The sequence below is a fragment of the Paroedura picta genome, chromosome 1 (assembly GCF_049243985.1).
Source record: "Paroedura picta isolate Pp20150507F chromosome 1, Ppicta_v3.0, whole genome shotgun sequence".
Taxonomy (NCBI): domain Eukaryota; kingdom Metazoa; phylum Chordata; class Lepidosauria; order Squamata; family Gekkonidae; genus Paroedura; species Paroedura picta.
Window position 1 is genome coordinate 4217416 of NC_135369.1, and position 60948 is coordinate 4278363.

A 60948-nucleotide genomic window follows, 5' to 3' on the forward strand; every position below is an offset into this window, starting at 1 on the left:
TCCATTCGAGAAGATGGAGGGTGGACTCTATGGCATTGTACCCCACTGGGGTTCCTGTCCTCCCCTGGCTCCATTCCCAAATCTCTATGAATTTTCCAACTTTAATCCAGAGATCTTACACCCTACCAGGGGATCTGAAATCAAAATATTGCATTTTGGCTGCAACTTAGAGACCCATGAGATTTTGAGAGCAAAAAGCTTTTGAGAGTCTGAACTAGGGATGAGTAAGGAAAGAAAATCTGGACCTTTTTGGATTTGGTCCAGTTACTTGGGCTGAATAAACCCTAATCACCCACAATTTTTCAGATTCGGTTGAATCAAATTGATTCGGCGCCATTGAAGTATATGAGAATTTCCTCCTTTATGTATTTTCTGAGCTCTTGCTGGGTGGGGGTATGTACTAAGGGCACAAAACGTGAAGCATGACTGTAGGAGCCTCTCCTTCAAAGAATCCCCAAGTTGAAAAAAGATTGGCCTAATGGGTCCAGTTCTAAGGGCATCCAATCTCCATTATTTCCCATGAGGGGGGGGGGAAAATAGATTCTCTGGTCTGTTTATAAATTCTCATTTTAGGAAACAATGGAGGTAAGACAGGGGCATCTTCTTGCAGTCCCCTTAGATTTAGACCCTCAGAGCCAAACTTTTTGCAACTTCTTATGAGGGGAGGCTCTTGCAGCTGTGTTTGGAGTTTAGTGCATCTACCCCAACCCCACCCCTCTGAGTTTGGAAAGACAAAAAAAGGAACTTCCCCCCTTTCTCGTTCCCTGTAAAATTTAAACAGCCACAAATCATGGCAAATTGTGATTGGGCATTCGAACAAGATTGACTCAACCATTTAAACTTATTGTGGAATGGCGATTTGGACCAGATTTGGCTGATTTGGGCCCAAACCAAGACTGATGTGGGTACTTTTCATCCAGTCTAAATTGAATTGTACATCTCAAGTTGGAGCTCCATTGGCCAGATACTAAAATATGGATAGCTATGAAAGAGACTGCTGAATTGCTATGGATAATGAAGCTCCAGACAGTGCATCCACCTGGAATGAACTGAGACCTAGATTTCCTGCCTCAGGACCAATCTGACTTCTTCATGACTACAACCCCTCTGCATATCACACTTCATCAGATCCCACCTGCTGTTTTCCTTCACCTGCTAATGTCATTGGCATCTGAAATCACTGCACTTTCCAACGTACAGGCTGTATCTGAAGAAGGGAGCAAAAACTGACAAAAGCTCCTCCCCTTCCACAAAATTGTTAGCCTTCAAAATGCCTCTGGACTCTTGCTGAGATCAGTTCCTCTGGAGAAAACAAATTGCTTTGGAGGGTAGAATCTGTGGCATTAGTACCCCACTGAGGTCCCTGTTCTCCCCAGGATCCATCCCCAAATCTCCAGGAATTTCCCAACCTGATGAAGAAACCCTACTCCCTCATACCCCACTAGTGGCTGGTTTCCACAGGGGACCTGGCAACCCCACCTCATCAGGGTACAATGCCATAGAGTCTACCTACCAAAACAGCCATTTACTCCAGGGGAACTGATCTAGATCAGGGGTAGTCAACCTGTGGTCCTCCAGATGTTCATGGGTTACAATTCCCATGAGCCCCTGCCAGCAAAGGCTGGCAGGGACTCATGGGAATTGCAGTCCATGGACATCTGGAGGACTACAGGTTGACTACCCCTGATCTAAATTGTCTGGAGGTCAACTGGAAGAGAGGGAGATCTCCAGATGCCAAATGGAAAGTGGCCACCCTAGTTGGGAGTCCTTAATAGAAATGAGAGAACCAGGTCTCTTTTTTTCACACAAAGCACACTTTCTCAGGGATCTCCTGAGTCATATAATCCAACCCACTACACTATGCAGGACACTCAGAACCTTATCGCTAATCCACTGTCACCTGCCACCCCCTTGAATTTTCACAGAATCAGCCTCTCCATCAGATGGCTATCTAGCCTTTGTTTAAAAATCACCAAAGATGGAAAACCCACCGCCTCCCGAGGAAGCCTGTTCCACTGAAAAATCACTCTGACTGTCAGGAACTTCTTCCGGATGTTTAGATGGAATTTAGAATCATAGATTCATAGAGTTGGAAGGGACATGGGTAATTTAGTCCAACCCCCTGCACTATGCAGGACACTCACAATCCTATCACTGCTAGGGTCCTCACTGGCACATCTTGGAGGGCCCACATCCAGCCAGTGCTGAGGCAGCTGCACTGGTTGCCAATTGCTGCCCAGATCCGGTTCAAGGTTCTGGTTCTAACCTTCAAGGCTTTACGCGAGTTGGGACCCACATACCTGAGGGACCGCCTATCACCCTATGCCCCTCGCAGGGCCTTGCGCTCTGCGGGTGAAAACCTGTTGGTCGTTCCCGGCCCTAGGGAAGCACGCCTGGCCTCGACCAGGGCCAGGGCCTTTTCGGTCCTGGCCCCGACCTGGTGGAATGAGCTCCCGGGAGAGCTGCGGGCCCTGCGGGATCTTTCAACGTTCCGCAGGGCCTGCAAGACGGAGCTCTTCCGCCAGGTTTATGGTTGAGGCCGGGGCTGATAATAGATCTATGCCTCCCCCGGGGACTCGGGTTCTGGACCCGAAACAAAACATCATCAGAACCTCCTCTCCACCCGCTAGTAGTGGGAGGGAGGGGGGGGAAAGTTGAGCTGCGGTTCTTGCCATGCCGGCAATATTGGCAATGTTATTATTGTTTTTATGGGGTTTTAATGGGGATTTGTGATATTGTTACCCGCCACGAGCCGCAAGGGAGTGGCGGGCTATAAATCTAATAATAATAATAATAATAATAATAATAACAACAACAACAACAACAACAACAATAATCCACTGTCACCTGCCACCCCCTTTAGCCTTCACAGAATCAGCCTCTCCATCCGAAGTCTCTCCAGCCTCTGTTTAAAAATCTCCAAAGATGGAGAACCCACCACCTCCCGAGGAAGCCTGTTCCACTGAGGAACCGCTCTAACTGCCAGGAACTTCTTCCTGACGTTTAGACGGAATTTTATTTTGCATTAATTTCATCCCATTGGGTCTGGTCCAACCCTCCAGGGCCTGTAACTTCCTGTTGCCAGCTGCCAACTGATTATGCTTGGAAGCAAAAGGAGTGCCTGCCAGTCACTCGTCCCAATCATGGGTCTGTTTTGGACTCGATAAGGCATGTATTAGTTTTCTGGGATGCCAATCTCCAGGTGAGACCAGGCAATCTCCAGGAATTACAAAGATAATTTTCTCCAAAGAAATGGCTATTTTGCAGGTTGGCCTCTATAGCATTTTACCCTAATCCCCCCATGCTGCCTCCCTCTCAATATGCAGGAATTTCCTACCCTACATTACCCCCAAACTCCAAATCTGCAGGTTTCTTTAGCTATTAACAGCTCTGCGGTTGATGGGCAGGTGTGGTTATGTTTCCATGTTTGATTGTGTGATGAGACTATTCTACAGTTATGTAATTTGAAATGGAATTTTAACGTCAGGCTTGTTTTGACTCAGGCGGCTTTGAGGACCCTGTTTGGATGGAAGGGCAAAAGAGAAATGTGTATCAACCCATTTCATCCGAACTAAGAGCCAGAATATTTCTCGCAGGTCAGACAGATGACATGTTCGGGTATGGAATTAGATCAAGATGGGTAACCGGGCTAATCTGCCCGGAGCAGCAGGAAAGGCCAAGAATCCAGAAGTCACTTAAAGACTAACCAAGAATTTTGGCAGGGGAGGAGCCATGTTGGTCTGAAAGCAGCAGAACAAAGGTTGAGTCCAGCAGGGGCACCTTTAAGACTGACAATGTTTTATTGAAGGTACTAGAAATAAAGCCCGCTGTGAAAGGAAATACAGCGGGCGCTAGTGCGTGGGGAGGAAGAATGTCGCAAAGGAAGGTAGAAGAGGGGAGGAGGAGTGGGAGGAAGAAAGGAGGGGAAGAGGATTTTGCAGGGATGGATAGAAGGGAGAAGAACAGGAAGGGATCAAGGAAGTAAGAGAGGAAGTAAGTGAGAGGGAGAGACAGAGAGAGAGGAAGGAGATGGTGAAAGAGAGGAAGGGAAGAAGGAAGGGAAGAAGGCAAGCAGGGAGGTAGATAGAATGGGAGAGGGGCGGGTGGGCACGGAGGCAAGTGGGAGAGAGATGGCAGTGTGTGTGTGTGCGTGCGTACATTTGTGTGGGTAGAAGGTGTGTGTGCATGCGTTTGTGTGGGTCCAGAGGGAAGGGTTAAGGGAGATGCGAGTGGGATGGGCAGGGGGAAGAGCAGGGTGTGTGGGTGTGTGTGTGTTGGGTGGACTTCTGCTCGGCCCAGGGGCATCTGGGGCCCGGCAGACGCCTAAGAAGGACGGCGGCGGGTGACGGAGGCTTGTTCCGGGGCCAGGCGCTCCCTCACAGCTGCGAGGGAGGGCCTGGGCCCGGTAGAAGCCGGCAAGTGACCGTGGCGGGCAGGCAAAGCTTCTGCCGGGCCCAGCCGCTCTTTCGCAGCTGGGCCCGGCAGGAGGCTCATGAGTTATGGCGGGAACGGAGCAGGGATGCCATGTCTTTGATGCGGTGTCCCTGCTCCTTTCCCTAGTGGGAGGAGAAGGCGGCTGGAGGACTCACCAGGCAAGCAGTGTCCTCTGTCTGTGCAGTGACTCCCCAGCGAGGCCAAGCAAGGCTTGGCTGCTTGGCCTTGGATGGACACTCGGGGGGCCCAATCCTAATTGGGCCCCCTGAGTTTTTATCCCAGACAGAGCCCGCCCTGTCTCCTCCCATATTGCCCTTACTCTTTTACTTCTTCCGCTCTCCCGTAGCGGTCAAAGATAAGCTTTTGTAAAAGCCTCTTGTGGCGCAGAGTGGTAAGGCAGCAGATATGCAGTCTGAAAGCTCTGCCCATGAGGCTGGGAGTTCGATCCCAGCAGCCACTCAAGGTTGACTCAGCCTTCCATCCTTCCGACATCGGTAAAATGAGGTCCCAGCTTGCTTGCTGGGGGGTAAACGGTAATGACTGGGGAAGGCCCTGGCAAACCACCCCGTATTGAGTCTGCCATGAAAACGCTGGAGGGCAAACGCTGGAGCCCAAGGGTCAGACATGACTCGGTGCTTGCACAGGGGATACCTTTACCTTTTTAAATAAGCTTTTGTGTGCAAGTACACTTACCTGAAGAATATGGTGTGCACACGGAAGCTTATGCAAGAATAAATCTCCGTTAGTCTTAAAGGCTTTGTTCAGATACATGGCAGAGAGTCTTTAAAATGCTACTGGATTCTTGTTCTTATTAAAGGTGAAACTAGTCTTTGATTGAAAGCCCAAACCTGTTCCTAGGCGAGGCAGGGCCCGGAATCAAGAGAGCTGTTGCTGCTTTTCCAAGGGCCCCATTGGTTGATGGCCGAATGTCCTCTTCACTTTCCCAGGTCCCAGAGAGAGACTCATGTATGTTGTTTGCCTCTTAACCGGCTCCAGCACCCAATCGCCCGACTACCTGGCAACGGTGGACATAGATCCGGAATCCCCAACTTATTGCAAGGTTCTGACCTGAGATCTTTTCCTTTGAGAATGTTCTACTTTGTTCTACCTTCCATTCGGCTTCCAGGGATGGATTAAAAGGGAGTAGTTATGAATATGTCCTCACCTAGATGGCCCTGGCAGGTACTTGGATGGAAAACTACTAACGAATTCTAGGGTTGCTCTGAGCATCTCTTGCCTTGACCTGGACCGTTTATGCACTGGGAACTTCACTGCCCTGGCTCCCATGCAGGAGCACAAATCAGGGGTGGATGAGGTACACCAGGCCAAATGCTCCCCCATGTGGGTGCAGGAAGAGGTGGGGAAACCTGCCACAACTAAAACTCCAGCCTGCAGCCTGGCATGAAACCTCCAGTGCGTAAACGGTCATGGACAGCCCAAGCTAGCTTGATCTCATCAGGTATCAGAAGCTAAGTAAGATGGGTCCTGGTTAGTACTTAGGGAGAGTGCTTGCACTCGAAAGCTCACGCCTTGAATAAATCTTTGTTGGTCTTAAAGGTGCTATCGGAGTATATTTTTGCTGTGTTGCAGACCAACACGGCTACTCACTTAAATCTCATTTCTAAAAGGACGTGGACAAAATGGGGAGGGTGCAGAGGAGAGCGAGGAGGACGATTCGGGGCCTGGGGACCATAGAATCATAGAGTTGGAAAGGGCCATACAGGCCATCTAGTCCAACCCCCTGCTCAATGCAGAATCAGCCCAAAGTCCTAGGAGGACCAAGTCTTAGGAGGAAAAGCTGAGGGACCTGGGAAGGTTGAGCCTGGAGAAGAGGAGCTTGAGGGGGACAGGATGGCTCTCTTGAAGTTTCCGAAAGGTTGTCATTTGGAGGAGGGCAGGGAGTGGTTCCTTTTGGCAGTAGAGGAAAGGACCCCTGTAATGTATTTAAATTATGTGCAGAATCAGGAAAAAATCAGTCAGAGTAGTCCAGCAGTGGGATGGGCTGCCTAAGAAGGCCAATCAGAAAGACTGGGAGGGAAAATCTTTACCGAGCCCCACCCATTTTCTAACACTTGGCGGGCTGGGGCTTTGTGAGAAATGGGGACCCCTGGTTTGGAGAGCAACTCATGTCCCACCTTCCTCCACAGGTGCTCCACCGCCTGCCCATGCCTTACATCAACGACGAACTCCACCGCTCCGGGTGGAACGCCTGCAGCAGCTGTTTCGGGGATTGCACCAAGAAGCGGAACAGGCTGATCCTCCCTTGCTTGGGCTCTTCTCGCATTTATGTGGTGGACACCGGGACTGACCCGTCAGCCCCCAGGCTCCACAAGGTACATCATGAGAATGGGGAGAGCTAACTGAGGAGGGCTGGGGCTTGGGAAGGATGTTACAGGGGGCTGCAGGACATTCCACTTTGGGCTCCCAAAAGCATAAGGGATGGTGTCTAGATCTGGTGCAGTGTAGTGGTTAGAGAGTTGGACTAGGATATGCAAGATCCCAGGTTCAAATCCTCACTCTGCTGCAAAAGTTCACTGAGTGACCTTGGGCCAATCACCCTCTCAGCCTGTCCTACCTGACAGAGTTGTGGTGAAGATAAATTGGGAGAGAGGATTATGATCTAAATTGCTGCCCCTCGTTTGTCATATCAAGTATAGATGCATCTCTGATGGACATAGATGGTGGAGTAACTGATGCTTGTTTTTATATGCTCAAGGTTTAATTTACTCATGTATACTTTTTTGGCCCTGGCCCCAACTTGGTGGAATGAACTCCCTGAAGAGCTATGGGCCTGCAGGAGATTTAAGCATGCTGTAGGGCCTGCAAGATGGAACTCTTCCACCAGGCATATGGTTGAGGCCATGGTAGGGTCCCAGAGTTACCATTGGCGGATCCCTTAACAGCAGTTAGATCAAGAGATCCTCAATCCCAATGAAGGAGAGTTCTTGGCCCCAGTTGGACAGTGGGAGAGGTTGGGGGCTGGGGGTTAGCACCCTGTATCACCATCTTTTCATGTTAATGTCAATGTTTATGGTATACTTTTACGGGTTTTTAGGGGATTGGACTGGTTTTTATTGTTTTATTGTGAACCGCTACAAATCTGAATGGAGTGTGGCGGTATATAAATATGAAAATAAATAAATAAATAAGCAAGCATGGCAGTTTCTGCTAGTATAGATCTTGACAGTCTTTAGGGTCACACGAGGTTCTTATTTTAATTTGGTGCCACAGACTGGAAGACAGTTTCAGGAGAGCAGCCATGTTAGTAACAGTGGAACAGTGGAACAGTGGAGTCCAATAGTTTCACCTTTCTTCCTTAGTTTCACCTTTCTTCCTTATGGAGCTGGAACCAGCTTATAAATATAGGCTGTTCCTGCATATGAGACAATACCTTGAGTGAGTGAGTGAGTGAGTGAGTGAGTGGGTGAGTGAGTGGGTGGTTGGGTGAGTGGGTGGGTGGGTGGATGGAAGATGGAAGGATGGATGGGTGGATGGATGATGGAAGGAAGGATGGATGTTGGTTGGTTTGATGGATGGATGGATGGATGGATGGATGGATGGATGGATGGATGGAAAGATGGGTGGGTGGGTGGGTGGGTGGATGGATCGATGGATGAGAAAGTAGGTAAGTAAGTAAGTAATGAGAGGTGACAGAGGGAGGGATCATGTCTATTTCAATTGCCCAGAGGTCTTTGGCCATGGTTCTGTCCCTTTGTGAACAAGTTGGTCAGAGGCAAGAATGAAAGATGTGAGAATCCACATTTTCAGTTCAAACTCTACAGAAGTGGATGGGGAGCTTCTAATGACATCTCATTGTGTGCCTCTGTCTGAGTCATTTCACTTCTCCAGCTGTGGCAACAGAACGTCTCATGGCAGTCTTGATGCTAAATTCATGGTTCCATTGGATTTCAAGTCCAGCAGCACCTTAATGACCAAGATTCTCACAGGATGTGAGCTTTGGAGATTCAGCCCCTGAAAATCTTCTTGGTCTCTAAAGTGTGGCTCGATTCAAATCTCAGCTTTCTTCTGCAGACCAACAAGACCGGCCTCCTGAAACTACCTCCATTTTTTTTTTTTTGGCCTCCTATATTATGTGTGGGGGAAAAACAAGTAATTTCACTAAAAATGTTCTTTCCTTCACGTTCACAGGTGATTGAATCCAAAGAAGTTTTCCAGAAATGTGACCTGGCTTTCCTACATACCCCTCACTGCCTGGAGAATGGAGAAATTATGATCAGTGCTTTAGGGGACCCATGTGGCAACGGAAAAGGTATTTCACAACATGGATTCCTACATGGAATCCCAGATGAGGGTGGTCTAGAGCAGGGATGCCCAATGTGCTATCTGTGGGTGCCATTTATTCTGGAGTCTGCCCAGTGTTTTTAGGAACTGAGTTGCAAGAACTTGAGACTGATTAACAGCAAGGTTGAAAACACAATACTTTATGGAATAGGAATAGGCTACCTAAGGAGGTGGTGAGCTTCCCCTCACTGGCAGTCTTCAAGCAAAGGTTGGATACACACTTTTCTTGGATGCTTTAGGATGCTTTGGGCTGATCCTGCGTTGAGCAGGGGGTTGGACTAGATGGCCTGTATGGCCCCTTCCAACTCTATGATTCCATGATTCTATGATTCTATCCTCTTCCCAGAAGGATAGCCTCAATTCAAGTCAAGTGGCCTTTATTGGCATTAGAAAAAAAAATCACATAGAATCAACCACAGAACTACAGAATTAAGACATACAATTATATAACAAACCCAGATTGAATATTGCTAGCATCATAAAGGAACTTTGCTACCATTTCTGTTGTATCTTGATCTACATTATCAAGAACAAAAAGAACCTTAAGAACACCCAACGATTTCCCTTGGTCCACTCACATGACTGTCATGCCTGGATCCAAGGGCTGTTGGTGGATCTCATAATCACTTTGTGAACTGATATTATTGTTATTGTTGTTGTTGTTGTTGTTGTTGTTGTTGTTGTTGTTGTTGTTGTTGTTGTTCTATTTATTTCCGGCCCTCCAAAAAGGCTCGTGGCGGGTAACAATACTCTTAAAATCGTATACATGTTAACAACACACTTGACCATATTCTTTCTCCATCTCGCATGGCAAAGAACTTGTACCTTGCACAATGGCAGCTGGAACCCAGCTTGGATCTACCCCATAATCTCTCATATAAATTGGATCATTCTGAACAAGGCACTGGAGGATCCTTTGGGATGACCCTTGCTGAGCTGCATGCTCCTCCAACAAATTAAAATGCAACTGATCCAACAGGGTAGTTAGTCTTCTATTCATAAGAAGTTCAGCAGGACTTTTACCAGTAGCCATATGTAGTGCAATATGCTGAGTTAACAAGAAATTTGTTAACCAACAATACCATTCACCCTCTACAATGTGCCCTATGCTATCTTTGTTGTCTTCACCATCCATTCTGTTGGTTTGCTAGTTGAAGGATGAAGTGGAGCGGATGTGCTATGGCAAATAAGGCTTTTAGCTAAAAATGAACAAAATTCTTCCAATGAAAACTGCACACTATTATCGGACACAATAAAGTCCAGCAGTCCATGTGTTGCAAATAATTGGTGCAACACCCTGATAATCTTGTGAGATATCATAGCTGAAACCAGAACAACCTCCAGCCATTTGGAATATGACTCCACTACATTCTCTGGCTGGTCTCACTGATTCACCTCCTGATGGCCCCTGCATTTCAGCCTGAGTGTGACTGGATGGGCTTCTCTTATATTCTTAAGAGCAGAGGTTCATAAGTGGCTATTATCCACAAGGTATAGATGATACACTCTGTTTTGGGGGGCTGTGATGTTCTGTACTCTTGGTGTGTGGGGGCAAGAGTGGAAGGGTTTATGAAGTTCTAGTCCATTAGTGGATATCTTGATGGTCCCTGTGTTTTGGTCAATGTGTGGCAAGGCATGTTGGACTGTATGGGCCATTGGCATGATAGAATCATAAAATCATAGAGTTGGAACGGGCCATACAGGCCATCGAGTCCAACCCCCTCTCAACGTAGGATCAACCCAAAGCATCCTAAAGCCATGATCCAACATGGCTTTTCTTATTTTCTTATGTCTAGGCCAGTGATGATCTGTATTCTTGGTGCTTGGGGGCAAGAGTGGGAGGGCTTCTGGAGTTCTGGACCCACTGATGGACCTCCTAATGGTCCCTGGGTTTTGGTCAATGTATGACACCTAGCGTAGGACTAGATGGGACATTGGTCTGCTCCAATATGTCTTCTTATGAAGGTAAGCTGCAGTAGCAATTCTATGACTGGATCCACCTCCTGGGACGATAATTATATTGTTTCACCCATCACCCTGTGTCAGAATTCCAAAGGTCCCTGCAGGCTCAAAATGGTTGAGGATCCCTATGGCCGCCATTTATCCAGGAATATGTTTGCCAATTAATTTCCTTTCTGTTTAATTGAGATGGATGGTTGAGATGGATGACTCAATCAGGGAATAGACAACCATCAGTTTGCAAAAACTGATCAAGGATGTTAATGATGGGACACTTCAAAGGGCCTCAATTCATAGCGTTGTCACAAGTCAGGCACATCTTGATGGCACTGAATTCACACACTTAATTTGAAAATGCTAATGATTTTTTAATCAGGGCATTGATCTTGGTTGTTTGGGAGTGTCTTTTAAACTGATTCAGTGATCAGATTAATTGCTTAAATGTGGCAGCCTTGATATCTCTGCATCTATCTAGACAGACAAAAAAACAACCTTATTTGTTTTAGAGGCCTTTGATTTCATTTTCACCCCACACCTTGACAAGGAGTACAGGATGGGTTGCATGTTCTTTAGCACGGATCTTGTTCTTCTGCCAGGTGGTTTTGTCCTTCTGGATGGGAAGACCTTTGAAGTGAAGGGGACCTGGGAGAGACCCACCCAAGCAGCCCCTCAAGGGCACGATTTCTGGTACCAGCCGAGGCACAATGTCATGATGAGCACCGAAGCAGGGGTGCCAAAATTCTTCGTCACTGGGATAAACATAGAAGACCTGGGGAAAGGTAAGACCTCACTCCAATCAAGTGCAGTTATTTATTTATTTATCTATAAAAATAGAAATACAGAGGTGGAAGGGCACTCAAGGGTAATCTAGTCAATCCCCCAATGCAGGAAATGCAGCTGGATTTTGACTACTCTGTGACAGAGTGTTGGGCCATTGGCCCACTGGATGGGCCATTGACTGATCCAACATGGCATCCCATATATTTTCTCTACTACCTTCCCTCCCTGTTTTATCCTCACAACAACCCCTTGAAGTAGGTTAGATTGAAGATGTTAAAGGCATCAAGCTGCTAGGGAAGGAGACATGGTGGACAACAGTGGAAAGTGGGTTGTTGTTTTACTGAGTAGCTTCCAAACAGGAAAATTGTTTCTGAACAACCAGAATTTGTAATTTCATTCATAATTTTCCTCGAGGCCAACATAGATTTTTTTCTTAATTGTACCATAAAATGGGTACTCTTGATGCTTGCTGGCCCTTCAATATCATAAGAACATCAGAAGAACCCTACTGGATGAAACCAGTGGTCCTTCTAGTCCACCATCCTATCTCACAGAGTGGCCAACCAGTTTCTCTGGAGGGACAGAGCACAGAGATCTTTCCCTGATGTTGCCTCCTGATGCTGGAATTCAGGGGTTGACTGTCTCTGGGAATGGAGACACCCTTTAGTCACAATAGCTAGCAGCCGCTGATAGACCTCATCTCCATGAATTTGTCTAATAATTTCCCAAAGTCTTCTGTGCTTGTGGCCTTCATAACATCCTCTGGCAGCAAATTTCAGATAACAAGTTATTTCCTTTGGCTTGTCCTGAATCTACTGCCCATCAGATTCATTGATTGCTCTTGAGGTCTAACATTTTAGAAAAGAGAGAAAAAGTTCTCCTCGTCCACTCTCATTACCCCATGCATAATTTTATAAACATCTATCATGTCTCCCTCTTACTCGTCTCTTTTCTAAACTGAAAAGTTTCCGACTCTTCAGCCTTTCCTCATAGGGGAGGGACTTTAAAGAATCATAGAACCATAGAGTTAGAAGGGACTTCCTGTATCACCTAGTTCAATCCCCTGCACCATGCAGGATACCCACAACCCTATCGCTGACACTGTAACCTGCCTCCCCCTTGAATCTTCACAGAATCAGCCTTTCCGTCAGATGGCTCTCCAGCCTCTGTTTAAAAATCTCCAAGGATGGAGAACCCACCACCTCCTGAGGAAGCCTGTTCCACTGAGAAACCGCTCTCACTGTCAGGAACTTCTTCTAGAGGTTGAGATGGAATCATAGAATAATAGAGTTGGAAGGTACCTCCTGGGTCATCTAGTCCAACCCCCTATACTATGCAGGACACTCACAACCCTCTCGCTCGTCCACTGTCACCTGCCACCCTCTTGAGCCTTCTCAGAATCAGCCTCTCCGTCAGATGGAGATACAGCCTCCATTTAAAAGCCTCCCAAGATGGAGAAACCACCACCTCCCGAGGAAGCCTGCTCCACTGAGACCTCAGGTACATTCACAGTCACTCACCAGCTCTCTGGTTTCCTTCTCTGTCCAACTCCAGGGCGCTACGGCCGTCGCCTGAACGTCTGGGACTGGACCGGCCGCTGCCTTGTCCAGTCGATCGATTTAGGGGAGGATTCTACCCCCTATGAAATACGTTTCTTGCACAACCCCAACGCGGCACATGCAATGGTGTCCTGCATGTTTCAGGGCTCCGTCTACCACATCTACAAGGCAGAGGTGAACATCAGCAACTGTTTTTGCGCAGCAGTAGAATTGGCCAGCTGAGTTTTCTTGCCTGAAAGGGGAGAGGAAGATGGTGGACAGTCCCAGTCACCCAAATTCACCAGCTCATAGGAGTTAGCTGCTCATCTTCAGCCTGTAGCTGAGGGTGTAAATTGGGTAGAGCAGCAGTCCCCAATGTGAAATCATCCATCGCTTTTCCTCGTGGGCCTTTTGCCTGGCAAGGTTTCTGATTAGTCATTGCAGAGTTGATTGACCGATTAGAGCAGGGGTAGTCAAACTGCGGCCCTCCAGATGTCCATGGACTACAATTCCCAGAAGCCCCTGCCAGCATTCACTGGCAGGGGCTTCTGGGAATTGTGGTCCATGGACATCTGGAGGGCCGCAGTTTGACTACCCCTGGATTAGAGTTTTTAAAAACCTTGCTTTGGTGGCAGCTAAGGGCACAGCACAAACATCTTTGCTGTGTGTCAGGAAGTAAACAGCATTACCCATTTCATGGCTGGATCTGCCTTCTGCAGTAGCCATTTTCTCTTGGCCGTTTTGCCATTGCACCCACCATGCTGAGTCAGGAATCCAAAAGGTTCCCCTTGAAACAAGTTGGGGACCCCTCCCAACAATATTTGGGAGGAATAAGCTTTTGAGAACCACTTCAACGGCAGCTTTGACTCTTGAAAGTTCATCCCACAAAAATCTTAATGGTCTTTCAAGCGCTACTGATCTCACATCTAGTTGTTCTACTGCAGACCGACACAGACCATTGTAACTAACTGCAGTGACAGGGGGGTTCTTTCCTCTCCAGCTTTTTCCCCCTACACTCCAGATATCTTGCCCCTCCTTATTTAGTAGGGTAATTTATTATTTCATTTATTTATTATTTGGATTTATATAAACACCGCTCTCAGCAAAATGGCTCGCGGCCTTTTACAGGTATGTAAAATACAATGTATGGCTGCGAAAGTTGGACCATAAGGAAGGCCGAGCGTCAAAGAATTGAGGCTTTTGAACTCTTCTGCTGGAGAAGACTCTTGCGAGTCCCTTGGACTACAAGGCGAACAAACCGGTCAGTCCTAGAGGAGATCAGCCCTGCCTGCTCCTTAGAAGGCCAGATCCTGAAGATGAAACTCAAATACTTTGGCCACCTCATGAGAAGGAAGGACTCCCTGGAGAAGAGCCTAATGCTGGGAGCAATCGAGGGCAAAAGAAGAAGGGGACGACAGAGAATGAGGTGGCTGGATGGAGTCACTGAAGCAGGAGGTGCAAACTTAAATGGACTCCGGGGAATGGGAGAGGACAGGAAGGCCTGGAGGATCATTGTCCATGGGGTCGCGATGGGTCAGACACGACTTCGCACCTAACAACAACAACAATAAAAATACAGATCCAATCCATAAAACAACAATGTCAACAAGATAAACCAATCCCTCATTAAAATATAAAAGTCCACAATATTACAGATGGTGGTAATAATTAACAAAGGTTCCGTTGTCATCTTATCGTATCTTATTATCTTATTAATTATAATTAATTTATTATCTGAAAAGAGCCTTCCTGGATCCCAGCTGACCTTGGCTCTGCTGAAAATTCTATGAAAATAAAGAGCTTCTTTGCAGAACCTGAATTGCTAGTTCAAAGCTCACCTCTGCAAATAGTGTACTCTGCTTGACTGCCTTACAAGAAAAATGGGCAAAGCATATCTTATTAAGATATTCAGGGTAGAATGGCACAGTGAATCAAATCTGTTTTTCAGGCTTAGGGAATGGAAAGATAATTTCGGAAGCCATGGTCTTCACAGTTCCATTGTAAGGACAATGGAAGGTCTTTTGGTTTCCCAACATACCATGATCAGTCCTGTCTTTAACCCTCCCCAGTATTTCCAGGGCTGGAAGTTAGGAATAGATGCTGGAATGTGGCTGCAAGTCTGGGCTAGAAAGGAAAGGAGTCTGATTCTCTATCAAGCAGCAACTCAAATCAAAATCAACAACTGTTTTTACATGAGCTTTCTCATTGTGGAATGCCCTACCTGAGAAGTTGAAGAAGTTGGTTATTATATGCCACTTTTCTTTCCCCAAAGGAGTCTCAAAGTGGCTTCATTCGCCTTCCCTTTCCTCTCCCCACAACAGACACCCTGTGAGGTGGGTGAGGCTGAGAGAGCCCTGATATCACTACTTGGTCAGAACAGTTTTCTCATTGTTGTGGTGAGCCCAGGGCCACCCGGCTGGTTGCATGTAGAGGAGGTATAGGGAATCAAACCCAGCTTGCCAGATTAGAAGTCCGCACTCCTAATCGCTACACCGAGCTGGCCCTCTTGAGGAAACCTCCCATTCTCCTGGCTTTCCACAAACTATGCAAAAATAAACTAGTCTAGGGGACTTTTCTGGGCAGGTTAATGATCTATATTTCTTCCGCAGGATGGAAGTTGGGCAGCGGAGAAAGTGATCCAGATTCTAAACAAGAGAGTGTCAGGATGGCTACTACCCGAAATGCCAGGTCAGTCTAAAGGACGGAGTTTCAGACTGGTCTGTCTACTTTCCTAAATCCCTGCTCTTAGCAAGCTGCAGATGATTTAGGAATAATTATTTGTTAGGTTAGGAAATGCAATAGGCAACTGTGCCCCCCCCCTCACGGAAGAGCAGAGTCTCTGGCTTGTGTTATTTGTGTCTCTGCAGTGCACACCATGAGGGTGTTTGGTCCCATCCACAACAAAACCATTTTGCTCTCCTTTGGTTTTGTTTTCCCAACTCAAGTGGTGGTTTTTGTAACTTCCATATGCTGTTGTCCTCCAGTTGTCCGCTTTGCAGGCATCCCTCCAATTTGCTCCAGCCTTTCCCTGCTTGGGCAAGATCTCTCTGGCAATGACATCATACCTTTTCAACCTCCTGTCCACATTGACACCATTTCCCTCTTGTTATATCTTCTGGGCCACCATATTCCCTGCTTTGGAAGATAGTTGCAATATTGCTATATTGTTATATTGCTCTAGCAATATAGCTGCCCATGTTTTTTTAAAACAAAGAATGATGCGTTCCAGGGGCAAGGGGGACAAATGTTAGCCACAAAGCTGTAAGAAACCTTCATGTGGAAGCTCTGTTGACACTGTCTTCATTCTAGGGTTGACAATTTCCAGCTGTGGCGTACAGAACTGTAGTTTGTTTGTTTGTTTATGTGATTTATATCCTGCCACTCCCATACAATGGCTTATATCCTGCCACTCCCATACACTCCCATACAAAGTCCTCATTAAAAAACCCATTAAAACCCCCTTTAAAGGGACATACTAATACAATACAGAAAAACCACAGCAAACAAGGTGATAAAGAACTCTATCCCTATATCCAAAAGACTGATAAGCCCAGTATCGGGGAGGGGGAGGGAGCTTAGCGGGCAACAACCCAGGTGCTAACACCAGCCCAGTTACAACTGAAGAGCAGATTAAAGAGATCCGGAGGGAACGGCTACGGAGGTTCTATTGCACTATACCTCCTGAGGGCCCTCCCCTACCTAAACTACACCCTCCCCAAGCTCCATTCATAAATCTCCAGGAATCTTCCAACCCATAGTTGGCAGCCATATGTCTTCCATTGCATCAGTGTGTTCAGACCATTGATTCTCAAAATGAAACTTCATCTGAGTATTCCCCTTCCCCTGATTCACTCCAAAACCCATAATGAGGTGGGGTTTCCACACCTGCCTTTGAGTAGCCTCTAGTGATTAGAATAAAGGACGAGACATAAATGTTCCCGCCTCCTTCTTCTCTAGCCTTTAACACAGATATTGTCATTTCCTTGGACGATCGGTTCATGTACATGAGCAACTATCTACACGGTGACGTCCGTCAATATGACATCACTGATCCTCACTGCCCCAAGCTGGTTGGCCAGGTAAGCTTCTTCAGTCAAGAGTTCTTCTCTCTCTGATGGGAGAGAAAGCCAGAAATAAGATTCTACACATCAGAATTAAAATCGCTAAGGAAAGACCCATGAATCAGTCATATAGCTTCTACTTGGCATGTTGAACTTTCAGCCCCTGGCATTTCCAGTTAAAAGGACCATGGAGAGCGTCTTCCAGTTAGGGTAGACAATAATGAACTTGTGGTCTTATTTAGTATATGGCAGAGTTCTTTTGTGGCTAGGGGCTGTGGCTCAAGGGAAGAGGTTCTTCTTGGTCTGCAGAAGGTCCCAGGTTCAAGATGGAGAACCCACCACCTCCTGAGGAAGCCTGTTCCACTGAGAAACTGCAAACCCTTCACCATCTTTGTTGCCCTCCTCTGGACACACTCCAGTTTGCCTACATCCCTCTTCAGCTTTGGTGCCCAACACTGAACACACATGAACATATGAAGATGCCTTCCACTGAATTAGACATTTGATCTATCAATTATTTCTACTGTCAGTACTGGTAGGAACTCCGGTTCTGAAGCCTTTCTCATCACTAGCTATTTGGTCCTTTGTTAATGGAAGATGCAGGAGGTGGGACTTTTTGCATACTGACCAGATGCTCTAACCTTGAGTCCCAGGCATGTGGAGACTCCCTCTACTTGAACCTGCCTGTGAGCATCCTCTTTTGCACTTGCAAAGGGAGAGGGGAAAAGTCCTGGGAAGTAATTCTGGGTCATTCTTCAGCATCACACTGAGAAATGGAAGCTTTTGGGTTGAATGCCGAGCATTCAGCTTGCTCACAGCCATGCCTTCCTGACAAGATAAAAGCTTCTTCTGGCAGTGGGTAGGTTCTTTATTCTGGGGAAAAGGCCACAGTTAGTGGAATGAAAAGGTTCTCCTGGTCTAGATTTCAATCTCTTAAGTGCCATCTTTCCACTTGAACCAAGGGACAAGATTCTGTTAATAATCTTTTCTGCATTAGATTATCACAACATTATACAGACATCCAGTCCCATCAGTTGGCTCTTGCATCTGACCAACCGTCTCTTTTCGGGGTGGTGGTGTGATCTTTGTGTGCACACAGGTGTTTGTGGGGGGCAGCATCCCCAAAGGCGGGGTGGTCAAAGTCCTTGAAGATCATGAGCTGGACTGCCAACCTGATCCTGTCGTCATTCAAGTGAGTCAATCACAAATGGTGGTGGAGAATGCGGGCAGGGTGGGAATGTTACCAATTCTGTCTTGGGAAGTTCATGGAGGTTTAGAGGTGGAGCCTGAGGAAGGTGGGAATTGTGGAGGGGAAGCTTTTCAGCATGGTATAATAATAATAATAATAATAATAATAATAATAATAATAATAATAATAATATTTATTTGATTTATTACCTGCTGCCCCCAGGCGGCTCGTGGCGGGTTACATATGTTTGAATAAAACCCCCATTAACCCCCCACTAAAACTCCAGACATAAAACAGCACCATTCATAATTTTAAAAAGGAGGATACGGTGGAAAAACAACTCCCTCCCTATCCTCAATCCCCCCAGTAAGCATCTCCTAAAGGGGTGGGTGGAAAGAGGGGTGCAGATGGAACTTGCAACCACTACTCATACCACTCTCCTAGAAGGGGGACCATGCAGATCTCCCTAGCCACATTGGCTCAACCATAGACATGGCCAAAAAGCTCCGTTTTGCAGGCCCTATGGAATTCCGAAAGCTCCCACAGGGCTGCAGCTCCTCTGGGAGCTCATTCCACTCAGTAGGGGGCAGGAACGAAAATGCTATAGAGTCCACCTTCACTGATCACTGGGGATACTGCCTGCCCCCACCTAGAGGTTGGTAAGTCTAGTAGGTGGGCAGTACTCCTCCATTATTGTTCTTATCATTCAATCTGTATCTCTTCAACCCTCCCCTTGTCCTTTAGGGAAGGAGAGTCCATGGAGCACCCCAAACTATTCAGCTCAGCTTAGACGGCAAGCGACTTTATGTCACCAGTAGTTGGTACACTCCTTGGGACAAGCAGTATTATCCTGAATTGGTCAGGTAAGAACCTTCTCCTGTTCCTGTGAATGGTCCTCTTCCCTCTTTGTTCACTGTTTGTTTACCTGGATTCTGTTTCCTTCCTTCTCCAGGGAAGGTTCCGTCATGCTGCAGATAGACGTGAACACGGAACGTGGAGGCCTGTCTGTGAACCAAGACTTCCTGGTTGATTTTGGGAATGAACCCTGTGGGCCTGCCCGGGCTCACGATATGCGTTATCCTGGGGGAGACTGCACATCAGATATCTGGGTCTAGGTGGGGAGCATGCAGGCCTGTTTGCTAGCTTTGGGGAGCGTGCTAGCTTTGGGGGATGGCTGCAAAGAAATCATGCACATGGGGGTTGGGGTTATTCTCTACTCAACAACATGTTTTTAATATATTTTTGTGCTGATTGATGACATAGACATTTCCTAGAGTTTCCAGCTTTGGAGAGTCAATTCTTGAAGAGTTGGGGGTGGAGTCTGGGAAGAGGCATTTGGGGATATGATGTCATTCTAGAACTTTTGTTTCTCCTGGACTCGCTGGTAAACCATTGAGTCCACCCACCAAACCTACCTATTCCTCCAGGGGGAACTGATCTCTATAGTGTGGAGATAATTCTGAGAGATCTGGCCACTTTACATCCTGGGTTTCTCAAAGTCATCAATTAATTCTGTTACTACTGACATCTGGAATGGAACAATAACTTAGTTTGCATCCCTGTTGGAGACTTTTGGTTTTACACAAACTGCTTAATGCAATTCCAATATGGCTTCCTTAGAATGAAGAAAACAAGAGTTTGAATCACAGCTCTGATGCAAGCAATACTAAGGCAATAAAATGTTTTATTGGCTATAGCTGGATCTCTGTGTCTTTCTCAATTTTCGTAGCAATACGACCAACTCACTTTTATGGCCTTTTTCAAAAGAATGCGGCAGTGAAATTGTGTTTGTTCCCCATGCCCAGTATTGGCTTAGCAGGCAGCTGGGGCCACATGAAGCTGCCTTATTCTGAGTCAGTCCATCAAGGTCAGTACTGCCTATTCAGAATGGCAGCTATTCTCCAGGATCTCCAGATGAGGTCTTTCACATCCCCACCTGCCTGATTCTTTTATCTGGAGATGCTCAGGATTGAACTAGGCATGACCAATTTGGTTCAGATAGTCTAAAAAATATACCAGTCAATTATGATTCGGACACGGTTGACACTAATCCAGCCTGAATCAACCTTCTCCTCAAGTTTATTTATTTTATTTATTTATTTTTCAATTTGTATACGGGCCACTCTGCCAATGGACTTGTGGAGGTTCACAGGAATGAAACATTAAAATACAATTCAAAACTCTGTAAAAAAAACCCCAAATTATGACAAAGGCAGCAAGTGGCCAGATGTTCTTCTAATTAACCCAGTCCTATCCCACCTTGTTCAGCCGGAGGCCAAGTCCTCTTGCACTGGGAGTTGGTGCAGGTCTGATAGAGAGAGGTGAGTAGTGGAGTACCTCAGGGCTCGGTGCTCGGCCCGGTACTTTTTAACATATTTATTAATGATCTAGATGAGGGGGTGGAGGGACTACTCATCAAGTTTGCAGATGACATCAAATTGGGAGGACTAGCAAATACTCCGGAAGATAGAGACAGAGTTCAACGAGATCTGAACACAATGGAAAAATGGGCAAATGAGAACAAGATGCAATTTAATAAAGATAAGTGTAAAGTTCTGCATCTGGGTCAGAAAAATGAAAAGCATGCCTACTGGATGGGGGATACGCTTCTAGGTAACACTGTGTGTGAACGAGACCTTGGGGTACTTGTGGATTGTAAACTAAACATGAGCAGGCAGTGTGATGCAGCGGTAAAAAAGGCAAATGCCATTTTGGGCTGTATCAACAGGGGCATCACATCAAAATCACAAGATGTCATAGTCCCATTCTATACGGCACTGGTCAGACCACACCTGGAGTACTGTGTGCAGTTCTGGAGGCCTCACTTCAAGAAGGACGTCGATAAAATTGAAAGGGTACAGAGGAGAGCGACGAAGATGATCTGGGGCCAAGGGACCAAGCCCTATGAAGATAGGTTGAGGGACTTGGGAATGCTCAGCCTGGAGAAAAGGAGGTTGAGAGGGGACATGATAGCCCTCTTTAAGTATTTGAAAGGTTGTCACTTGGAGGAGGGCAGGATGCTGTTTCAGTTGGCTGTAAAGGAGAGGACATGCAGTAATGGGTTTAAACTTCAAGTATAACGATATAGGCTAGATATCAGGAAAAAATATCCCCCCGGGGGGGGGGATCCTTGGTTGGAATTCCAGGCCTCTGCCCTGGCCTCAACCATATACCTGGCAGAACAGCTCCATCTTGCAGGCCCTGAGGAAAGCTGACAACTCCAGACGCACACTGTATCTGAGCTGGCCAGATGGTGAAAATGTGGGGTCCAATCTGAATCCATCGATGACTGAGTTCAAAGGCTAGCCCTCCACCTGTGGATCCAAGACTCGAGATTTGTGACAGCCTGTTTGCAGTGCCCTGAGAGACTTCCTTTCCCAATACACTGAAGCAAGAGGGGGAAAGACTGCTGTTTTACACTGAAGTAAGCAGGAATGGACAGATCTCAGCCCCGTGTGCCGATGAGAACTTATGCCTGCCTGTGAACAGCGATCCAGGAGGGCTTGCAGTTTTCTTTTCCAGCCTAAATTGATCTTGTTACCACTAATTCCTTTTGACATCACTCTACAGTTTGCATATGGACCAAGGTCTTGTTCTCTATATGCTAGTCGTATGGCAATGCCATTATACACGTAGCCCAAATTACCTCTGTTTTTTTGTTTTCTCTGTGTTTACTCTCAGAACAGAAGTCCTGGGAGACAGGGGTGTGAAGAATCACAATCACACTCTGCATGTTATCTGAGTGTTCTTCTATTGTGATTCTTCACACCCCTGCCTCCCAGGACTTCTGCTCTGAGAGTAAACACGGAGAAAACAAAACAAACAAACAATAGTGCATTTTCTCTTATCGGATCATAACCCTCCAAATAACTGAAGGCATTGCAAAATTCCTTCATGGGTTTTTCTCCAAGTGACCTGGGATCTGAACCACCTTGTCTTTTGTATAAATGTTTTATTATTATTATGATCATGCCAATAAAGGTATTTGATTTGATTTGAATAGAAGAACACTCTGGATGTTATCTCATGAAGGGGGTAGGTGTGGCAGAGAGAATTCTGGCTCCATTGTATATCTCTTAAGTGACAGTAACTGAATTTTAATCTAGAATCTAGTAAATGTTTGAAGTGTGCCATTCATCTAGCTTAATATGCCAGAGTGGGAAGGAAAAACTGTTTTGTGTAGAAACTTACTGTAGCACCTTTAAGACCAACGAAGATATATTCAAGGCATGAGATTAACTGAGAAAAGGTGTGTTAGAAATACATAAATTGCCAACACTTTGGCATGGAAACCCCATTGAAACCTTAATTGGGAACTTTGAAAGGGAGTGGTTCTTGCTTCCCCTCCAGTTGAATATTCTATTCTGATAACAGTGGCCTAACTGGTTCTATTAGACAAGAGAAGAGTTTCGTATGTCCTGAGCGTTTATTTAACCTATTGGGATATTGGGGAAGCTGCTATTCCCCACACCCAACTTGTGATCATTTTCCTCGGGCTTGGTATTATATGGGTATTATATTATTTGTAAAGTTATTGCATTTGGGCAAATATCTTTCTTTTTTCGGGACATGGTGGGTTAGAATCATAGGATCATTACTTTATAGAATCATTCTGAAATCATATTTTTTAATTTCAGAATAAGATAAGAAGCAGCAGAAAAATAAGAAAGTTATGCAGAAATGATTTAGAGGGGACATGATAACACCCTTTTTAAGTATTTGAAAGGTTCTCACTTGGAGGAGAGCAGGATGCTGTTTCTTTTGGCTGCAGAGGAGAGGACACGCAGTAATGGGTTTAAACTTCAAGTACAACAATATAGGCTAGATATCAGGAAAAAAATTTCACAGTCAGAGTAGTTCAGCAGTGGAATAGGCTGCCTAAGGAGGTGGTGAGCGCCCCCTCACTGGAAGTCTTCAAGCAAAGGTTGGATACACACTTTTCTTGGATGCTTTAGGATGCTTAGGGCTGATCCTGCGTTGAGCAGGGGGTTGGACTAGATGGCCTGTATGGCCCCTTCCAACTCTATGATTCTATGATTCTATGACTATTATTGTTATTATTACTATTACTATTCCTGGCAGGAAGACTCCTATTACATTCAGGGTCAAAACACAAACTGATTTTATAGAATCATAGGGCTTTCACAGAATCAGCCTCTCCATCAGATGGCTCTCCAGCCTCTGCTTAAAAACCTCCAAAGATAGAGAACCCACCACCTCCCGAGGAAACCTGTCAACCACAGCAGAGGAGAATAATGTCCACCATGTGGATATGTAACAAAACCAAGTGGTGAGCAGCACCAAAGATCTGATCGGGAGGCGAGTGGTAGGAGCAACCTGCTGAGCTGGGCCCCTTTTAAAACTGCTGCAGCACCGGCCCCACCCACAGCCACTACACAGACCCGAGCACCTAGTGGCTTGCTGCTACATGTCCTCTGGCCCATGTGTGAAATTCACCCTTCCCTTTTTGCTCTGGGGCTCTCGCCACCCGAACAATGGCTCCCACATACCCAAGGTTTCACTGTTCTGTTAACAGACCAGATTTTTCTAGGTTAAAAAGGCACTCCTTCAAACCAGGTATACTACTGAAATCAAAATCTCCTTTGTTCTTTCTTCTAGTTAGTTCTTTTCCTAATTTATAGCCTGTCTGTGATTTTCACAGCAGGTCACAGAATATTTAAATGTTGCAGTGAGCTTCAGACTAAGAGGTTGATGAACTCATATGGACTTACAGTGGCCAACACCAGGTTGGGAAAATTCTCAGTAGGATTGCCAACATCCAGATGGGGGGAAATAGACAATGCTGGTACGCCAAAATGCTCTAAATGTGGGGGAATTAGCAGAACAAGAGGGGTGTAACCTAGAGAGGACCTCATAGAATCATAGAATCATAGAGTTAGAAGGGACTTCCTGGGTCATCTAGTCCAACCCCATGCATTGTACAGGACACTCACAACCCTCTCGCTCATCCACTGTCACCTGCCACCCCCTTGAGCCTTCACAGAATCAACCTCTCCGTCAGATGGCTCTCCAGCCTCTGTTTAAAAATCTCCAAAGATGGAGAACCCACCACCTCCCAAGGAAGCCTGTTCCACAGAGAAACCACTCTGTCTAACTTTTTGCCAATGGTAATGAGGTGATTGCACCCATCTAGGGACTGTCGCAGACAACAAATATTAAAAATCAAGAATATAGTTTTATTAAAGAAAATCACGTGAAACAAATAACTTATTATATACCATTGTGGTAACATTTGTATGCCTGCACTAGGTAGGACAATCCTCATCAGGGTTCTAAATCCCTACGTGGGGAAACTAGAGGCAATTTCCACATACAAATAAAAATAGCATCATGGCCGTGGTCAATTTTCTCACACCTCCCATGACCTCCTCACCTTTTTGCTGTCACACTTTTGTCTTCCTTCTTTTCTTTACTTTACTTTTTCTTTTCTTTTTTCATTAATATACCACCAGTCTCCCGATGGGCTCGCAGAAGTTTACAACAATAAAACATTAAAATACAGTAAAACCCAATGAAATCCAGTATGTGTCTTACTCTCCACCTGTTTTACCTTCCATATCTGCTGCTGGAAATGGCATAAGAGAACAATGCACTTTATACGCCTGTCAATCAATTCAGGTAACCAATCCCTTTTCTCCTTATTTTGAAGCAATTTAAAGGTCCCACAATGACCACTATTTTTTTTTAAATAATTCTCGTTTGCAATGCCTGTACATGGATTCATAGATGCATAGTGCTTTTTGAATGCCACTCCAGCTGAAGGTTTTACTCAGCTCACGCCTTCACACACTCCAAATTTACTTCTTCAGCGGGACCCAACAAGATTTGTGGTGTGTAAACTAAATTAAGAATAACCACCAATAACGTTGGTTATTTCCTTTCCGGATTAATCCAGGGAAGAGTGGGGGTTGGGCCAGGATTTTTTGCTTTCTGTCCCACTGTTCTGGTTTTCTAACAACTCAGCCTATGTGTAGGCATGTGCTGTGTTACCTGAATCACACTTACGTGTCTCCTGAGAAACATGTATTAAGCCGTGGGGAATTAGCTGAGCGGGGGGGGGGGTTACTTAGCGTTTAAGGACCAAAATGCTAGTGTTCACGAGGTCAATTAAGCCCTTAAAAACTCAAGGCACACAATGTTGGTAAATTGTAAAAATAATAAGAATAATCTTTATTAGAAAGAAAACAATAAAGGCATAAATACATCTGCAGAAGGACGTAGATAAAATTGAAGGGGTACAGAGGAGAGCGACGAAGATGATCTGGGGCCAAGGGACCAAGCCCTATGAAGATAGGTTGAGGGACTTGGGAATGTTCAGCCTGGAGAAAAGGAGGTTGAGAGGGGACATGATAGCCCTCTTTAAGTATTTGAAAGGTTGTTACTTGGAGGAGGGCAGGATGCTGTTTCCGTTGGCTGCAGAGGAGAGGACACGCAGTAATGGGTTTAAGCTTCAAGTACAACGATATAGGCTAGATATCAGGAAAAGAATTTTCACAGTCAGAGTAGTTCAGCAGTGGAATAGGCTGCCTAAGGAGGTGGTGAGCTCCCCCTCACTGGCAGTCTTCAAGCAAAGGTTGGATACACACTTTTCTTGGGTGCTTTAGGATGCTTTGGGCTGATCCTGCGTTGAGCAGGGGGTTGGACTAGATGGCCTGTATAGCCCCTTCCAACTCTAGGATTCTATGATTTAACACACTAAGAAGCAGTCATATAGAGAAGAATAGGGTGGGAAAAGAGGCTCCAGTATAATTACTTTTCCTGCAGAGATGATAGGCAAGAGAAAGCAGACTGCACAGGGACCATGCAGTGTTTCAGATGAATCCCATATCCGAAATACACGATAGGGCTTTCTAAAGCCATTGTTTATATAGAGTTTTGAGTGGGCTGGACTGCATGATAAAAGCCAGGCATAAGACAAGTGGAAATTTCCACTGAACCAGGTGTTGGGCAACTGCTGGCTCAAACCAGTGATGGCTCTTAATGTCCTTAGACAAAAGGGACCATCCTAGATATGGTGCTCTCTATTGACTGGATGATGGACTTAGCCCCTGGCAGAGTGGCCAAGTGTGAGGAGACAAAGAAAGTGGCCAAGAGCCCCTGGCCAAGTTCTGGCCAGACCACATTATCAGTGGGCGGGGAATCAGAGTCCAGAGGCACCTGATATTGCAACCTGTAGCAAAGGTCAAGCCGAGACATATCCTGGTTTCCAAGATGGATTCTGTCCCAGCAGTGTGTCTGGCCACGGTGTTTCAGGGTGGTCCTGTGTCTGGCTTGTTCTCAAGCCTAAACGGTTAGAATCATAGAATCATAGAGTTGGAAGGGGCCATACAGGCCATCTAGTCCAACCCCCTGCTCAACGCAGGATCAGCCCAGAGCATCCTAAAGCATCCAAGAAAAGTGTGTATCCAACCTTTGCTTGAAGACTGCCAGTGAGGGGGAGCTCACCACCTCCTTAGGCAGCCTATTCCACTGCTGAACTACTCTGACTGTGAAAAACTTTTTCCTGATATCTAGCCTATATCGTTGTACTTGAAGTTTAAACCCATTACTGCGTGTCCTCTCCTCTGCAGCCAACGGGTGTACTACTGGTTATGGAGTACAGTGTGCTAATGTCTAAGGCAGGGGTGCTGCCATACTTAACTGGTGAGTCATGTGGATTCATTAAGGAGAAGAAATTTAATTAAGGATTTTTTTTTTTTTGGTTTTGCTCCAGCAATGAGAAGAGCTACCTGAAGCCATCAGACACCACAATACAGGGAAGACGCCGAACAATAAAAACAAGACTCAGGGGAAGATGCTAAGAATTGCCTGGGAACGTTTTCTTTGAAAAACAGAAAGGGTTTGGGAAATCTGAGCAGTCCCCGTGAAATAGATTGTCATCTCCTTCTCGTATAATTGACTGATTCAAAGAAAGAAAAACGTGGTCATTTTTACAGAGATGAAAAAAAACCTTTGAAGAGAAACGACAGAGGCAATCAGATGCTTGTGACTCTGCCTTCAAAATTATAACCCCTCCGGTCCTCTTCCCAAGTAACAAGGAAGCCTTTGGTATTTTGTGGTTGTGTGGGATCATGCAAATAGCAAGCTTGGCTTTTTTCCCATCTGCACCACCCAGAACACTTATCCACCATGATCCACGTGATGGTCACTCCAGGTTAGATTACTGTAAAACACTCTATATGGGCCATCCCTTATCCCTGCCCCAGAAGTTACAGTTGGTTCAAAACATGGCTGCAACAAGTACCCCTGGGAGAGTGCATAGAATCATAGAATCATGGAATCATAGAATCACAGAATCTCCTTAATAAAACAACTTCACAAAGGAAATACGTGTCAGATCAAGTACACAGCAGAAGGAGCACTTACAAATAAAGTTAACTTCGATATTGGGGTAAAACAGGGATGCATTTGATCTATTTTTAGAGTCAAGCTTCTCCCAAAGATAAAACCTAGGTATAAGGTAGAATGCTGATTTTAGATCAATAAATGCTGCAAAAAATTTCCCTTTTGCAGGTATATCTTTCTCTTAAGATGTTGATACCAGTTGATACTCGAGCCTGGCTTCCCCCCACAGTCTTCATTCTTTCCCCTCTCATTGGGACCCACCCACTAATCCAGGAGCTCCCAGATATCTCTGAGCTTCTGACCCCACAGGCATAGCTGCCAACTCAAAGGTTTGCCTCCCACTCAGGATCACTGTTGCCCATGTGGCCCTGGCCTGTATGGTACTGATCCATTGCCTGCTTGCACCCCAGGCACTGTTGGATGACATCCCTTCCCCACCTCACAATCCCTGGGAGGTCTGCGCCCCTTTCGCACCTCTGGCTGTAGCTGGCTGATTCTGCTTTGTGGCCATCCACAAAGGCTTAGTGCCTATTTTACATCTGTTTTTCCCCACAGGTCAAACTGTTTAGGCACATCTAGAGATGGCCGTCGCCAAAGGATAGTGTCTGGGTGGCAGGTTGACATGGACAGAGAGGTTGTCGAGAGGCATTTAGCTGCACTGGATGAGTTCAAATCCCCTGGGCCGGATGAAATGCACCCGAGAGTGCTCAAAGAACTTTCCAGAGAACTTGCACAGCCCTTGTCCATCATCTTTGGGACCTCTTTAAGGACTGGAGATGTCCCGGAGGACTGGAAGAGAGCAAACATTATTCTGATCTTCAAAAAGGGGAGGAAGGATGACCCGGGAAACTACAGACCAGTGAGTCTGACCTCTGTTGTGGGGAAGATAATAGATCAGATATTAAAGGGAGCGATCTGCAAACATCTGGAGGACAATTTGGTGATCCAGGGAAGTCAGCATGGATTTGTCTCCAACAGGTCCTGTTTGACCAACCTGGTTTCCTTTTCTGACCAAGCAACAGGTTTGCTGGATCGTGGAAATTCGGCTGATGTCATTTACTTGGATTTTAGTAAAGCTTTTGATAAGGTTCCCCATGATGTTCTGATGGATAAATTGAAGGAGTGCAATCTGGATTCATCTATGATTCATCCCTGCCCCATTTCCAATTTTAATTGTAGCATGGAAAGGCGGAAGGGGCTCATTCTCCTGCTGCCTCTCTGCCTTACTGCCATGAAGAATCTAGGGGAAACCCCCAACTGGACTTGTTCCCGCTCACAGGCCTAAAGCCTGCCACTCTGTCTGGCTCCGGGCTACAGCGGCCGAGCTGTGTGCTCGGCCATTGTGGGAGAAGAGGCTGCCCTAATGCTTGTGGCGTTAAAAGCACCATAGAATCATAGAGTTGGAAGGGACCTCCTGGGTCATCTAATCCAACCCCCTGCACTAGGCAGGACACTCGCAACCCTCTCGCTCACCCACTGTCACCTTCCACCCCCTTGAACCTTCCCAGAATCAGCCTCTCCGTCAGATGGCTCTCCAGCCTCTGCTTAAAAATCTCTAAAGATGGAGAACCCTCCACCTCCCAAGGAAGCCTGTTCCAGTGAGGAACTGCTTGTTCCATCCCCGACGCTCCACCAAGGAGCACCTCCTCCATCAGCCTGACCACCATAGCGTCAATGGCGGCTGTGGTAAGTCACAACTGCTTTTAATTTGGAGATCGGTACTAATTCCAGGAGATCCCACACCTCAAAGTTGGCAATCTTATCTCTGCAAAGTTGGCAATCTCATCTCTTGCCATTGAGTCCAGCATGTATAGGTCCTTTGAAAGTATAAATCGGTATCAACCATTTTCCTTCTGTGCACCATGTCTACTACTATAGCTCAATTTCTTGGTGCATCAAGAAAGGAAAAACCTGACAGGCCAGAATCCAAATCTTGCTTTCATCTTCTTCAAAAGAAAGAGAGTAAGGACTTATTATTTCAAGTTTTGTATCTCAGGAGGGTGTGTCCGTGCTAGCTTCTGCTCACTGGGGTTGATGGGGAGCTGGTTCATCCTGCTTCAAATTTTGGTGTCAGTTCTTTCCTTTGGAACCTGAGTGTGAGTTTCTTTTTAAAAAAAATGGAACCATACCTTCTCTCCTGTGCCCTCCCAAATCATTATGTATATAAGATCCCTTCAGGTAAGCACCGATGACAACTACAATCGGCCAGCTGCCAAACATAGAAGCCCAGATGACAGAAATGTCTGTAGATCAGCAGATAGAAAAGGGCTTGTGGACAATGAAGGGATCGCAGGCAGGAAAGGGATCGGATCTGCAGATGGCAAGTAAAGGTATGAAAGGGTCTACCTTACAAATGGGGGTCTCAAAGGCTGATAGAAACCCCTCTAGTCTGCTTGAAAAGAAGAAGATAAGGTTTCTGTACTGTGTTCAGTTTTGGGCCCCACAGTGGAAGAGGGATGTAGACAAACTGGAGCGTGTCCAGAGGAGGGCAACAAAGATGGTGAGGGGTTTGGAGACCAAGACGTAGGAGGAAAGGTTGGGGGAGCTTGGTCTGTTTAGCCTGGAGAGGAGACGACTGAGAGGGGATCTGAGAACCATCTTCAAGTATTTAAAAGGGTGCCTTGTAGAGGATGGAGCAGAATTGTTCTCTCTTGCCCCGGAGGGATGGACCAGAACCAATGGGATGAAATTAATTCAAAAGAAATTCCATCTCAACTTCCGGAAGAAGTTCCTGACAGTCAGAGCGGTTCCTCAGTGGAACAGGCTTCCTCAGGAGGTGGTGGGTTCTCCATCTTTGGAAATTTTTAAATAGAGGCTGGATAGCTATCTGACGGAGAGGCTGATTCTGTGACAGCTCAAGGGGGTGGCAGGTGACATTAGATGAGTGATTGGGATGTCAGTGTCCTGCACAGTGCTGGGGGTTGGACAAATGAAGTAATCAATCGATCAACCAGTTCAGTGAACACCCATGTCACAATGGGACCAAAAAGGGAGAAACAAATTTTCACAGCCAGTCAGACATAAAGAGAAAACTGATATATATATATATCAGCTTAGGGCTGATCCTGCATTGAGCAGGGGGTTGGACTAGATGGCCTGTATGGCCCCTTCCAACTCTTTGATTCTATGATATATATATTTCAGATGGTATATCATGGCCAAGGATATTGAGAAATATGGACCAAACTAATATCAGAAAATATTTGTGATGTTAAGAAATAGAGGAATGCAAAATATGTTACAATTTAATTTTGTTAGGGACCCTACGGATATACTGTTTGGAATATTACCTAATAAACTACGAACAGTACTGAAAGAAAGGTTTGACTACAGAAATATTTATGCAGCAAAATGGGATATGCCTGTCGGACCAAGTTTACGTGACTGGAGTGTTCAAAGGGCAGATTATGCAGATGGCGAGACTAAAGACATGTCCGCAGACCATCACAATTTATTCTGGTGGAATGTCGTCCTTTGAGAAAGCTATCAAATGGGGAGGAGGAAGGTATGATCCCATTGGACCCAATTCTGGCAGCCAGAAAGGTGGCTATAATTTTGGAGATGAAAAGTAGGGACAGATGGTCTAAGAGCAGTTCTTATATTCCTTTTTGGAAATAATATGAGCCTCTTTTTTTTCTCTTCCCCCGCTTTAAATGGCACAGGGGACTGCAGGTGTGGAAGTGGGCCAAGGTATGCAACCCCTCTGGATGCCATGACAGGTAAGCCCTTCGGAATCTGCCTTCAGAAGCCCTCAAAGATTCTTCTTTGGGAGTTGCAGGAGCACCAAGTCTGCTTGAGCCTCGGCCCAAAGGTGCTTTCTAGAGAAGGGTTTTGTTGTTGTTGTTGTTGTTGTTGTTATGAATTTAGCATGTGAAGTCCTTTGGGTATCGGGCATTGTATGGTGAACCACTTGCCTTGAAAACTTATATTTGTCTTACAATCCCCAAGGAATAAAACGTTGCGCCGTCCCCGGGCCCACAGAATCCTTTTTGCTCCCCCGGTTGTGGGAAGGCACGGGGAGCTGCAGGCCTACCTTCCTTCTCGGCAGCCAGCAGAGCAATGGCCACTGTGGGGGGAAGGTTTGCCCTCATGGGGGGATCGGGCGGGTTGGGAAGCCCTTCACAGCTCCCAATTGGTGTTTGCCAGGCCAAACAGCCAATCAGCAGCTGCGCTGTGTGCAGCTGTTGTTCAGCAGTTTGGAGCTGGACTGACAAGCAGAGGGCCCAATCAGGAGGTGCTTTGCTTGTCAGTCCAGGGGAAGGGGCCAATGGGCACCCTTCCTCATCCCGGACTGGGCCCGCCCTCAGGGCCCTTACTCTATTATTAATCCGCTCCGCAGGAGAGGTTAAAGATTATTAAACTAATCTTTGATTGAAAGAAAAAAAATGAGAGAGGGCCTTGCATCAAGAGAGTTGTATCTGCTTTCCCAACAGTCCCATCAAAGGGTTGCTAAATCTCCTCTTTGCTTTCCCAGGTCCCAGAGAGAAACTCATGTATGTTAACAGTATCCTATCCGGCACCGGTACTGGAACTGGCACAGAAGCGCCCGACTACCTGGCTACGGTGGACATAGATCCAAAATCTCCAACTTATTGCAAGGTTCCGATCTGAGATCTTTCTATCTGGGAATGTTTTACTTTGCAATTCCACCCCTCAGAGGAAAACTTTGCATTGAATTTTGTATTGAAACATGTGCACAACTAGTTACTGAAACATTATTGTATCGTATTCTGTTACGCGATTCCTGTTCTCTGTAAACTGCTCTGAGCCACAAGGGAGGGCAGTATATAAATGCAATCAAATCAATAAGTAGGATGAGAGCCTGAGAGACGATATAGGTGTATAATCAATAATCAGACCACACAAGCAGTATTAAAGTATCACAAACTATTTACTAGAACTACCAGAATAAGGAACTTGAATAAAAAATTAATAAGGTAAATATCTTCCTACAGCTCATAAAGGAGCTTCTAATTTTAAAATGTTACATGATGAAACTCCTAGATCAGTGGTTCTCAACCGTCCTAATGCTGCGACCCTTTAATACAGTTCCTCCTGTTGCGCCCGCCGCCCAACTGGGGAGGGGGTGGCATCCCAAGCCAGGCCAGCCTAGCCTCGACCAGGGCCAGGGCCAGGGCCTTTTCGGTCCTGGCCCCCACCTGGTGGAATGAGCTCCCGGGAGAGCTGCGGGCCCTGCGGGACCTTTCAACGTTCCGCAGGGCCTGCAAGACGGAGCTCTTCCGCCAGGTCTATGGTTGAGGCTGGGGCTGCTGGGGTACATCGACTGCTCTCCCTCGGGCTTCTTCTTGAACATCGTTGACCTCCTTCTCCTCCACCCCCCCCTTTTTTAGGAAGGGGGGTAGGAAGGGGATCTTATTATTGTGCCGCCATGCTGTGACATTTTAAAGTCTTTTAATGGGAGTTTTAATGGGGTTTTAAGACACTGTAACCCGCCACGAGCCATTTGGGAGTGGTGGGAAATAAATCAAAATAATAATAATAACAACAACAACAACAACAACAACAAACCGTATCCTTTAGAATGCTTAGGGCTGATCCTGTGTTGAGCAGGGGGTTGGACTAGATGGCCTGTATGGCCCCTTCCAACTCTATGATTCTGTGATTCTATGATTCTATGATTCTAAAAGGGAGAGGGGGGCATTTTTCTGCATTCATAGAATTTGGGACAGTCCAGTAAAGAAGAAGTCTATGCATTCTGTATCACAACTACAACACCTTTCAGCCCCTGGATCTTTTCACAGCATCCGTGCATTTCTGCCATGGGAATGGAGGTTAAGCATAAAGGTTTTCCTATATTTAGGAACTGTCAAGAAATCTAGATAGGCTGAATATAGTTTTTCCCCCACTTCTTCTTCTGTTGCTTCTGTTGGAATTGCAGTCAGCAAGTAATTTAGTGAAGTCTGCTCTGAAGGCCTGTTGTTAAACTGTTTATGCAGCTAAGCAACACCTGTGTGCTCACTAGTGGTACCAGGTGGTCAGTTCTGGGAATTGCAGCCATGAGCAGTTGCAAATCTCCAGCATCTCCCCCAGAGATGCCTTTGTTTAACATGGGCTCCCACCCATTTCCTTTCTTAGGAAGTGCAGATCACTGTGTGTGTCCCTTTGGTGAAGCAAGGAGCAGCATTAGGCTTAGATCTTTCTGTCTGCTGATGTGAGGCATGTAGTCTGTCTGCAGCCTAGCCCCGAGAGCCTTGCAATGTGCTGCTTTTCTAATTGCTCTTTAAGATTTCATGATCTGCTTCAGTAAGGAGACTGAAGCACATGAATAAATTTCTGCAAATAATCTTTTCCAGTGACTATTACTATGTTTTAAACCTATAAGCACTGTGAGTCTGAATCTGTGCCTCATCCAGAAAGGTAACTAATAACTGCATACTTTATATACTCTATTAAACTGAAGCTCTATTTCCATTTTACCCCGTTATTTTATTAGCATCTTCCTGCTATGCTTAAGTGGTGCAGAATCTGTTTTCCATGCAGAAAGTCCCTGATTCAGTCCCTGACAGTCACCTCCAGTTAAAAGGCTACGAGGTCTCAGACACGTTTTGCTGTGTCCATGAAGTGCCAACTGTGCAGCCTCAATTTGCCTCAAGGCCATGCAGCGAAGGGAGAGAGGGCTTAATCCATTGAACTCCCATTTTGTTGTGTTTTTTCAAAACCTCTTCCCTGTTTTGTTACCAGTCTGAGTGAGAAACGGCCGTGACCTTTCACAACTCGTGTTCCTCCCTCCCGCCTGCTAAGAAGAAAGCAAGAAGTCCAGTTCTGAATAGAGAATCCGAGCAGAGGTTGAAGGGTCACACCCCCTCTCCCTTCCCTGTAGTACCCAGAGACAAGTTAGCATTTTATGGACAGAACCGTTGATACAATGCTTCTTCCTGGCTTTTTTGGTACCTTTGGAATTCTGACACATATTGGGGAACAGAGCCACAACCTTTAGTCACAATGTGCTGATTGTAGGCTGTAGGGGCAGCTGCTGCCAAATCAATTTTTTTTCGCAAATCTGGACAGCCAATGAAATCTCCAGTGGCCAATCAGAAACCTTTCTGGTCAAAATTCCTACCCGGTCCCACTCACTTTCTAAAAACACTTTACAGGTACCAGTAAACATGTTGGCAGGGGCTATGGTGTTCAGAGGCACCACGGTCAGGATGCCAGGGCTTCTTTTGCATGATGGAAAAGCTGGTGAAAACACACTAAAAACATCATGGTTTTTCTGATCTCAGCAAAGGAGAGTGAATTTACTCTGCAAAACTGATTTTGCTCTGCATGGTGAACTGCCTCTTCGGTGCTTTAAGCGTCTATTAAGTGTTATTTCTGAAAGAAGCTTTTCACCAATTCATTTCTCTCCTGCCTGTCTCAGATGGTCTATTAGTCATGCAGAGAAGCTCCTTTGGTTATGCAGATTAGGGACTGCATTAGAGAACAAAGCGGAGTTGGCAAAACTACAGGGGGCAGGGCTATGAATTGTTCCATGCAGAAAGCATTGCAACATAGTTTTTCAACAGACTATATTCAATGCAGAACGATTGTACTATAATACAGAGGTCTAAACGAGTTGTTTTTAAAAATGTCTTATTTGGCTCCGTGCAAAATACAAGAGGACTGGAGAGCAGCTAACTTCCCGCTTTCCTCAACAGGTGATCCACCGCCTTCCCATGCCTTACATCCATGATGAACTCCACCGCTTTGGATGGAATGCCAGCAGCAGCAGTTTTGGAGATACCACCAAGAAATGGAACAAACTCATATTTCCTTGCTTTGGCACCTCTCGCATTTATGTGGTGGACACAGGGACTGACCCAAGAGCTCCCAGGCTCCACAAGGTACATCTTTATTGGAGAAGGGCAAACTAACCCTCAGATGAGGAAGTCATGGGGCTTCTGGAGGGGGTCATGGGGGCTTCAGAAAGTTCTCACAGCCTATCCTACCTCACTTGCTTGTGATGAGGATAAACAGAGCAGAGGAGAGGAGCATTATACAAGTTGCTGCCTGTTGCTTCTAATTTCAAATATAAATATATCCCCCTGGATATTCATGCTCAAGTGTCTGATGCTCGGATTTAGATGCTCTATGCTCGGGACCATAACAGTGCCCGCTGGTATAGATCTTGTGAGTCTTTAAGCTGCCACAGGACTCCCATTTTAAATTGGTGCCACCAACTGACCTGGCAACCCCTCAGGTTGGCTTGTAGACATGGAACAAAATTTGAGCCCAGTTGTGTTATTTGACATACAGCAGCTAGCAAACATGGATAAGACATGTAGGATAAGACATGTAAGACCTTGGAGTACTTGTGGATTGTAAACTAAACATGAGCAGGCAGTGTGATGCAGCGGTAAAAAAGGCAAATGCCATTTTGGGCTGTATCAACAGAGGCATCACATCAAAATCACAAGATGTCATAGTCCCATTGTATACGGCACTGGTCAGACCACACCTGGAGTACTGTGTGCAGTTCTGGAGGCCTCACTTCAAGAAGGACGTCGATAAAATTGAAAGGGTACAGAGGAGAGCGACGAAGATGATCTGGGGCCAAGGGACCAAGCCCTATGAAGATAGGTTGAGGGACTTGGGAATGTTCAGCCTGGAGAAAAGGAGGTTTAGAGGGGACATGATAGCCCTCTTTAAGTATTTGAAAGGTTGTCACTTGGAGGAGGGCAGGATGCTGTTTCTGTTGGCTGCAGAGGAGAGGACACGCAGTAATGGGTTTAAACTTCAAGTACAACGATATAGGCTAGATATCAGGAAAAATTTTTTCACAGTCAGAGTAGTTCAGCAGTGGAATAGGCTGCCTAAGGAGGTGGTGAGCTCCTCCTCACTGGCAGTCTTCAAGCAAAGGTTGGATACACACTTTTCTTGGATGCTTTAGGATGCTTTGGGCTGATCCTGCGTTGAGCAGGGGGTTGGACTAGATGGCCTGTGTGGCCCCTTCCAACTCTATGATTCTATAATTCTATAGAATATACCAGATGAGCTTTTGCAAAATGCAACACCAAAATAAGAATACCCTCCTTAACATTTAATATTGAATTAGTTGGCAGATGAACACTATGACCGTTTATGCACTGGAGGTTTCATGCTGTGCTGCAGGCTGGAGTTTTAGTCATGGCAGGTTGCCCCACTTCTTCCTGCACCCATATGGGGGAGCATTTGGACTGGTGCACCTCATCTACCCCCTATCTGTGCTCCTGATAGGGGGATGGGGCAGTGAAGTTCCCAGTGCATAAACGGTCTATGAATTGTTTCATATAAAATGTAATTTTAAAATTATTGTGTTTTAGACTCTAATACCCAGCCTGAGCCTAACAAGAAAGACAGGATATCAAAATATGTATTATTTGTTTCTTTGATTGGCTGAGCAATTGGAAGGGCCAATTCCTGTGATCTACATTTCTAGGGAAGACCGTATTGGAGAAGATGAATCTTCAGATACCCCAGCCCCAAGCCCATGAGGTCTTCAATGGTCAAAAACAACACCTTGAAGTAGGGTCAGAGATAGATCAGTAGCCAGTGTCGTTTTTGTAATTTGGGGGGGGGGGGGTCACATGCTGCCAGGTGCTACTTCCAACCAAGTGTACTGCTTGAGTGCTAGTTCAAGATTCAACACACTCTTCCAGGAAAGCTCCATGTAGAGCCACTTGCAGTAGTCCAGATGAACAAAAACTTCTACTCTGAAAACTTACAGGTCTTACGCTTCTCTGAAAGATGTAGTTCAGGATAGAATCATGGGAACAAGAAAGACTGAGGGAGGAATCACATTTCTGTCAGTTCCTCTTGGAAGACATGGTGGTCGGAGGCAAGATAGAATGGTGTAAAATTCCAAATTTTCTGTTCAAGCACTACAGAAGCAGATGGAAGGCAACAAACCACAGATCACTACATGCCTCTGGATGTGACATTTCATTTTTCCAAGTCCAGCAAAATCTAAGAGGCCAATGAGAGTTTCAAGGCGTGAATTTTAGAGAATTACACCATAGCATCTGATAGCTATTCGTAGATCCGAGGGGAGCTTTGTCTCTCAAAAGGTCATACCTGAAAATCTTGTTTATCTCTGAAGTGTGACGGCTTCATCTGTAGACCAACATAGCTATAGAATCATAGAATCATAGAATAATACATTTGGAAGGGACCTCATGGGTCATCTAGTCCAACCCCCTGCACTATGTAGGACACTCATATCTCAATCGCTCATCTACTGTAACCTGCCACCTCTTTCCCTTCACCGAATCAGCCTCTCCATCAGATGGCTATCTAGCCTCTGTTTAAACATTTTCAGAGAACCCACCACTGCCCAAGAAAGCCTGTTCCACTAAGAAACCACTCTAACTGTCAGGAACTTATTCCGGATGTTTAGATGGATTTTCTTTTGAATTAATTCCATCCCATTGGTTCTGGTCCATCCCTCCGGGGCAAGAGAGAACAGCTCTGCTTTATCCTCTACTTGGCAGCCTTTTAAATACTTGAAGATGGTGATCAGATCCCCTCTCAGTCGTCTCCTCTCCAGGCTATAAACAGACCAAGCTCCCCCAACCTTTCTTCATACGTCTTGGTCTCCAAACCCCTCACCATCTTTGTTGACCTCCTCTGGACACGTTCCAAAGTACCAACTATATTTGTCTACCCTTCATGGTTTTAGACGACTAGATTGTGAGGGGGGAAAAACACCAAGCATCAGCTCAAAGTAACCTTATTGAAAATGTTCTTTCCCTTTCTCTTCACAGGTGATTGAACAAACAGAAATTTTCCAGAAATGTGACCTGTCTTTCCTACACACCCCTCGCTGCCTGAGCAGTGGGGAAATCATGATCAGTGCTGTGGGGGACTCACGGGGCAATGGAAAAGGTATGTCACCAAATGAATTCTTGTGTGGAATTTCAGCAGAGGTGGTCTAGAGCAGGGGTCCCTGATACAGTGCCTGAAAGAACAATGTTTCCCACTGTCATTTTTTCTGGAGCCCTCCAAGTGCTTTTAGAAACTCAATGGGGCCAGGTGGGCTTCTAAATCATTATTGTTGTGATTAGTGGTGCAGAGTTTTTAAAAATGTGGCTTTGGACACAGCTGCCACGCCAGCCCAAGGACCTGCATGGTGGGACTGAAGGGAAGCTGTGGTGGCCATTGGGTGGTTGGCTCCACTTCTGGTAGCTGCCATTTTGTGGCAGCCATTTGATCACTGTGTCCACCAGTCTGGGTCAGAATTCCAAAATGTGCCCATGGGCTCAGAAAGGTGGAGGACTCCTAGTTTAAAGAACTCTGCCTCCTAAGGCTGCCATTTTCGGGAACCAAAAATGAATGAACTGGGAGGGGTGGGTTCCAGTGAAGAAACAAATGTGAGTACAGATGCACTGGGACACCAATATGGCAATAATAAATCCAAATAGAGTCGTCTCTCTACAGTTTCAGATGTTTTTAAATTCTTAGTTCATATAAGTCCCAACGTGTTTCACCTGCTGGCTTTGTCAAGGGACAAATACTTGTCTCTTGGACAGAGTATAAGGTCATATTAACCGCAGCGACTCCTAGCTAATGGCATTCCAGACAAAGGCATCTACAGGCAAAGTTCGGTGAACAAATGTCTTGGCAGAGAAAAAGGATCAAAAGCCCCCCAAGGGGTACTTATACAGAAGATCAAGAAGACCAAATAAAGGAGGGGGGAAGAGGGATGCAAAGGCGGGAAAGTACACTGGTTCTCAGCAGGGCCATCTCGTCCCTGCTTTGATCTAAAATGTTACTAGTGTTGATACTTCGCAGCTTCTAGCAAAGTCATGGCGAGCAGGATGAGATAAGGTGTTCTGGCAGTGAGACACTTTGATATGCATGGGAGGACAGGGGCCAACAGGAGATTCATGGCTTTATGACACCCGCTCGGGAATCTCTGGGAGAACTCAGGTGAAACTCGAGTCAGGAACCAGGGTTCATGACAACCATTTTGTGGCAGACATCTTGTTGCTATGCCCACCAGGCTGTGTCAGAATTCCAAAACATGCCCACAAACAGGAAGGGGACCTCTGGTCTCTGGAAAATATCAAATTATTTGATCAGGTGTAGTGGTTAGGAGGACTTCTAATCTGGCATGCCGGATTCGATTCTGCACTCCCCCACATGCATCCAGCTGGGTGACCTTGGGCTCGCCACGGCACTGATAAAACTGTTCTGACCGAGCAACAATATCAGGGATCTCTCAGCCTCACCCACCCCGCAGGGTGTCTGTTGTGGGGAGAGGAATGGGAAGGCGACTGTAAGCCGCTTTGAGTCTCCTTTGGGTAGAGAAAAGCGGCATATAAGAACCAACTCTTCTTCTTCTTCAAAATTGGATCCATTTATCTGTCTCTCAGTTAAGGAAACTCTAGTGGATGGACTTTGTTTTGTCCATTTTATTTCTTTTTTTCTTCATCCCAGGATCCCTATGTTGGTCTGAAGCAGCAGAACAAATTAAGAGGCCAGTGTCACCTTTAAGAGCAGCAAATTAACAAATAAAACTTTGTTGGTCTTAAAGGGGCCCCTGGACTCTTAATTTGTTGTGGTTTGTTTCCAAAAGGATGCATGAAAGCGTGTGGGAATCAAGGGCAGCCCTTAACCCAGGGAAATGTTTTCTGCTTAATTTCCTTGATGCTTAATGCATGTTTGATCCTTAATTCCAGATGGAGTGTTGAGATGGATTGAGTCAATCAGGGAAGATACAGCCCTCATTGTTTAAGACCTGAGCAAAGCTCGCCCTTATAGGACACTTTGGAGGGCATCTACTGATACTGTTGTCCTAAGTCGGAAACAACTTGTGGGCACTCAACTCACACACTGAATTTGAAAGGACTAACCATTTTAATCCAGGCATTGACCTTGGTTGCTTGAGGTTGCTTGTTTTAGGGTGATTCAATGAACAGATTAATTGCTGAGATCTATGCACCTGCCAATACACAGAAAAATAAACTTCTAGATGCCTCCAATTTCATTTTCACCCCACCCCTTTGGCAAGGAGTTTAGGATGGGGTGCACCTTTCTGAGCACGGATCTTGTTCTATCTGCCAGGTGGCTTTGCCCTTCTGGATGCGGAGACCTTTGAAGTGAAGGGGAACTGGGAGAGACCCACGCAAGCAGCTCCTATGGGGTATGATTTCTCATACAAGTCAAGGCACAATGTCATGATAAGCAGCGAACTGGGGGTGTCGAAATTCTTCACCAACGGGTTCAACCCAGCTGACCTGGGTAAAGGTAAGGCCTCACTCCATGGGAATGCAGTAATTTATTAGCCTACTTTTTATGCACAAAGAGAGCCAGAAGGGAGTTCTAGGGTCAGCTAGTTAACCTCAATGTGCAACACAGGAAATTCCACTGGGTTTTGCCATCTGGATGTTGGACTTGATGGGCCAGTGTTGGACTGGGGCATTGCCCTAATCCAATAGGGATTCTCATTTTTATTTCTCAACTATCTTCCCTTCCTACATATCCTGTGGCCCTGCTGTATTCCTATACCTTTCCTTTCTGCCTAATGGGATATAGAAAACCTTACACAGTTCTGTTCTTTATTTTAATAACACAACAGCCCTGTGAGGTAGGTTAGGTGCAAAATATTTGACTGGCCCAAAGTCACCCAACAGGCTTCTGTGGCATGAGTGGGGATTCAAATCTGAGATGGTCATATCCAAGTTAGAATTCTTTAACTGCTGCACCATGTTGTCTGCTCCCATGAAAGACATGTCTTGTTCAGCACCACCTCCTTTGACTGGTAGCAGCTCCCCAAGGATTCAGACAGGCTCTCTTTCCCAAGAGTGGCAGCCAGAACACAACACAAAATCCTCATGGAAGTTTTAGGCACTGGGCTGGGAACTTTGACTGCCATGGCTGCTTCAAATTTCATGAAATTAGGAGAGAGCAATGTGTCAACATACCTGACCCAAAACATCGAGATAAAGAGGTCTAGGATGTTGATATGCCCTAAGTAGTGCTTGAATCAGAAACCACCATGGAAATCGAGGGTTGCTAGACAAAGAAAATGTGTTATTTAGCCAATATGGGGTTCAGATATGATTTACCCTTAGTATTGTTGATAATACCTTGGCCACCTCTTAGATGATCTTACTTGGTAGGGGAGACAACATGATCATTTGGAATAACTAAAACTTTATAATGAATGCTATCGAGACACTGGAAAACGACTTCCTGGTTCCAGTCCATCCCTTGGGAGATTGATAGGAATGTGATGTGTCCCCCCATCGCCCAAGAAGTAAATAAAATAAAATGCCCAGCAACTGTTTACACACTCCACACTATGGCATGAAGAGATTGCTACCTTGCTATGTCCTAGTCCTGAAGATGCCATACAGAGTTACTGCTGAAACATCAGAGGTTAAACTACCAGACCATGGCCACATAACCCGGAAAACCCACAAAAACTTTTGACTCCAGCCATTAACATCTTTGACAATTCATGGTTTGTGCCTTCAGGTGCTGGTGAATGAGCAAAGGAGACCAGCCAACTCTAATAGAGTCAAGTGATAAAGAAAAGGAACAGGCCTCAGAGGAAAGGGCAGACAGTACACTAGATTCAAACCCACAGCCAGGTACAGAGATGCTAATGGAGAAGGCAGTCTCTGATGAACCGGACATGCGACCAGGAACCAGTGCAATGGCCCTTCAGCTCTGAGTGTCAGGATTGTAGAATCTCTGTCATAAATTAGCCTGAGTTCCTCCATGTCAGTTATATTACTTTATTGGACCTGGCGCCTGCTTGCTCCAGGCCTTGTAGTTTTTCTAGCTATAAAAATGAGTAGTGATGTTATGTTAACCTTATCTTGTTGTGGGCTCAAGGGATTGTTGTCACCTCTTCAAGGTTGTGAGAATGAAATCCTGTTTATGTTACACATATGTCTTTTCTCTCCTGCCCCCTCCCTTGGGAACTGTCAAGTTTTGGGCGGGAGAAATGTATTGATAAGCTGGGGCAAATCTGGCCTCTGGTCAGATTTGACTTCTCAGTCTCTTGCGTACGGTACTAATCAATAAAACTCTTCATTAAGAAGTTTGTTGTGAGTTTCCTGTACGTTTGACATTAAGTCAAATCTCACAACTCCTTTCACCTGCCAACATGCAGGGCGAAGGAAATACTTTCACAGAGCAAGGAGAGGGCCTGGATTGGGACCTCTCCCAGGGCGACGGTGCCGGTGTGGGACCGTACAGCTCGGGCATGCTCAGGGCCGTGACAGGAGCAACTCCTGGGCCCAAGGATTTTTTGGAAAGGCACGTCACCGAACGCAGGCGTTTATCGAAGTATGACCGACCAACTGGGGACGAGCAGTGGCCGGATCATCTTGGAATGCCTAGCTATGGGCTGGAGCCCGCCGGTGAGACACAGGACCTGCAGTACAAGCTGGACAGGGTGACCAACTGGCTGCAGGACCTCTCGGGTCGGTTGGATCCGGAGGAGCAACGCCGAACACAACGCCTGCTGCGAGAGGTGCACGGCGGAGGGGCACGCGAACCCAGTGGTCGGAGATCGGGAGGTCTGCTCACCCTGCGGGAACGCGAGACGGCCGCGATGCAAGCAGCTGCGGAGGCCGAGGCGGCGGCCCTGGCAAGGGCACAGAGGGAGGACGAAGACGAGGATCGCGATGGCGCCGGGGGCGGCGGAGCGGCGGAAGGAGCCGGAGCGGCGGACGGCGCGGGAGCAGCGGACGGAGCAGCGGCGGCGGCAGCGAACGTTGCGGGAGCCGAAGCGGCGGCGGCGGCGGCACGAGAGGCAGCGGCGGCGGCCGCGCGAGCTGCGGAAGCAGCAAGGGCTGCAGCGGTGGCGAGAGCGGCGGCAGGATTGGGTCGAGGCATCGGCCGTGGGGCGAGAATCCCGGCCCCGGCGGATTGGGGTCAGGGACGCCTACCTCCTCACCTCCGAGGAGTGGAAATGCGGAACACCTACAAATTCAAGGCTAAGTTTTCGGGGGACCCCGCAGCCTTTCCCACGTTTCTGGTGCATCTCCAAGCCTACATGATGGACATGGGGTTCACTTTTCATGATGACGCCGAGCGCGTCCGGTTTGTGGGGGAAGCCCTGGAGGGCAAGGCTGCAAAGTGGTTCCTGGACTTGTACCGTTACAACCCACGGGCCATCCGCAATTATAATCATTTCCTGCGTTCCATGCGCCAGATGTACGTGGAACCGTTTGAGAGGGAGACTGCGGAGAAAAAGCTCAAAGCCCTGAAGCAAGGGAAATTGTCGGTGGTCGAGTACGCCAGAGAATTCAAAGAGCTTGCCTCCTCGGTGCCGGACTGGACCGAGCCCCAACGCGTGCTAGCGTTCGTGGGGGGTCTCTCGCCCGACTTGTCCAGCAAATGCCTCCTGTTAGACGACCCTCTCACGGTCGACGGATGGATCCAACTGGCCGGAGAGATGGAGAATCGTCTGGAGAGGGCTGCGGTGTTCCAGGGTCTGGCGGGGAAAGCCGGAGCGAAAACCTCTACCCCCGCGAAAGCCAAGCCGAGAGCAAAGTTGGAGCCGACTGAGCGCACTCGGCGCATGGAGAAAGGGCTGTGCTTGGGATGTGGCCAAGCCAGTCACTTCCTCGCTCAATGCCCCTCAAAAACGGTGACCGGGTCGAAAGCTACTGGCAGCCCCCCGGCGAAAGCCCAACCCGCCAAGAAAACCGCCCCGAAGAAAAGTGCCAAGTCTCTGCTGGTGCCGGTGGTCGCAGCATCAACAGTGGAAGACTCGGAGGAGGGCAGTGGTCAGGATGGCGAGGATCAAGCTGAGGAGCAGTCGGGAAACGAAGACGGTCTGCTGTAAAGGCGCCCCGCCAGCAGGCCGCCAATAGGGGCAAACGCGTGGTGAGTGATTCCCCCTTGATACTACTACCTGCCACTCTCTCCAATCCCAAGTCCGGGAAGAAGGTGGGGGTCCGGTGTATTGTGGATTCAGGGTGCACCCAATCCTTAGTAAGCCCAGCACTGGCCGAGACTCTGGGGGTGGGCAAGGTGCCTTTGGGGGAACCCCTGCCAATCACCCAACTAGATGGGAAGTGCGCTCCCGGGGGGGAAGCCACGGTGAAGACGCGTCCCATGGACTTGGATGTTAAGAAACACTGGGAGCAGATCCAACCCCTGGTAGCGCCCCACTCTGCATTCCCATGTGTGTTGGGGCTGGACTGGTTGAGGGAGCATGATCCCACGGTAAAGTGGAAAGAGGGGACCGTGGAATTCACCTCCCCGGGTTGCAAGCAACACGCGCGGCCTCAACCCCCCCTGGACAAAGGGGTAGTGGCAGCGTTGGGGTCCGTGGGGGAAGGGACTCTCCCTCCGGAGTACCGGGACTTTGCTGATGTGTTCGCAGAGTCTGAGTGCAACCAGCTTCCCCCTCACCGAAAGACTGACTGTGCCATCGAATTAAAGAAAGGGGAATCTCTCCCGAAAGCCAAACTCTATTCAATGAGCCCGAGGGAGATGGCTGAACTCAGGGAGTTCCTGGACAAAAATCTTGCCAGGGGGTTCATCAGACCCGCTACGTCACCCCTGGCGGCCCCGGTTCTTTTCGTGAAAAAGAAAGACGGGTCCTTGCGCCTTTGCACGGACTACCGGGGTCTGAATGCTGTGTCCACATGTAATGCCTACCCGCTGCCTTTGATAAAGGACTTGCTTGGTCACTTGGGGAGGGCGCGGATTTTCACGAAACTGGACTTGAGGGAGGCCTATTACCGGGTCCGGATAAAAAGGGGTCATGAATATTTGACTGCTTTTAACACCCCCCTGTGGCAATTTGAGTACCTCGTAATGCCGTTCGGCCTCGCCGGCGCTCCGGGCATGTTCATGAATATGATCAATGAAATTATGCACGATTTATTGTATCAGGGGGTGTTGGTGTACATTGATGATATTTTGGTGTATTCTGAAAATGTTGAGAATCATGCAGAGTTGGTCCGCGAGGTGCTCCGCCGTCTGCGGAAGCACCAATTGTATGCCAAACTTTCAAAATGTGAGTTCCACCGAGATGCGGTGGAATTTCTGGGCTTCAGGGTTTCCCAAGCAGGGATTGAAATGGACCCTGGCAAAGTGCGGGATTTGTTGGCTTGGGAACCTCCTCGCACAAGGAGGCAGTTGCAAAGTTTCCTAGGATTTGCAAACTTTTACAGAACGTTCATTCCCAGTTTTGCCAAGGTGGCATTGCCTCTCACTGACTTGTTAAAGACTAAACAGGGGGGGAAGACAGCGAGCCGCCCCGGTGTGCCGCTCCAGTGGACCCCCCAGTGTCAGGACGCTTTTGAGAGGTTGAAACTACTGTTTACCTCTGAGCCGGTGCTAGCCCATGCCGATCCCACTAAGCAATTCACCGTGCAAGTAGATTCTTCGGATGTAGCAATGGGGGCCGTGATCCTACAGGAGGGAGAGGATGGGAAGTTACACCCACTGGCCTATTTGTCAAAAAAGTTCTCCGGGGCTGAAAGAAACTGGGCTATTTGGGAGAAAGAGGCGGCTGCAGTGAAATTGGCTTTATCCACCTGGAGGCATTGGTTGGAAGGGTCCGCAGTCCCCTTTGTCGTGTGGACGGACCACAAAAACCTCCAGGCGCTCAAGCAGCCTCGCTCGCTCTCAGCGAAACAGATCCGGTGGGCGGAGTTTTTCTCTCGGTTCAACTTCTCCCTCAAGCATCTGCCGGGCAAAATGAACTTTTTGGCGGACGCCCTGTCGCGCCTGCCCCAGTACAACAGCAAGCGCGACCCATTGGTGGATACAGTTTTTACCCCCGCCCAGCTGGGAATGGCCGCAGTGACGCGCAGCCAAACAAAGTCTGGGACGTCTATTCCGGGGGGCTGGGTCCAAAAGGAGGTGTTACAGGACTCTGAATTCCACTCCCTCCGCCCAGACCTAACTGAGAAAGGGGGGTTGTTTTTCAAAGGCGAGCGGCTTTTTGTCCCCGCAGCGGCGCGCGGGGACGTTTTAAAACTTTGCCACGATGCAAAAACCGCTGGACATTTTGGGTTTGTGAAAACCTTGCACCTGATCCGAAGGCATTACTGGTGGCCAACTCTGCGCAAGGATGTGGAGAAATACGTGCAGGGGTGCCCCACTTGCATCGCCTCTAAACCAGCTGGTGGAAAGAAAAAGGGTTTGTTGCAGCCCCAGCCCACCCCCTCCCGTCCATGGACTGATGTCACAATGGACTTTATCACAGACCTGCCTCCCAGCCAGGGGAAAACTGTCATTTGGGTGGTGGTGGACGCTTTTTCCAAGCAAGCCCATTTCATCCCTTGCGCCGGCTTGCCTTCAGCAGCCAAATTGGCTTCATTGTTCGTGACCCACATACTACGGCTGCACGGGATCCCGGGGCGCCTGCTGACGGATCGGGGCCCCCAGTTCGTTGCCAAGTTCTGGCGGGAGCTCTTGAGACTGTTGGGGGTGGAGCAAGCCCTCACTTCGGGCTATCACCCGGAGTCGAATGGCCAGACTGAAAGGGTGAATCAAATCCTCGAACAATACCTGCGCTGCTTTATCAACCACCAGCAGGATGACTGGGTTGCCCTGTTGCCACTAGCTGAGTTTGCCTACAATAATGGGGCCCATTCCTCCACAGGGGTGTCCCCCTTTAAGGTGGTGTACGGAACTGATTTAGTGGCTGCTCCCACTTGGGAGCTGAAGTCTTCCGAAGCTCCCGAAGTCAATAAGTGGGCCGAGACAATCAGTGCAGGGTGGCCAACGATAGTTGCTTGCCTCAAAGACGCGAAACAAGCTTATAAAACCCAGGCAGACAAGAAAAGGGCACCTGCGCCCGTATGGAAGGTGGGAGACTTGGCCTATTTGTCAACCAAGAACTTACGTTGCCAACAAAAATCAAAGAAACTTGGTCCCAAATATGTGGGGCCCTTCAAGGTTGTGAAACTGATTAATGCTGTAACTGTGGAGCTAGCTTTGCCAAAAACTTACAGGAATGTGCATCCGGTTTTTCATTCCAGCCTGCTGCGGAGAGCCCCTGCCCCGGATGAGTGGCACCCCCCTCCAGCTACACCGGTGCCGATTTACATCGATAAAGACACCCACTATGAGGTCAACCAGATTCTGGACTCTCGTGTGCACAAGGGTCGTCTCCAATATTTGGTTGATTGGAAGGATTTCCCTTCTGGAGACAAAGAGTGGGTTGAGGCTGTGAACGTGAAGGCACCCCGCCTTCTCCGGGCTTTCCATCGTGCTTTCCCTGATTGCCCCCATCCTGTAGATGCCGGCTAGGTGGGGGAGGGAAGTTAATTTTAGTGCGGAGGGATGTCAGGATTGTAGAATCTCTGTCATAAATTAGCCTGAGTTCCTCCATGTCAGTTATATTACTTTATTGGACCTGGCGCCTGCTTGCTCCAGGCCTTGTAGTTTTTCTAGCTATAAAAATGAGTAGTGATGTTATGTTAACCTTATCTTGTTGTGGGCTCAAGGGATTGTTGTCACCTCTTCAAGGTTGTGAGAATGAAATCCTGTTTATGTTACACATATGTCTTTTCTCTCCTGCCCCCTCCCTTGGGAACTGTCAAGTTTTGGGTGGGAGAAATATATTGATAAGCTGGGGCAAATCTGGCCTCTGGTCAGATTTGACTTCTCAGTCTCTTGCGTATGGTACTAATCAATAAAACTCTTCATTAAGAAGTTTGTTGTGAGTTTCCTGTACGTTTGACACTGAGTTGGCAACAGAGAGTTTTTGTCAGCCAGTGTATCTCCCCTGTCACCAGTGCCTCAAGAACAGCAAAGGAGGAAGATAAGATGGGGGCTGCAGGACAAAAGGTCCACTGCCAGATTTGCCTAAGAATGTTGGCATATCAGCAACAAGAATGACGTTGCAGGAGCAGAGCTAAGCTGGTTGGCAGGTGCTGAGGATGTTATTCAAAGCAACCAACAAGGGAATGGCTACATGGAAGTGAAGTTACTGGATGAAGTCACTGAAGCAGTCGGTGTGAGCTTAAATGGACTCCGGGGAATGGTAGAGGACAGGAAGGCCTGGAGGATCATTGTCCATGGGGTACCTTGGACTGCAAGGCGAACAAACTGGTCTGTCCTAGAGGAGACCAGCCCTGCCTGCTCCTTAGAAGGCCAGATCCTGAAGATGAAACTCAAATACTTTGGCCACCTCATGAGAAGGAAGGACTCCCTGGAGAAGAGCCTAATGCTGGGAGCGATCGAGGGTAAAAGAAGAAGGGGACGACAGAGAACGAGGAGGCTGGATGGAGTCACTGAAGCAGTCGGTGCAAACTTAAATGGACTCCGGGGAATGGTAGAGGACAGGAAGGCCTGGAGGATCATTGTCCATGTTGCTTTGGGCTGATCCTGCATTGAGCAGGGGGTTGGACTAGATGGCCTGTATGGCCCCTTCCAACTCTATGATTCTATGATTCTATGAGGTCGCGATAGGTCGGACATGACTTCTCAACTAACAACAACAACATGGAAGTAATGCATTTATTAGTTCAGGCTTTCTCAACCAGGTTTCATGAAACCCTGGGGTTTCTTGAGGGCCAAAGAAGGGCTTCCTGAATGAATTAGACCTATTTGGAAAAGGGCGGTCTAAAAATTAAATAATAATAATAATAATAATAATAATAATAATAATAATAATAATAATAATAATAATAATAATAATAATAATAATAATAATAATAATAATAATAATAATAATGGGAGTTGATTATTTTAATATATTTTTTTATTTTTTATTTTATTTTTTATTTTATTTTATTTTTTATTTATTTTCTTCTTCTTCTTCTTCTTCTTCTTCTTCTTCTTCTTCTATTTTAAAAAATTGGGTGATATGACGGTATATTGTCATGTTAAACCAACCCTCCCTCCCAAATGGTGAACGATGGGCCTTGGAAGGGGAGGGGTTCTGAGTGGGCATGTATATATCTATGCTTCCCAACCATATTCTGCATGATCGGCATGATCACACCAAGAGCCAGAAGCATATTTCAGGGGTTTCTCAAGGGTAAGAAAGTTAAGAAAGGCAGTGCTAGTTACTGACATTGCAGCCTGTATCTTGAAATGATTCATCCATCTTGGACTTTGGACTGATTTGGGAACTCTTCTTTTGGATCTCTCCTTGGCCTTGAAGTTGTGAGTTTGAAGTAACCATATTTGGACTATGAACAGTCAATCTGAAAAAAACTTTCATAGTTAGTTACTTCCATTGTCTACATGCTGGATCTCTAAGTGATACAGGACAATAGTAGAACTTGTGTTGTTGTTGAGGTTGTTGTTTTTACTGAGGAGCTTCCAAGCTGGAACACCCTATCTGAACAATAGGAATTTGGAATTTCATTCAAAATCTGTTCTGTGGCCAACTCAGATTTTTAAAAGATTGTACCATAAAACATATACTCTTGGTTCTTGCTGACCCCTCAGTATCATAAGAAGATCAGAAGAACCCTACTGGATGAGATGAGTGGTCCATTCTGTGAAGGTTCAAGGGGATGGCAGATTATAGTGGATGAGTGATAGGGTTGTGAGTGTCCTGCATTGTGCAGGGGGTTGGACTAGATGACCAAGGAGGTCCCTTCCATCTCTATTGATTCTATGACTGGCTGTTTGGGTGCTTCTGAGAACTGAGAGGAGTTTGTATGGGGATGTCTTCACTAGGACTTGAACTGCTTTTCAGTGATTAATAATCTATTACCTCTGGTGGATTCTTAGGCATTCAACAAGCATTCAACAAGCTCTCTGCCTTTGGCTTTCTTCTCTGTCCATTTCCAGAGCGCTACGGCCGTCGGCTGAACATCTGGGACTGGACCACCCGCTGCCTCCTCCAGTCAATTGATTTAGGAGAGGATGCCTCCCCCTTGGTGATCCGGTTTCTGCACAACCCCAATGCTGCACATGGATTTGTGGTCTGCATGCTCCAGGGCTCTGTCCACCACTTCTACAAGACACAGGTGAAAATTGGCCACCAGAAGCATGAAAGTGGGTGGTGGGCGGTCCCAGTTATTCAAGTTCACCAGCAATGAGGATTTCACAGCTGAGCTTTATATGAGATGTAGGCAGTGAGTCCTGTAGATCAAGGACTTCCTGTTCACATAATTTCTTAGTTGTTCCCCCCCTACCCCCTTGTGGAATGCACTGCCTGAGGAGGTCAGGAAACTTCCGGCTCTTGCATCTTTCCGCAACTGATGCAAAACTGAACTATTAATGGGAGCTTTTCTTCACAAGTAATAGAGTCATTGCTATACCGATGTCCCCTGCTGAACGGCCAGTAGCTTTTTGGGCATCAGGGCTGGGCTAAATCTGCACGGAGCTTTTATTCCAATTCCAGGTTGATTCAATCCCTGCCATCTACACTGAATGCAATTCGTATTTTGATTATGGGCGATTTAAATTTTCCCTCTGCAACAAGCATGATTGATCTGGAGTGACCCTACCTTTCTACCGCGATATCCTGGAGTGGATATAACCCTTGATATTTGAAAAATCACCATCAGTAAGCATGCAGCTGTCTTCTTTCCCTGAAATGACTTATTGCCAAGCCTCCAACATTGTAGAAAAGCCTGATTAGCCAGGGTGTCAGTTCAAAGGCTTCCACCTTCCCACGTTTCAAGGCTTCCCTTAAAGGGGAAGCCCTAATTTCTCTTGGCAGAAGCTCCAGAATTTCTCTCAGAAGAGATTTGCCTCTTGGTTCTCCCTCCCCTCTGCTGTCTCCAATCCTCTACCCCCCCACCTTCTGAGCTTCCCTAATCACATGCAGAACATTTTTCTGTTTCATTGGGGGGGGGGGATAGAGGAAGACCCAAGTTCAACTCGATCTGAATTCAGCAGGATCCACAACTGAATAAACAAAGTAAGTGGGGAATCAGCCCTGGACTTACCCAGAGGATCTGGAATCTCAGCCGCAAATGCAGAGAACTGGACTGGCCACAGCCCGGCAGGGTAGCACAGTCACACTGTACAAAATTGTAAATTATTAAAGATTGTGTACTGTACTGCTGAACTGAACTTACTGTAACTAGGATCAACCCAGGTCTGGGGACCACATCCTGTGCCAAATGGCTAAGGTACTTGAGAATGTTAAGGTGACTCTCAGGCTCACAAGACAAAGCTAATACTTGTGTCCATGTGTCCTTATATCACATTCGAGCTGTAGCTGAAGAATTCAGCGGTGCTTTAGGATGCTTAGGGCTGATCCTGCGTTGAGCAGGCGGTTGGACTAGATGGCCTGTATGGCCCCTTCCAACTCTATGATTCTATGAAAGCTCACACCCTGACACAATTTTTTGTTAGTCTTTAAAGTTCTCTGGACTCTTTGCTCTTTTTTATGGAAAGTAGCACCCTATTTATGTCATGTGCCATGTGAAGTCCTGCATTGTGCTTAATATTAGTCTGATGGTTACACACTCCTAAAATCCCAATCTGATGCTTATTGTTTGTCCCATGTTGTCCACTGTAGCGACTCACTCCTAGTGACCCACATTGAGTCCATGTGAGAAGGAAGGACGTGAGAAATAATGTAAAGAAACAATATATATTTCTTCTGCAGGATGGAAGTTGGACGGCAGAGAAAGTGATCCAGATTCCAAACAAGAAAGTGTCAGGATGGTTATTTCCTGAAATGCCAGGTCGGTCAAAAGGACAGAGCTGTGAATTCTTCTATATATTTTCCTCCATCTTTGCTGTTTGCAAACTGCAGCTGGTTTGAGAAAATCCCTTTGTTTGTTTATTTATATTTTCTTAGATTTTCATACTGCCCTCCCATATGGCCCAGGGTGGTTAGCTTAGTGGAGGAGACAGAAAATTCGGCCTCTACTGGAAGAGCACAGACTCTGGCTTCTGTCATTCATGACTGGGCCTCCTCCTCCTCCTCCTCCTCTTCCTCTTCCTCCACCTCCTCCTCTTCCTCCTCCTCCTCCTCCTCCTCTTATTCTTCTTCTTCTTTAACTTCTTCTTCTTCTTCTTCAACTTCTTCTTCTTCTTCTTCTTCAACTACAACTTCTTCTTCTTCTTCTTCTTCTTCTTCTTCTTCTTCTTCTTCTTCCTACACACCAAAACGGGAGTGTTTGGTTGCATCCACAGAAGCACCATTTACCTCTCTCTTGGTTTCAGCTTTCCAAATCAAGTGGTGGTTTAGGCACTCTCCACATGCTGTTGTCTTCCCGCTGTCCAATTTCCAGGTAGTCCCCCGATTTGTTCCAGCCCTTCCCTGCTTGGGTATGCTCTTTCAGGCAAGAATGAAATGCCTTTTGACCTTCCTGCACACATTGGCCCCATTTCCTTTTGTCAACCCTTTTTGGCCACCATTTTCCCTTCTGTGCAACCAGCGGACTCTTGACTGGCTTCGAAGATAATTGATAGTAGCAATATTACTGTAGCATGATAAAGCATGAGAGCCATCTTGGCATAGTGGTTAGGAGTGTGGACTTCTAATCCGGCATGCCAGGTTCAATTCTGCACTCCCCGACATGCAGCCAGCTGGGTGACCTTGGGCTCGCCACGACACTGATAAAACTGTTCTGACCGAGCAGGAATCTCAGGGCTTTCTCAGCCTCACCCACCCCACAGGGTGTCTGTTGTGGGGAGAGGAAAGGGAAGGCGACTGGAAGCCACTTTGAGACTCCTTTGGGTAGGGAAAAGCGGCATATAAGAACCAACTCTTCTTCTTCTTCTTCTTCTTCTTCCTCTTCTTCTTCTTCTTCTTCTTCGTCTTCGTCTTCGTCTTCGTCTTCTTCTTCTTCTTCTTCTTCTTCTTCTTCTTCTTCTTCTTCTTCTTCTTCTTCTTCTAAAGCTTTAGCGACATAAAGGCTATTTAAATAAATAAATAAGAGTTGCTTTTTTTGTATCACAATGGTGTCTCACAGTGGCTAACAATTGCCTTCCCTTCTTCTTCCCACATCAGACACCTTCAAAGAAGTGAGGCTGAGAGAGAACTGTGTCTAGCCCAAGTTCACCCACCTGGTTGCATAGAGAGAAGTGGAGAACCTAACCTGTTTCTCCAGGTTAGAGGTCACCACTCTCAAACACTATGCCATGCTGACCCCACCCCCAAATCAGAACAAAGATTCAATTCAGCTGTTTGATTTAATTTATTTAGTTAAAAAAAAAGATTCAAGTGTTTAAATATCAGACTGTTGATTTCCAAAAACAAAAACAAGTGCTCTACTTCAAACTAACTCACTACAAAACCCATCATGAGGTGGACTTTCCATACCTGTCCTTGAAAAGCTACTCATAATTAAAATAAAGAAAGAGACATGAATGATCCTGCCTTCTTCTCCTTCAGCCTTGAATGCCCATATAGTCATTTCATTGGACGATCGATTCCTGTACTTGAGCAGCTATCTACATGGCGACGTCCGTCAGTATGACATCACTGACCCTCACTGCCCCAGGTTGGTTGGCCAGGTAAGCTTCTTCACTCAAGGGCCCTTCTCTTTCTGGTGAGAGAAGCTGCCAGGTACATGAGGTTGTACACCATAATTAAAATCCTCTGGGATAAGAAGACATAATCAAGGGGAGAAGTTTTAACAATTATTTATTAAAGTGCACCAGTATTAGAATCATAGAATCATAGAGTTGGAAGGGGCCATACAGGCCATCTAGTCCAACCCCCTGCTCAACACAGGATTAGCCCAGAGCATCCTAAAGCATCCAAGAAAAGTGTGTATCCAACCTTTGCTTGAAGACTGCCAGTGAGGGGGAGCTCACCACCTCCTGAGGCAGCCTATTCCACTGCTGAACTACTCTGACTATGAAAATCTTTTCCCTGATATCTAGCCTATATCGTTGGACTTGAAGTTTAAACCCATTACTGCGTGTCCTCTCCTCTGCAGCCAATGAGAACAGCATCCTGCCCTCCTCCAAGTGACAACCTTTCAAATACTTAAAGAGGGCTATCATGTCCCCTCTCAACCTCCTTTTCTCCAGGCTGAACATTCCCAAGTCCCTCAACCTATCTTCATAGGGCTTGGTCCCTTGGCCCCACATCATCTTCGTAGCTCTCCTCTGTACCCTTTCAATTTTATCTATGTCCTTCTTGAAGTGAGGCCTCCAGAACTGCACACAGTACTCCAGGTGTGGTCTGACCAGTGCCGTATACAATGGGACTATGACATCTTGTGATTTTGATGTGATGCCTCTGTTGTTTTTAGGTTAAAAACAAATGAAAAACTATATAAAACTATACAGATCTAACTGCACATGAACAGACCAAACACGTTTTGACCCTACTAGGTCATCCTCAGTGGTTAATATTAAATAATATTAAATAGTGCACTCTTATCTAAGACCAATCATGAAGCATAGCTGGATGGTCAAGGGGACACTCATGGCACATTTATAGAGCATCCACGTGGCATGTAGAAAGTCAGTCCCTGATATTTCCAGGACCAGGCAACAGGTAAGGTGAAAACTGACCAACAGGCAAGAATTGGTGGATGAGGTGAAGGAGCTGGGGACCCTAGGGGGAAGTGACCATGTCCTCATAGAATTCCTTTTGAGATGGGGAGGCAAGGAAGCTTGTAGCCAGATGCAGATGTTGGATTTTCGTAGGGGAAACTTTAATAAACTCAGAGACATGATGAGTGTCATACATGGACGAGAATGCTGGAAGGGAAGGGAGCATGTGAAGAGTGGGCGCTACTCAAACAAGAGCTATTGCATGCTCAATCAATGACTATCCCAGAAAGACGAAAAAAATGCAGGAGCTCTAAGAAGCCTATTTGGATGAACAAAGAACTTCAAGAGGATCTAAGAAATAAAAGGAAAATGTTCAGGAAAATGTTCAGCTCTAAAGAAGACCAATCATCAGAAAGGCCAAAACTGAGAGTGAGCTAAGATTGGCCAGGGAAGCCCATTGTAACAAGAAAAGATTTTTCAGTTATGTGACGAGCAAACATAAAGTAGTGAGTCTGACCTCTGTTGTGGGGAAAACAATGGAGCAGATATTAAAGGGAGCAATCTGCAAACATCTGGAGGACAATTTGGTGATCCAAGGAAGTCAGCATGGATTTGTCTCCAACAGGTCCTGTCAGACCATACTGGTTTCCTTTTTTGACCAAGTAACAGGTTTGCTGGATCGGGGAAATTCGGTTGATGTCATTTACTTGGATTTTAGTAAAGCTTTTGATAAGATTCCCCATGATGTTCTGATGATAAATTGAAGGACTGCAATCTGGATTTTCAGATAGTTAAGTGGATAGGGAATTGGTTAGAGAACCACACTCAAAGAGTTGTTGTCAATGGTGTTTCATCAGACTGGAGAGAGGTGAGTTGCGGGGTACCTCAGGGCTTGGAGCTCGGTCCGGTACTTTTTAACATATTTATTAATGATCTAGATGAGGGGGTAGAGGGACTACTCATCAAGTTTGCAGACGACACCAAATTGGGAGGACTGGCAAATACTCCGGAAGATAGAGACAGAGTTCAACGAGATCTGAACACAATGGAAAAATGGGCCAATGAGAACAAGATGCAATTTAATAAAGATAAGTGTAAAGTTCTGCATCTGGGTCAGAAAAATGAAAAGCATGCCTACTGGATGGGGGATACGCTTCTAGGTAGCACTGTGTGTGAACGAGACCTTGGGGTACTTGTGGATTGTAAACTAAACATGAGCAGGCAGTGTGATGCAGCGGTAAAAAAGGCAAATGCCATTTTGGGCTGTATCAACAGGGGTATCACATCAAAATCACAAGATGTCATAGTCCCATTGTATACGGCACTGGTCAGACCACACCTGGAGTACTGTGTGCAGTTCTTGAGGCCTCACTTCAAGAAGGACATAGATAAAATTGAAAGGGTACAGAGGAGAGCGATGAAGATGATCTGGGGCCAAGGGACCAAGCCCTATGAAGATAGGTTGAGGGACTTGGGAATGTTCAGCGTGGAGAAAAGAAGGTTTAGAGGGGACATGATAGCCCTCTTTAAGTATTTGAAAGGTTGTTTGGAGGAGGGCAGGATGCTGTTTCCGTTGGCTGCAGAGGAGAGGACACGCAGTAATGGGTTTAAACTTCAAGTACAACGATATAGGCTAGATATCAGGAAAAAAATTTTCACAGTCAGAGTAGTTCAGCAGTGGAATAGGCTGCCTAAGGAGGTGGTGAGCTCCCCCTCACTGGAAGTCTTCAAGCAAAGGTTGGATACACACTTTTCTTGGATGCTTTAGGATGCTTAGGGCTGATCTTGCGTTGAGCAGGGGGTTGGACTAGATGGCCAGTATGGCCCCTTCCGACTCTTCTATGATTCTATGAAAAGCTCTGTCTGGGACCCCGGAGAGCTTCTGAAAGTCTGACAGACAATACTGACCTCAGAGGTTCAGTCCCTATTTAAAATGACCAGTCAGTCACCTGAGATCCCAGAAAGCCTTTTCCAGTATTAGTAGACAAGTCTGAAAAGGTCAGATTCAGCAGAAGGCAGCTATGTGTGTCTATGTTGCGTGTTTAGCTTGAGAACATGAAGACATGAAGAGGCTTTCTTCTGAATCAAGCCTTTGATCAGTCAGTAATGTCACCTTGGACTGGAAGCTGCTCTACAGATGGTAGCAGCCTTTCACATCACCAGCTATATGGTCCTTTGTTGATAGGTGATGCAGGAGATGGACCTTCTGCGTGCCAAGCAGATCCTCTGCCCCTGAGGCCCAGGCATGGGGAGACAACCTCCACCGTAACCTGCCTGTGAACATTGCATTTCTTGCTTCCAAAGAGAAGGGAAATTCCTGGGAAATAAATCTAGGTGATCCTTCAGCATCACAGTGGGAATTATTGGGTTGAATGCATAGGATTCAGCTTTCTCACAGCCATGTCTTTTCTCTCAATCTAAAAGATTCTTCTAGCTGTGGGCAGGCACTTTGTTCCAGGGAAAAGATCTCTATTAGCGCAGGGGTAGTCAACCTGTGGTCCTCCAGATGTCCATGGACTACAATTCCCATGAGCCCTTTTCTCTCTGGTGGATCTGCTGGATCCAATACCTTTCCTATATTCTCATTTTCTTCACTTGCATGTCGTGATTGCTTCAGGGTTTTCCTTTCTTTTCCACACGTGTTTTCTCTAGTGCTCAATTTGAGATTATATAACTGTTATTTCCACCATATTTCCCTGCAGCTTTAATATACTGGACATATGTTAATGTAATATTGAATCAACCACTAGAGGGAGCCACATATGGAAAAGGGGGAAAAAAACATTCTGAAGCCACGGGGAGAAACAAGTGAGGAAAATCTAATTCTGGAAGAGCCCCTGATCTTTATTTTAGTCTCTTTAACCCCATCATTATGCTGTTCTGCATCAGATTATCACGACATTTTAAAGGCAGCCCCTCTGACCCCTCTGATTGATACTCTCTCTTTTGGATTCATGTGAGAATCTTTATGTGCACCCAGGTCTTTGTGGGGGGCAGCATCATAAAAGGCGGGGATGTCACCGTCCTTGAAGATCCAGAACTGGACGGCCAACCTGACCCTTTCGTCATCCAAGTGAGTAAATCACAAATTCGTCATCCAAGTGAGTAAACCAAGCTCTGGAGGTGCTAATTTGTTGGTCATTCCTGGCCCCAGGGAGGTCTGTCTAGCCTCAACCAGGGCCAGGGCCTTTTCGGTCCTGGCCCCTACCTGGTGGAATGACATCCCGGAAGAGCTGCAGGCCCTGCGGGAGCTTCCGGCATTCTGCAGGGCCTGTAAATTGGAGCTCTTCCACCAAATTTATGGTTGAGGTTAGTACGGACAACCTCTATATAGCCCCCCTTCCAGAGTGGGATGGTGGGTAGTAATATCTGCACCCTTCTCTCTCCCACTCCTTTTGTGATATTGGGATAACTGAGTTTGAGGATTTTATTTTTTTTCTCCCTCTGTGTATCTTTCGTGATTGTCTGCCTCTGTGCCATGACCCTGGTATTCCTTGGAGGTCTCTAATCTTAAATATTAGCCAGACCTGACCCTGTTTACCTCCTGAGATCTGACAAAATAAGACTAGCCTATTCATGGCTGAATCTGCACTGAGATTTAATTTATTTATTTTATTCCAATCGCAGGTCGAGTCAGTCCCTGCTATCTACACTGAATGCGATTTCCATTTTGATTCATGGGCAATTTAAAATTTCCCTCTACAACAAGCATTATTGATCTGGAGTGACCCGGTGTCATGAACCTCCGTTCCTGACCCGAGTTTCACCCCAGGACTCCCGGAGACTTTCAGGAGCTGTGAAGTATCAACACTTGTAACATTTTAGATCAAAGCATGGACCAGATGGCCCTTCTGAGAACCATTATATTTTCCCGCCTTGTGCACCCCTCTTCCCTCCTCCCCTATTTGGTCTCCTGTATAAGTACTCCATGGGAGACTATTGATCCTTTGTCTCTGCCAAGAAGTTTGTTCACCGAACTTTACCTGTAGATGCCTTTTGTATTAGTCTTTTGAATACAGCTTACCTTGGGATTTCACAAAGCACTGTGGTCTCAGGAATTGGCTTTTGCAAGGACTTGACTTGGGTGTCCTCTGCCTGGTTCCTGACACCCTACCTTTCCCCCACAATATCCTGGAGTGAATATAACCCTCAATATTTGAAAAATTGGCATGAGTAAAGGTCCTGATTTCTGCTTGTCCTGAACTAACTAGCTTCCTCTAGCCTGCAACATTGTAGAAAATGGCCAGGGTGTCAGTTCAAAGGCTTCCTCATTCCTAAGCTGCAAGGTGTCTCTTAAAGGGGAAACCCTAACTACTCTCAACAGAAGCTCCAGAGGCCCTAAGTTCTCAGCAGAGATTTTCATATTGGATTTATCCCCCCTCCTCTGCTGTCTCCAATCCCCTCCCACCCCCTTCATGAAAAAAAGAGAAAGAGGCTCCTGCTTCACTTGCCCCCCCCCTACTGAGCTATCCTAATCATGTGCAGAACACTTTTCCATTTCAATGGGGAGAAGGGGGGGATAGAGGAAGACCCATGTTCAAATCAATCTGAATTCAGCAGAATCCACAATGGAATAAAACCAAGTAAGTGCAGAATCAGCCCAGGTCATGGCTCTAACTTAATGGGCTTGGTACTCAGAATGCCCACTCTGATTTCCCAAGAATAATTCCCCCCACCCCCAAAAAATCAGTTGCTGGTCACGGCTGCATCAATGAACCTCACAGTATCAGCCATTCCATCAGTTCCCAAGAGCCCAATATGTACCAGGCAAACTTCCCTTCTTTTTGCCATCTGCATCTCTTCAACTTACCTCCTTGTCTTTTAGGGAAGAAGAGTCTATGGGGGACCCCAGAATCTTCAGCTCAGCTTGGATGGCAAGAGACTTTATGTCTCCAGTAGTCTGTACACTCAGTGGGACAAGCAGTTTTACCCCGAAGTCATCAGGTAAGAAACCTTTCTCCATATTCATGTGACTGGCCCTCTGCCCTCTTTGTTCATTTCTCATTTACCCAGACTCTGTTTCTTTCCTTCTCCAGGGAAGGCTCCGTCATGCTGCAGATCGATGTGGACACAGAATGTGGTGGTCTATGTGTAAACAAAGACTTCCTGGTGGATTTTGGAGAGGAGCCCTTTGGGCCTGCCCGGGCTCATGAGATGCATTACCCTGGCGGAGATGTCACCACAGAAATCTGGGACTAGCTGGGAAGCATGGAGACCTGTTCCAGTGCTAGATTTAGGGGAGGACTGCGGAGAAGGCATGCATATGGTGGCTTGGGGTTCTTCTGTACTTATTAGTATGTTTTTTTTTAATGTATGTTTGTGCTGATTGGTAACATGGGAGCTTTTTGGGGTTGGGAAATTCCTGAAGATTCAGGGGTGGAGCCTGGGGAGAATGGAGTTTGCAGAGGAGAGAAAACTCAGTGGGGCAAATGCCACACTAGAAATCCAGTGTCTTCTAGACTCTATAGTATACCTTAGATTCTGCCCACCAATGTTGCCATTATCTCTAGGGGATCTTACCTCTGTAGTGTGGAGATGGTGATTTTTGAATATCTCCCATCGAAGAACCAACTCTTCTTCAGTAATCTCAGGGCTCTCTCAGCCTCCCCTCCCTCACAGGGTTCCTGTTGTGGGGAGAGGAATGGGAACGCGATTGGAAGCCCCTTTGAGACTCCTTCGGGTAGAGAAAAGCGGTATATAAGAACCAACTCTTCTTCTTCTTCAGTAATCTCAGGGCTCCCGCAGCCTCGCCTCCCTCACAGGGTGTCTGCTGTGGGGAGAGGAAGGCATTATAAACCACTCTGAGGCTCTTTGAGGCAGTGAAAAGCAGGGTATAAAAACCAACTCTTATTCTACTGGGAAGTTGCTACTGGGAAACAGTGCCCCCCCCCCGCCTCCCCATGTCCTCATGGCCTCATGGTGCTTTTGTACCCTGTTCACAGTTTCTCAATCTTCCATACCATCAGCTTTGTTGTGATGG

At 46.6% G+C, this 60948-nt stretch overlaps 2 protein-coding genes across 2 annotated transcripts in view; both read left to right on the forward strand.

The window, feature by feature from the left end:
- LOC143829380 (methanethiol oxidase-like) overlaps positions 1 to 19378 on the forward strand; it is a 20617-nt gene extending 1239 nt beyond the window's left edge. Inside the window, exons 2-11 of the mRNA XM_077320203.1 lie at positions 5382 to 5494; positions 6582 to 6767; positions 8584 to 8704; positions 11292 to 11474; positions 13030 to 13208; positions 15623 to 15701; positions 16971 to 17092; positions 18174 to 18266; positions 19008 to 19126; positions 19216 to 19378. Coding sequence (XP_077176318.1) covers positions 5382 to 5494; positions 6582 to 6767; positions 8584 to 8704; positions 11292 to 11474; positions 13030 to 13208; positions 15623 to 15701; positions 16971 to 17092; positions 18174 to 18266; positions 19008 to 19126; positions 19216 to 19378 — 1358 coding nt within the window. The remainder of the gene's footprint in view (positions 1 to 5381; positions 5495 to 6581; positions 6768 to 8583; positions 8705 to 11291; positions 11475 to 13029; positions 13209 to 15622; positions 15702 to 16970; positions 17093 to 18173; positions 18267 to 19007; positions 19127 to 19215) is intronic.
- Positions 19379 to 31284: 11906 nt separating this feature from the next.
- LOC143829430 (methanethiol oxidase-like) lies at positions 31285 to 60167 on the forward strand. Its single transcript, XM_077320339.1, has 11 exons — positions 31285 to 31348; positions 32104 to 32228; positions 35288 to 35473; positions 38372 to 38492; positions 40674 to 40856; positions 50343 to 50521; positions 52117 to 52195; positions 53854 to 53975; positions 57949 to 58041; positions 59794 to 59912; positions 60005 to 60167. Exons 1-11 carry the CDS (start codon positions 31342 to 31344, stop codon positions 60165 to 60167), a joined length of 1377 nt encoding a protein of 458 aa, XP_077176454.1. The 5' UTR covers positions 31285 to 31341.
- The last annotated feature ends 781 nt before the right edge of the window (positions 60168 to 60948 follow it).

Coding starts and splice junctions, on each gene's coding strand:
- LOC143829430 (XM_077320339.1), top strand. Junction 52,196..53,853: donor GTTATTTCCTGAAATGCCAG/GTCGGTCAAAAG, acceptor CTTCTCCTTCAG/CCTTGAATGCCCATATAGTC. Junction 59,913..60,004: donor TTTTACCCCGAAGTCATCAG/GTAAGAAACCTT, acceptor TTCCTTCTCCAG/GGAAGGCTCCGTCATGCTGC.